Source organism: Canis lupus, chromosome 23 (genome assembly GCF_003254725.2).
Source record: "Canis lupus dingo isolate Sandy chromosome 23, ASM325472v2, whole genome shotgun sequence".
NCBI lineage: Eukaryota > Metazoa > Chordata > Mammalia > Carnivora > Canidae > Canis > Canis lupus.
The window spans coordinates 26,485,704-26,552,253 of NC_064265.1; the positions used below are offsets into that span (position 1 = coordinate 26,485,704).

Genomic DNA, 66,550 nt, shown 5'->3' on the forward strand with positions numbered 1-66,550 from the left:
TGATCTTGCCTTCTCCTTCTCACAGTGTTCTCCAAGCTGGTAGCTTCAGGCCCAACACTGTGTGTCACAGAAAGAATGGCCTGGCCTTAGCCTATGGACTTGTTTTGGATTTTTAAAAATCTAAACGAAGGTTAAGAACAGCAGTCTGCTTTCTAGGAGTTTCATTACAGCAGCCCTGAGATGAGGCTCTACCATTCTCTCTACCCATTCTGGGGACCACCTCCCAACCCCCAGGCTTATCAAGGAGCTAAATGCCAGTTGCTTTCTTTCAGTCATTCAACGAGTAGTATGTCGAGGAGCTACTGGTGCCAAGAACAACCTTGGCAAAGAAATAAATAAAAGGCAGAAAAGCAGGATTTGGAAATGGCTCTGTACCCCCTAATCAATCCTCAGCACATTTTTTACAGGCAGCCAGCCTAGTCATTGAAGGCAGATTCGACATGCAGTCCAGCAGTCACCGACGCCTTTGTCCCAAACAAGAAGCCGCCTCCTACGTAGAGTGTTAAGGCAGGCGGCCAAGACACAGAGCGCAGGAAGGGTTTCGTTTGAGAAGAAACTAACAATCAGTCAGGATACATACTTAGGACATTCATTAACATTAAGCCAACATGCCAGATATTCAATTCCCTGAAGCAGTTTCCTCATAAGCTTCCATTTCCAAACCCAACTTTGACAGTCTGAAGAAGCAAAGCTTCAGGCATAGTAAAGTGAACGAAGACATTAAATAGAAAGAAATTTCAAAGTAAAATGATTAGGAATGTGTTTAAATTATAAGTTTATTGAGCATAAGATATAAAGGTTGCTATCAAATAAAGATAGCTTACATTTTACACAGGAAAGCACATTTTTAAATGATTAAGTATGTATCTCTTTTTTCCCTAAGAGGAAAGAAAATCTGTATTGACCAATTCAAGATACAGCATGAGATAATCAGTTATTAATAAAAGAAAATATAGTAAAAATAATTTAATCAATGAAGTCTTTGTAAAAAAATTTATCATCTAAGTCTGTGAGCTGGTTTTTCTTTTATGCTCCAGCTGGTCACTTAGTTCAGGCTTAAAAAAAAAAAAAAAAAGCTGAATAGGAGGTAAATCCGTTATGCCACAAATCTTGTCTCTGTTCCTGTCCTGAGTGGATTTCACAGCTTTCTCTTTTCCACCTTTGCCTGCTCCCTACCACCACTTCTCAAAGCAAATGTGTTCTTTGGGAACATGGCTGTTCTCCAGTTGCTTGGAGAAAAAGTCTGTCATTGGAGGTGGGCCACATATATAGAACAAAGTCTCTTCTGAAATATGATCTCTTATCTCCTTCTCTGTTATTCTTCCTTCTACCAAAAAAACAGAATAAACACCAAATAAGCCGGACATGCCTGTACTGAACTGGGGAAGGACTAACCACAACTCAGCAAGAGGGTTTATTTCCAGTAACCCAAGCTTAGGGAGTCTAGGGTGGGGTCATTCACAGGACGGCTCCTGGTGGCAGCACCGGGCGCCAGACCCAAGCAGGGAGTGCATCTCCGGGTTCCCTAAGCTGACAGCAAGCAAAGTGGGAAGCTGACCAGAACACACTCTTCGGACAGGGCCAGTTAGCTTACTGATCTTTGGTAGAGATTCAGAACTGGCTTCAGCAAAGTAAATAAACTGGTGAAGAATCTTTCCAAGCAGGGGAAACCACGAGCAAGTTAAATGACCATTAATGGCAAATGGCATGACTTCAGTTAAGGCTGGAATATAAATTCTCCGTGTGCATACTACAGTGTTGACGCAAAGGTCCCCTTTGCAATATGCGGAAAATAAATTTTAACATGGGCAGCAAGAAACCTGAATACAGTAAGTAAATCCAACCGAATCCCTCCTTATTTTTCCATGAGGAATCACCTCCCAGTTCTCCAGGTAGCGGCATTACCAGCCAGTGGCCTCGGACAGTAAAGCATCTACACTCAACCAACTAGCACGTCCAGCAGACAACTGCATGGAGTTAGTCAAAATATCTTTAGGGGACTCACCCGTGATGTAGGGCTTGAGTTCTGCACTGATTTGCGTTGTCTGTTTTGTAACATGCAAACTGCACGCAATCTTCTCAGGAAATTCATTTACTAAATCGAGGATATTTTTCTGGAATGTCAAACATAGTTGGTCACACTACAATTTTTAAAAATCAAAACAGATGTGCACAACCACTGCCGCTGAACCTCGACTCCCATTCTGCACACGTCTGCCACTCTTCCTCTCTACTTAGAGAGGTATTGTTTGCAGCCTAGCAGGCCAGAGCATTCAGAGTACAGAGGGCTATTTGGCTTTAATTGAAATCTGAATATGCTAACAAGCATATTACTAACTCTCCGGGAGTTTTTTCTTTTCCCTTTCTCTCAGGCATTGGCAATTAAGCAGCAGTTTCACTGACCACAGTTGTGTCTTTTAACTGTTGCTGTTCTTTTGTTCATCCCTGCAGCTGCAAGGCAATCCGGAGTGAAAGCCTTCTCCTGTCAAATGTACTTCCTTTCAACAGATGCAACCGGTGGGGGTTTTGTTCACCCAGCCGCAGCCAAACTCTGCCTCTCACCTACTCCGGAGACATGCGAGCACCCTCCACCCCAGGTCTCCTGGCTCAGCAGAGCCTCAGGGCTGTGGTGACCTTTCTGTTCCTCTGCCTCCACACCCAAGCCCGCCAGATCTGTCCTGTCGGGTCCCTTCACGGGAGCCTCCTGAACATGAGCTGTTTCACAGTCCTGCGTGAGAAGCGTACGTTAATTCCCACCTGAACACGATAAGCCCTGTCCAGCGTTTTGAGGCAGTGAACTCTCACACAGAAGACAGAAAGAACAGGAAGAGAGGTCTGTGGACGAGTCACACCATGACACGAGTTTGCTAGGAGACGGGCACTCGTCCCTTACCTTAAACAGGAGCTCGCTGGTATTTTTTGCACTGTAGAACAGCTTTATCGTCCCGACCTCATAGCCCTTTCCCTTGTTTGCCCGTTCTCGGTGGAGGTCAGCCGCATGCCGCAGGATGGAAAGCAGAGGGTTAATTCCTACTCCTCCTGCAATCAACACGAGGTTTCTAGAGGCATCTGCAGGCTGTGGGTCAAAGAAGAACTCTCCACCCACTCTCACAGCCACTTCAGAGTCAAGTGTACACTAAGGCAGGAAAGAAAAGATCTGTTAGTCCTTTGTGGCACAGGTCTTACACCTGATGCTCTTCTTGAAGAAAACGGACGGCATCTACCTCCTGCATCTTTATCAGCGTTGAGGACTATTTTTATGGCCGGTTCTCAAGTGTCCCAAGGCACTGTGAACCGGTTCCACTTGTCCATTATAGAGGCCATTTGCCACTCTGCCTTCCTGATCCCATACTGCACAGCCACTCCAAAACAGAGAAAAGGATGCTCACTTCGGTCATCTGGCCATTTGTTAACTTCTTAGGTGATGAACTGGGTTGTGGAAAGTGGCACTGGACTCGGGATAGCTCTGAAGCAGGAGCTTCCTTTTCTGTATGGTGCTCCTGTTTTCTGATCAAAGCTATGGAACTCAGACTGGCAGGATGGGGCAAGTGTCATTACACTGTGGCTGCCTTGGGCTCACCAGAGAAGACTCTGGGTACTGGGGGGCTTCATCCAGGTCACCAGCAGGGCACAGCCAGAGCTGCTGTGCAGGCTCGAGGCCTGCGCTATGGTGCTGTTCAGTCCTGTTCACTTCTCCCTGGAGCAGCAAGGACAGGCAGCAGAGGCTTCACTCACCAGGGGGTGACTACCACAAAACATGTGATGATACTTTTTTTGTTGTCACAATGGTTTGGAAAGCCCAACTGGCATTTAGAAGGCAGGACCAGAGATGCTAGATGTCTTGTGAAGTTAGCAGCACCCTGGAGCTGGCTCCTATTCAGCTGATGGGTAATTTTTGAAGAATTTCATGAACATTTCTACTGGCAGTTTGAAATCAGCCACTGAGTATCTGCAGCACAGAAGTTAGCAAATGCTGCAAGTCATGACTTTTTGTACTCAGAGAGCCAGTTTAGCAGCACATTATCTCCAATGCACAGGACTGCCCTGCAGAAACTTATGAATGGCCCATGGGACATACATGTAGGTGAAAATTAATTTGTAATGATCTGAGACGAGATCCTAACTCATTCATAAAAAACCCAAAACATTTCTTGCACAGTGGAGTCTGAATTTTCCACAATGTAACCACCTTATAGATTATATTCTACTGTATCCAGAACATTACCAAGTATGTCCACTGTTCTGAACAACCACATCCCAACTGGTAACACGCATGTCTCCATACAACAGCTTGTACCACCTGCATCAGTAGACAGTGCACTCACAGTGATTCTGCGTTGAGGAACAGCCATCTGACCACTTTATTCCATCTTCTAGTTAAGATCTGCCCAACCACTGATATAGTGAAATACATAGTCTCTCATTAGGGATTCCTAATTACTATTTAATCTACGAGTTTTCTTTATTTCTCCTTGGCATTACACTTGGAGAATTATGCCACCCAAAAAATTTTTTCACGTGATTACATTAACTTTGAGTTTCATTTCGGGTAGTTCTAGAAAGAGGGCATTGGATCTGAGAGAGTTGAGACCTCTAGTTTGGAGAAAATGTACTGATGTAAGAGTCAGAGAAGAATGACTATTAATCACAGCCTATGAAATCCCTCAAGTTCCTTCATTTCTCTGAGCCTCTGCTGCTGCATCTGTTAAATGGGTACCAACACCTGTCCTGCTCACCTCACAGGGCTGTGGTGGCCATCACATGATACACCGTGTGGCGGAAGAACAGCTTGCTGGCGTCAAGCTCTATTAGAGGAGGTGTTTCAGTCACTGAAGCTGTCATGGAGAAAAGCTCTGGGGGACCTGCTTCTTTCTTCCCTGTCATTAAAAAACAGAATCTAGAACTAAAGAAATTTGTATTAAGAGCAAAAGTTTGCTCCATTACATGTTCCTGATGTAAATCAACTAAATGAACTCTCTCTTAAGAAGCAATAAGTAATCATGTGCTTTTTAAAGACCAAACCCTCAGCATTCACTCCTTGACACCCTATATGGCAGGTAGGCAGGTAAGTACTTTCTGACATGAATTGAATTTGGAACTTTACAACTTAAAGAAGTTAAATCTTAAAGAAGATTTAGTCTCAAAAAAAAAAAAAAGTCTCAGAGAAATGTGAGAAAAAAAAGAAAATTATTCTAATTCACAAAAGAGATCCTTTCCTGTAACAAACTATTAAGCAAAGGGAAATCCTTTCCCGGAGGGAAAAGAAAAACAGCTAAACTTATATATAGGCCATTTTTACACGAAGGATGGTAAGTGGGTTTTCATTCTTGACAAGAGAAATTAGCAGCAATGGAGCATTCTGTTAGGAGTAAGTACAATCTCGGATCACTACACTGGCTACCAAAGTGCTTCAAAATGCCCTTTCTTTTCAAGTCTCTAAAACAGAAGCTATGGTATGAAAAGTTCTGCCTAATGATGACAACAGATTTAATCTCTGTCCCCTCACTCCCCATCTTGCTTGCCTGTACATGTCTCCCTTTATCTCTAAGAATCTATGAGTAAAAGAAACTAAGAAATGAGAAAGAAATCATTTTCTCCAGTGATCATCTTCAGCAGGATTAGTAATGACAGCAAAGCCTTTAGAGAACTGTGTTTTGAAACCAGAGTATTTTCAAAGCTCTAAAGTTGGCAAAAAAAAAAATAATAAAAAAAATAAAAAAAATAAAAAAAAATAAAGGGGCCTGCCATCTCCCGAGTGACAAAATAATCTTAAATAGATCTATCTTCTCATTTGCTAGCATCTGGAAAGAATGAAAAGCCATCTTTGTCTTTTATTGATCAATAAAAGCTGCCAAGGTAGCACGAATACAACACTCAAAGTACTGCACGCTGTAATATGGAAGTGAGTAAAAGGACATTACCTTCAATTACACAGCCATGTTTTGGGTATAGATTTTCTACTTGGGAAATAAACAACTTTTCCACAGCAACTGGAGCCCAGCACACAATAGCTGTCTAGAACCCTTTACCCTGCCAGGAGCCTGAGCCAAAGCAGATAAAATAAAGGAAGACATTTATGGCACTTTATCCCATGTCCCAATAGAGCGGCCTGCTGCCACCCAGACACTCACGTGCCTCCATTGTCCACTCTAATAGCTTAATAAGACAAATCCTCAGGAGGAAAATAGCCACCTGAGAACGGTTCCAAGAAAAATCTGACTTCATAAAGGCTGTTTGCAACTCCCACCGGGCAGAGTGGAGTAGGCACTACAATTAAAATGTGCATTCAAGCAATGCCACTTGGAGATTTTCTTCAGCCTCTAAGAATAAGTTCCTTCATTGAAATGCCAATGAGGCATGAAACCAAGCAGGGAGCTGTGGACCAGGACCAGGGCAGGTCACGTGGGAGGCAGATAACTGGAGGGGGCTCGTGGCACTAAGCTCATTTTAACACCAAGCAAGGGGCACATGGCAACCTTGCTGGTCCCACCCCTACAGCATTTTTTGAGAGACAGCAATGGGTGGGAAATCCAGAAATAATCTAAAAAGGAATGAGGCAGCTGAGGACATGTGGAAGGAAGGACTCTGAAGGTCAGAGGGTAAAAAAATGTGACAGGATACTTAGAATGGAAATGCTAGGGCAAGTGGCTGCCTTACTCTGAACAGAAACAACTCGGCATGTAAATCACAATTAGAATGGATATTTTTGTATGCCGCTGTAGATTTAAAAACTTTTTTGGGGGGTAGAGGGGAGTACAATTCTGTGGATTTTAACACATACACAGATCTAACTACCATCAAAACCAAGATACAGAACAGTCTCATCATCCTCAAAACCTCCCTGTGCTTTCCCCTCTATGATCACATCTTTCCCTACCCTAACCCCTGTTAACCACTCATTGTATTTCTGTCCTCCAGAGTGTGACAGAAATGGGATTATAGAGTATGTAACCTTTGAGATTGGCTTCTTTTACTCAATATGTGGCCTCTGAGACTCACCCAAGTGGAGTCCATCAATGGTTCACCCATTTTTACTGCTGAATAACATTACAATTTGTTTACCCATTCACCTTTTGAGGGACATTTGGGTTGTTTCTAGTTTTTGTTAATTATGAATAGAACCACTATAAATGTTCATGTACAGGTTTTTATATGAACAGAGCTTTTGTTTCTCTAGAATAAAGACTCAGGAGCACTATTACTATGACTTATGATAAATGTATATTTAATTTCAAAAAAGAATGTATATTTAATTTCATATAAAACTACCAAAATGTTTTCCAGACTGGCTGCTGTATCTTGCATTTCTGCTAGCAATATAAGCTATAAAAGAGTTCCAGTCACTCCACATCCTTACCAGCATTTGGTACTGTCAGAATTTTTAACTTTAATCATTCTAATAGGTGGGGTAGAGATATCCCACTGTATCTGGTTTTTTTTTATTATTATTTAAAAAAATTTTTATTTATTTATGATAGTCACAGAGAGAGAGAGAGAGAGGCAGAGACACAGACAGAGGGAGAAGCAGGCTCCATGCACCGGGAGCCCGACGTGGGATTCGATCCCGGGTCTCCAGGATCGCACCTGGGCCCAAGGCAGGCGCTAAACCGCTGAGCCACCCAGGGATCCCTGTATCTGGTTTTAATCTGCACTTCCCGAATGATGTTCAATATCCTGTCATTGATTATTAGCTGTTCTTATATCCTTAGTAGCAAAGTATCTATTCAGTCTTTTGTCCATTTTTTTTAAAGATTTATTTATTTATTTATTCATGATAGACATAGAGAGAGAGAGAGGCAGAGACACAGGCAGAGGGAGAAGCAGGCTCCATGCCAGGAGCAGTCTTTTGTCCATTTTTAAATTACACTTGTTTTCTTTTTGCTGATTTTTGAGAGCTCTTTAAGTATTTTGGATATTAAGTAACCTTTGTTGGATAACTAAGTGCAAACAACTTTCTGAGTCTGTAGCTTGTTTTTTAAAAATTCTGTTAATAGTATCTTTTGTAAAAAAATATTTTGAATTTTGATTGTCCTATTATCAATCTCTTCTTTTTACAGATTTGACTTTTGGTGTCATGTCCTAATGCACCTACCCTCAAGTCTAGAATGTTTCCTATGTTTTCTTCTAAAACTGTTATAATTTTGTGTTTTCCAATGATATCTACAATTTATTTTGCGGGAATTTTTCATCAAAAAGTATGACACTTAGGACAAAATTCTTTTTTTTGACATACGGATAAATAATTGTTCTAGCACTACATGTTGAAAGGGCTATCCAGGGATCCCTGGGTGGCGCAGCGGTTTGGCGCCTGCCTTTGGCCCAGGGCACGATCCTGGAGACCCGGGATCGAATCCCATGTCGGGCTCCCGGTGCATGGAGCCTGCTTCTCCCTCTGCCTGTGTCTCTGCCTCCCTCTCTCTCTCTCTCTCTCTCTCTCTCTGTGACTATCATAAATAAATAAAAATTTAAAAAAAAAATGAAAGGGCTATCCTTTCGCCACTGAATTTCTTTAGCACAGTTGTCAAAAATCAAATTACCGTATGTGTGTTGGATACTCCTAAACTCTCTATTCTCTTCCATCAATTTGTGTGTCCATCCCTTCACCAATACCACACTGTTTTGATTATTATAGCTTTATTTTATTCTGACATTTGAGTAATGTGATTCTTTCTACTTTATTCTGTTTCAAAAACTCTAGTCCCTTTGATTTTAAAATCAGTTTGTCTATAGCTACAATATCGTACTAGTAACTCCTTTCTGGAGATAAGAAAATGCCTGGGTCGGGATGGAGGTTGTTGGTAAATATAGAAGGCACACTCTAGAAAGAAAAGGGATGGCAAAAGGAGACAAGGGTCAAAAACTAAGAAGGCAAACAAGTGACTTGTGCTGAGCTCATTCTTTGTTATCAGAGTTCTCAGAGGTGATGAATAGTCAGCTTATGTAGGACTGTGTTGAGTCTCATGGTGAAACATGAGTTATTAGCAGCAAAGGTGGATTCCCTCTCAGGATACCGTGTTAAGAACTCTCCAGAGAGGCAATGGTACCATGGACTTAGCAGCGCTCAGCTGTGGGCACAAGTGGGATGTGATCAGAAATCACTTCCTGGGATCCCTGGGTGGCGCAGCGGTTTAGCGCCTGCCTTTGGCTCAGGGCACGATCCTGGAGACCCGGGATCGAATCCCACATCGGGCTCCTGGTGCATGGAGCCTGCTTCTCCCTCTGCCTATGTCTCCGCCTCTCTCTCTCTCTCTCTGTGTGACTATCATAAATAAACTTAAAAAAAAAAAAAAAAAAAAAAGAAATCACTTCCTTTCCAAGTGACAGAATAATAGTTTAATTCCTTTTATTTAGGATAGTTAGGACAAAATAATCTGATTTATAGATTTACCATTTACAAGACATACATACAGAGAGCCAATTTAAAAAAGCCTTACATATAAAGTAAAATGCTCATATACTAAAGCAGTATTCAACTGAACACTGGCAACCCAGAAGATATTTTCAGATCTCAAAGTATCTGTGAGTCTTCCTTAATGCATCAAAAGGATTCTGCTTCTTCGAGCATTATAGAGTCGGAATTCTGGATGTAGGGGAGCTCTTTGTGAGCATGTACCCTTTTCACTCAAGCCTAGCTAGGTTTCTTAGGTGCATGAATTGAGCTGAACACAAATTTTGTGGGAGGAAGCAATGGCCAGATCTCCAAGTTTAAACAGGTTTGCTCACCTGATTGTGAATCCAGAGAGCAGGAGGGTGGTTTGTATATTTCACTGCCAATTCTATCATTCTCTCTTGTTCTAGCAGTCTGGGGCTGGAGCATATTGAGAACCCACCAACCACAGACACTCCTGGGATAAAGAAATCAATCCTAAAAAGAAAGGCAAATAAGCGCTTTTTGTTGAAGCGATTTTAAAAGTGGGCAATGAAATAAGTAAAACTGACAAACTTAAAAAAAATAAAAGATAAAATGAGTAAAATCAAGAATGGAAGGAGGACATCATCACCTACCTTACAAAAATAAAAGATTATTATAGGAATTCCATGAACAACTATATGACAAAAACTTAGATAACTTAGATGAAAAGGATACATTCCTAGAAAGACAGAAATTACCAAATTGAACTCAAGAAGAAACAGAAAATCTGAACAGACCTGTAACAAGTAAATAGTTTTAGTAATTTCAAAAATTCCTAGAAAGAAAAGGATAGGTCCAGATGGCATCACTGGTGAAATTCTACCAAACATTTTTAAAGAACACTAAACTTTTATAAACTCTTCCCCCAAAACAGAAAGAACATTTACCAACTCATTCTATGAGGTCAGTATTACCCTACCAAAACCAGACAAAGATATAACAAGAAAAGACTACAGTTCAGTATCCCTTGTGAATACAGATTTAAAAATCCCAGAAATTCTAGGTTGGTTTAACACCTGAAAATCAATCAGTGAAATACACCACTTAGAACAATGGACAAAACCCAAGTATCATCTCAATACGTGCAGAAAAGGCAGTTGGCAATATTTAAGACCCTTACATAATAAAAATAGTCAGCAAACTATGAAACTGGGAGCCTCCTCAATCTAACAAAGGCTTTCAACAAAATGTGTAATGTTTAATGGTAAAAAGCTACAAGTTTTTCCCCTAAACACAGAAATAAGACAAGGATGTTTGCTCCTAACACTTCTTTTCAACATTGTACTAGAGGTTCTAGCCAAGGCAATTAAGGAAGAAAATGAAATAAAAGGTACGAAGATTTGAGGAAGAAATTGCAGATGACATGATGTATATAGAAAATCCTAAGGAATCTGCTATGAAGATAGGAGAACCAATAAGCAAGTTCAAATAATATTACAGAATACAAGATTAATAAAAATCAATTGTATTTGTATACACTAGCAGTTAACAATTTAAATGTGAAATTAAGAAAAATAAAATTTATAATAGCATAAAAAAGAATTGGGAATAAATTAACAAAAGTATAAGACTTGCACACTGAAAACCACAAAACATTATGGAGAAACATTAAAAAAGATCTAAATAAATAAAAAGACATCTTATGTTCATAGACCGAAAGACTTAATAGTGTTAAGATGGCAATACTTGGCAGCCCGGGTGGCTCAGCGGTTTAGCGCCGCCTTCAGCCCAGGGCATGATCCTGGAGTCCCGGGACTGAGTCCCACGTCAGGCTCCCTGCATGGAGCCTGCTTCTCCCTCTGCTTGTGTCTCTGCCCCTCTCTCTCTGTGTGTCTCTATGAATAAATAAAATCTTAAAAAGAAAAAAAAAAGGGCAATACTCTCCACATAGATCTACAGATTCAATGCAATACCTATCTAAACTTCCAGATGGTTTCTTTGCAGAAACTGGCAAAATGATCATAAAATTAATATGGAAATAAAAGGAACCTAGAATCATCAAAACAATCTGGAAAAAGAACAAATTTGGAGGACTCACACCTTTTGATTTCAAAACTTACTATAAAGCTACAGTTAATGAAGACACTGTAGTACTAGCATAAGGACAGGCACATAGACCAATGATAAACCATTACAAGTCCAGGGGCACCTGAGGGGCTCAGTGGTTGAGCATCTGCCTTTGTTTGGCTCAGGTTATGATTCTAGGGCCTGGGATCAAGCCCTGCATCAGGCTCCCTGTGCCTATGTCTCTGTCTCTCTCTGTCTCACATAAATAAATAAATAAATAAATAAAATCTTAAAAAAAAAAAGAAGAAGAATTCCAAGTCCAAAAGTAAACTCTTAAACATGTGGTCAATTGATTTTTGACAAGGGTATCAACATAATTCAATGACAAAAGAACAGTCTTTTCAACGAACAACTGGATATCCACACATTAAAAGAATGAAGTCGGACCCCTACCTCACACCATATACATAAATTAACTCAAAATGGGTCACAGACTTAAAGGTAAGAAAAATTATAAACTTTTGGAAGACTTACAGAGGAGTAACTTCATGGTAACAGTTACTTAGATATGACACCAAACACCAAGGTTAAAAAAAAAATGGAGAAACTAGCCTAGAAAAAATTACTTTATGCTACAAATGATCCATAAAAGAGCTAAAATAGGGACACCTGGGTGGCTCAGCAGTTGAGCATCTGCCTTTGGCTCAGAGTGTGATCCCAGGGTCCTGGGGTTGAGTCCTACATCGGGCTCTCTGTAGGGAGCCTGCTTCTCTCTCTGCCTGTGTCTCTGCCTCTCTTGTTGTGCCTATAGCTAATATTTATTAATACAGTTTCTGTATGCTATCAGAGAAGAACTACAAGAGTATCTCTACAGCTATGTTTTAAAAAATAAGTTAATCAATGAGCTACTTTTTGCAGCTTCATATCCTAAACCATAGCGCCCTCTGCTGCTTGATGTTGATAAAGGCCATTCTCTCAGATAAGTGAAGGGATCTTTCCTTCTCCAGTAACTTTGGAAAGCAACCTTAAAAAAAAAAAAAAAAGACTCCTTCATTAAATGCTACAGAATTCAAATGACATCAAAACTTCATCTGAATGGATTTAAGAAAATATGCACAATACACATTTAATAAAACATCTGTCCAAGTAAAAGTTTTTATTTTTTATTTTATTTTATTTTTTTAAAAAGATTTTGTTAAAAAAAAAGATTTTATTTATTTATTCATGAGAGACAGACAGAGAGAGAGGCAAAGACACAGGCAGAGGGAAAAGCAGGCTCCATGGCAGGGAGCCCGATGTGGGACTCGATCCTGGGACTCCAGGATCACGCCCTGGGCTGAAGGCAGGTGCTAAACCGCTGAGCCACCCAGGGATCCCAAGAAAAAAAATTTTAAACACACACACACACACACACACACACACACTTAAAAAATGCCCTTTCCAAGACTAGCATTCTTGAAGCCAAGAGCTGAGGTACTAACTGCACTCTCATAAAAGTGAATATAGGAAAAACTGGGAGAAAGAGCCTAACTGTGTAGTGAAGCCACATATCCTTATCTAATTGTGACACAGTAGGCAGCCCCGTCCAGCCCCAGGGCCCAGCAGAGACCAGGTACACAAACTGTGGCCAAAAGTTGATGCTTCACCATGAGATCCTAAAACCCTTTAGTCTTCAGCTTGAGCATGTGGAGCCCCTCCCTCATCCCCTGTGCAAATACTACAGATAGCACCTGCTTACCTAGTACAGGCACCATGGTTAGTGCTGGAGCTAAAGATCAAGAATGTCGTGATTCCTGGGACGCCTGGGTGGCTCAGGGGTTGAGTGTCTGCCTTCAGCTCAGGGCATGATCCCAGGTTTGGGGATCGAGTCCCACATCAGGCTCCCCTTGGGGAGCCTGCTTCTCCCTCTACCTATGTCTCTGCCTCTCTCTCTCTGTGTGTCTCTCATGAATAAATAAATATCTTAAAAAAAAAAGGAAAAAAAAAAAAAGAATGTTGTGATTCCTGCCCTCAATAAACTCACTCAAATGGGAAGAAAATGAACAAATAAATATAATTACAGGGGCTATGACAAAATCTGCTTGGAGGAGAGAAAATGTTCATCATTTGAGACCTGTCTGGAAGAACTGGAACTTAGTGTAGATTTCTTCTTACGTCCAACATATGTGATTTCATCGGGAAAAAACTAATAAAACCACTATTTAAAAAAAATCTTCCTGGGGTTGAAGGGGGGAGAAAGCAGAGGATGCAGCAGTCAATTATACCAGGTATGGAGGAATTAACGAAGACTTCACAGCGGAGTCTTAAAAACACACAGCAGTCACCAAACAAGCATGGAGGAGGACACAGTCTGAACTGAACAATGATGACACCAAGGAACGTGGCGCTTTTTATGTGTGGTCATGTAAGAGTCGAGGCTGCTGAACACGGCCACAGAGGGTATATACTGCCCACAATGCAGCGGCCCTGCTAGAGGGTAGGAGTAGAATCTTATTTCATTGATCTTACTCCTCTCATCTGTTTCTTCTTGGAGCCCTTTCTCTTAGTAGAGCCCAGTCACTTTCAAACATGAAAATTTATGTCATCTTACATGAAGTCAGAGACACACCTTGCTCTCTACAAAAATGCTTTGGCCTTGCTTCCCCTTGGTCCTGTGCAGGTCTAGAGCCTCCCTCTTAGTTTGGCAGGTGTCAGATGAGGGCAGTGGTCAGGAATTCAGAGATGTGGGATCATGGCCCAATCTCTGACCCTAGAGATAAGCCCAAGAGCAATCTTCTCCTTTACCTCTAGCAGCACTCCACTCTAATAATCCTAACTATACAAATTGCATGGCAGCTGCATCCATACTCTCTCTCCCTGATCTTTGTCCTCTTCCCCAAAATGCTACTAATGGAGCTTACCATCAAGCTGATAACCTAACAGAATGCAGAGCAAAAGCCATCCTAGCAATGGAACCGAAGATGCAGACATCACTAATCTAAGCAAATAGCCATTCGGTAAGCAAGAAGTCAAATTTCCAAAAGAACTTACAGCCACACAATAAGTCAGTGGCAAGGGAGCAATCTTTTAAAAGGGGAGGTTCAAATGCCAGGAATGAATGCTGATGGACACCTGGCAGGGAAAGGTCAATACTAAATAGCCAGAGATGACCACCCTGATGTCTGCCCTCTGCAGCAGGAGTCTGTCAGGTGCATTGTAAAACCAGTCCTGACATCAGTGAGATTACCAAATCCATTCATCGAAATGGGATATATAATACCAACCCTGAAAATCTAATCTTGAGGATCACAGGGGAACCCTATTTCTATATATATCACTAGGGAATGATGGTATTTTTATCTGGTAACTACAGTTTGCAAGTGCTAATACACTTGCAGGCACACCAAGGTAGCAGCATTATAAACCAGTGCACGGTCTTTCTCTAATCAGGAGTCTTGGCGCAATTCAGAGCTGAAGACACAGGGACAATGCTGTGCACAGGACCCAAACACTTCCACAGAAGGGAAATACGGAAAGACAGATCATTACAATTAAAGTTTCCACTTTTCAATGTAATAACTGCTAAACTATTTTTGAAGGGTAAAAATGTTGCCCGCCCCCCTAAAACAGCCCAAATGCATTTAATATGTATCACTGAACATGTGCAAAGATTGCAGTAAATTGCTTCACAAACGCAAATTATTGCAATCAGCATCTTGTTTTCTAGTTCTAAATTCAAAGGCAAACTATTAACACAAGACTGCTAACTCTTGCTATTATCACACATCCTCCTTCTAACAAAACCACATTTCCAGATGGACTGCCAAAATTAGTCAAGTGACTCCTAAGAAATACTACCAAGATTGACATGCCAGAAATTCACTTAGAAATGAATGCTTTATTTAAATAAAGGAAACATACACCCAAACACACCTTTCCTAAGGAAATACAAGCTGTTTTATTTACAATGCAACTTGAATTGCAACTCAGTGAAGCCACTCGCAGGAATAGTGGGACAGCTGGGCTGTTAGCCTGTCCGTATGCTGACTAGTCTTCGGTGTCAAATAGGCACAATCAGTGTGGTGCAAGCTGGGCCTGATCGGCGGGGGGGTCCTGATAATAAATTCAGGAAAATATTTAAACTCAACTCAGACAAGTGATGCAGTAATTCAGTTGAGAGGGTGGTCAGTTCTGTGACATAACTGGGTATTCTTCTTTCCAGACTGCTGTGTTTACTCTGTATTTGACATAAAGACTAATTTTTTACAATGTATCAATCCCCAGCACAAATAATCAAGCCGATTAGATTATTCCAGAGCATTCTATTATAGCAACCATTTCTGAAGAGCATAATTATCAGTTATCAGGTCCGTGGCTCAGAACTAAGCTTTGTTTCAATCTACAAAACTCAAGGCAGCAATTTTCATATATGACTGAGAAGGTCAAGGGCTCAAAACCAAGGTGAGCTCTGAGGTGAGGAAAAGAATCAGATTCCCTATGCCTAAGGAAGGCTCCCCCTGAATGGGGATGGGCTAGAATTCCTATTCCTCAGGAAAAACAGCTAGACACGTAATCCCTTCCAGAAGAAAAAATAAGCCCTTCTACGGGCACCTGGGTGGTTCAGTTGGTTGGGCATCCAACTCCTGGTTTTGGCTCAGGTCGTGATCTCGGGGTCATGGGATGGAGCCCTCTATCGGGCTCCACGCTCTGCGCAGTCTCCTTGAAGTTCTCTTAAAATTTAAAATAATAATAACAATGATAGGGCAGCCCAGGTGGCTAAGGTTTAGCGCTGCCTTCAGCCAGGGCGTGATCCTGGAGACCTGGGATCGAGTCCCACATCAGGCTCTCTGCATGGAGCCTGCTTCTCCCTCTGCCTGTGTCTCTGTCTCTCTCTCTCTGTGTGTCTCTCATGAATAAATAAGTAAAATCTTAAAAAAAAATAAAAAAGAATAATAACAATGATAAGCCCTTCTATTTGATGGCACCTTCATGAACACAACACTAAGGAAACAGAGAAGCCACTTACCACTGGCCAGCTTTAAAAGAAAAGTCTTTATCAGCAATAAGAAGGTGCAGCCTCTTCACTGATGGTGACTCATCAGCAGCCCCACACACCTTAGCAGCCGACACGACCTAGAGCAAAAGATGAACTGTGACTGAGGTTAGTGTGTATACACATCAGAAACAAACTAGTTTCCTGGTAACTAAGGCTTTTTTTTTTTTTTTAATCTACAAAGATGTGATTTTTTGAAAACTGCAAAACAAGGTACACTCTGCTTTAAAATGCTGCCTACCACCAAGTGAACAAATTTAATTCTTTTATTTTTGAGAGACTGGCTATCATACTAATTGAATTTTATTCTGCACACAAAAATCATCTCTTAAAGAGGCTGTTTAATAAGTGTTCATTTGGTGAGCACGTGGTATGCTCCATGCACCAGGCTGGGTAATCTGGAAAGAGCCTGGGGGAAACAGGAGCCCTGTGAACCACCTGCCTGCCATCTAAATTCTCGGTCAGTATGACATACTTAAAGTAAAGCTCGCTGTTAGGTACAAGCCTCTGTTTGTTCTGAGCCTGGCAACAAGTCCAAGACTAGCTAATTTCAGAAATTACAAGTAAGCATTTACAAACTTTTTTTTTTTTTAAGCAATTTCAGAGTCTGTTGAATCTAATTATAGACAATAAACTGGGTTTGTATTCCTTGTTGTTTTTTTTTAATTTATTATTTCTAATTCACTGATTATATTTGACAAAATACAAACAGTCCACAACCTTTGAACAGTATCAAAAACAGCTCTTCGTTACAGATAGCTTGAGAAGCACTACTCTAAACAACATATCTGGTTTCTAGAAAATCCTAAGGTGTGAGCTAGGCACTCCTCAGTGTCATTCACCCCTCAGCATCCCTCAAATTCAAAATGCCTCTACTTCCTTCATTTTTTGTTTCTTCTACTTTTGGGCTTTTCTTCCTCCTGAAATCTGGGATATTTTCACAACAGGGGAAAAAAGACAGTATGACTCTTTCCTCAACCTCCTATTGCCATTCAATTCCACTTCTGGAAGCAAATCAAAGCAATAGCAGGTGACCAAAATACAATCATTCTCCATGGATGGTGTTAGTTAGGTTCACGGCTCCACTGAAGAGTGTGTTGGAAAGCTGTCAAGATCAATGCACCTCACACCCTAAAGCTGGCTCCTTCAGCCCCTTTCTCCAACAGGACTAGGTCTAATCGAACTATCAGTGGGAGACAATTCTTAAAAACCCACTGCACAATTCTCCAGATGGATGGTGGTCTCCCTCACCAACTTCAAAACATCTCTGAAAATGCCTTACCTTTCTGTTGCTCCCATAAAATCCCTTACTTCTCTTCCTCTGGATTTTTACCAGGCCTCTTTTTCCTCTCCCTAAGAGCCAGTGGGCTGGTCTGCACTGACCCTCTTCCTGCACCTCTAATTCTAGTCTTGCCCTCCCTCTCCGAACCAGTGCTTCACCCAGCTCCAGTGGACTCCTCCTTCAGGGTTCTCCTGCTTATCAGACATGGTACCTAATGCCATGTGCCGGTCCTAAACAATTGAGCAACAAAACAGAAAGCAGCAGCACAGTGTGGCTGCCAACAGCACAGGCTCTGTAACCACAATGCCTGGCATGTAATTCTGGCCCCAGCACTGACTTAGCAGCTGTGGGCCTCTGGGCACATTACCTTAGTCCCCCCTCTGCTATAAAATAAGATCAACAACACCTGTACCCCAGAGCTGCTGGGGACATATACGTGCAAAGCACTTAGAATGCTGTTGGCTCATAGTAAGTACTCATTAAGTGTCAGTTATAATGTATCTTAACTGCATTCATTCTAATTACAGCTTATTAATATTTATTACATTACACATTATACCTTATTCATATATCATTACATATGCAGAACCACAGCAGTGCTGCCATGAAGGCCCTCACAGACTGAGCACTGCACACCCTCAGGGGGCCGATTCTCACAGACGACAAGGACCTATAAGGTACAGTGGTCTTCGCACCACACCCTATTTGCTAGAACAAACTTAAAAGCCATACTGTCTTGAAGCTATTTCAGAAATCTTATCTTACCTTTAATCTCCACCTCCACTGATAACTTCCTTATCTGACAGAACCTTCTTTGTCCTTGACACTCTCGGTAAACACAGGTGACTTGGCTTCTGCTCTCTGTCAACAACTTGGAGGAGGCAACAACTGAACTCCAATGTCCAGGCTCAGTTCTTCCCCTCCCGGAGCTCTCTGAGTTTGATACTTTTTACTTCCCTTCCATCTTGAAACATTCTCCTTGCTTGGGATAACTGATGTCGCGGAACTCTTGGGGTCCCCTCCTGCCTCTCCAACCTGGTTCCCACATCTTTACCTTTTCTCCTCGTACTTCCTCAGTGGGCACTTTCTGTAAACTGCCTCCGTCCCACTCCCTCTTCCGACTCTAGGCCAAGGCTCCCCAGAGGTCAAGGCTCCCCAGCATTCCCAAAAGCATTCCCAAAGCGACTAAGCCCCAGCCCAAACCCTCCTTACTTTTCTTGGCAATCAGGCTCACATCTACACTCCCCTGTGAGTAACAACAGCCAATGTCTGAGGAGCATTTATCACAGATATATTCCAGGTGAAGGCTTAAGTGTCTCGCGTACACCAATTCATGCAGTTAATATGAATAATCACATTATAGCCCAACAGATGGTGGCATTATCCTCTACTCTGCACATGAGGAAACTGAAAGGTTTAGTAACTCAAGATCACTCAGGAATGGCTGAGTTAGAATTCAAATCTAAGTGTGCTTGGCCCTTAATCACTGGATAGCCCCATCCCAATGGTAAGCTCATTTACGTGTCCAACCAAATCTACCATATTCAGCCCCTCCACAAACATTCCTTGAGCATGGGCTGCCTGGCACTGGAGACGTAGAAATGGAGAAGGCTGCTCCTGCCCACAGGGGGCCCCACAGAACCAGCAGCTTTACATCACCAGGAGTTCAATTCAGAACTCATCTTGGACTCAAGAGTCAAATCCATTTTCAACTGGTACACGTGTGTACACACACACACACACACACACACACTTTGCCTCTTTTCCAGGCATCCTATCCTGTCCCTAATACGAACAAGTTCCACAAATTCAGCTTATGTTTCTTCCTCCTTGTGCTCACCCATTAACATCGTGAGCCAAGAATTTCTTCTCACTTGAACACTGCCTTAGCCTCCTTATCTCTCTCAAAGCAGCCAACAGGTAAATACTGCTAGTATTCCGACCTCACTGATTTACTTTCCAGCTCAAAAACCTCCAGGGGCTAACACTCAACTCAACTCAAAAAAAAAAAAAAAAAAAAAAAAAAAGCTAAAAGACCTTTGTAGCTTGACCTCTCTTGTATCACTATGCTAGTGGTTTACCAGCCAAACTGGACAATCTGCTGGTTCTCAAAGGCACCGGACATTGACCTGCCTCCCAAAACTGCCTAGATCATTCAGCTTCCACTGTGCTCTCAGCCCTGTCAGTGGACCTCCTGCCCACCTTTCCAGGCCCTGCTCAAAGACTGAATCCTGCCTGAGGTTTTCCTGCTTCTCCCCATCCTCTCAACTCTACCAATAAAATGTTCCCATCTTCTGAGCATACTTAGTGCATGTGAATGTAACTATAAATATTCATGAACGTCTCCCTTCCACCACACAAGATCACAAACCTCCTAAGGTCAAAGATAGAATCTACATCTCTCTAGATCAAGTACAGAGCTCAACACATAGTTTAAGATTCAGTAAATATCTGCAGAATGAATGAAAACGCTAACTTCAAGTCACTTACAATTAGTTTCCTGAACAAAAATTAGTAGAAGTTCAGGAGCCTTTTGTTGTTTAAAAAGAAAAGGAGGCTTAGGGGGAAGCACTACAGAAAATCTAGATTCATGTTTAAAACCATGGGAGAGGTAAGGGAAGGCAGGGATTTCTTCAGTAGAACACTCTATTTTAAATATCTTATTACAAAAACAATAAGATTCATCAGAGGACTCTCTGTTACATTATTACTCTCATTTTAGATTTACCAAGAAAAGTTTATTTTATAAACACTCATTATTTTCTTTCAACATAATAATCTGTAAAAACATAGCCAAAAGCTAGACTATTTTATTTATAATGGTTTACCTGGCATTTGTCATATTCATTGATAAAACTAGATATGTATAAGCTTTAAAAACATCCTCAAGAGTCACCTGGTGGCAGGGAAGCCAACATTCATAATCACTGAGGGGGAGCCTGGGGAGACGGGCACAGAATTTCAGCTGGAAGGTGAGCATGCTTCACAATCAAATGCTACACTATATAAAATGAAATCAGCAATCACTTGCTAATGTTCAAATATAAAATTCAATAAAGTTAAACTTTCTATTAAAAAGTCATTTCATTTAGATAGTCTCTATGAACAAAAATGTTCCCAGATGCTTTACACATATTGCTATTAATACAAATAGTAATATACCTGTTGCTATTAGTCCTAATAATCTGGGCAAAACCGCTATGACTGGTCACACAAAGTATGTTGCATGACTCATGATTTTTAAAGACATGCCTCCTATTAACACTTTATTTTATTCAATTAATGCCAAGCCACACAATAAAGATTTCTAGTCATGTGGATTAAAGACATTAGCAAAATCTTTTTGAAGGCCATATCTTTATTTTGTTCTGGAGCTAGTTTCATATAATTAAGATCTTTAATCATGGCCCTTGTTATATGCCATTCTATCTTTTATGAGTAAGCAAAACATGATGGACAAACTATATGTTTTAACATTTGTACTTGTTCTCATGTTTAATGGATCAAAAGATTTCACAACTGAAACCTCAACTAGCCACGTCCTAAGTTAAAACACATGGCAGGAAATGAAGTTTTCCATAAAATAACATTTAGACTCTTCTACTGTTCAATAAAATAACAATACATTTGCCAACTTTTACTAGCACACATTTTTAATGGTTTGACGGAGTCAGCATCTAAAAGGAAATTCCATCATACTGATTTTAAAAACTGGTTTTGTGTAGGATATTTTGTTGTTACTGTTGCTGCAAAAGTCTCTGTGCAGGAAATAGGTCTTTCTTTGGGAAACCTGGTTGGCTTCCTCTGTTCACTCCCATTCATTCATTTGCTGTTTAAAAATTTAAACAAAGCCAGGATTAGAGATAACCTTAAACAAAAATACCTTTAGGGTACAGAGAATTTCAGAGTCAAAGGAAAATTCAGTCATTATCCAAAATAGTACATCATTTTACACATAAGGAGATCAAAGCCCAGAGACATTAATTTAAATTGTGGCAGAAAACCAATCTGCTGAGTAGGAATCTGACTACAAGAAACTGGTTTTATTGAATTACCAACAAGACCGCAAATATTGTCAACTGGACAAACTACATAAGTAGCTTCTGCCTGTCAACACCAAGTCCTGGCATGACCAATGGACTCTCCTTGCTCCTACTGAAGGCTAACCTGTCCACTTGGGCTGTTTCCTCTCTGCTTTCTCCAGCAGGACCCTCTCTCACACACCGCCCCTTTAATCCCTTCTCCATGAGACACCTGCACTTGATCTTCCAACTCCACATTATGCCAGCTGCAAACACCTATGTATAACTCCCCATGTGCCAGGCACTTCACATACACTAATTCATTCATTCTTTGCAGTAACCCTGGAAAGCAGGCATTATCACCGCCCACCCCCCACCCCCCCGCCTTTTCTGGGAAACTTATTTCCAAGAGAAAGTGAACACAAGCAGGAGGGGCAGAGGGACGGGGAGAAATCTCGAGCAGACTCCTCGCTCAGATTGAAGCCCAACGCAGGGCTTGATCTCAGGACCCCAAGATCATGATTCAAGCCAAAACCAAAAGTTAGATGCTTAATAACTGCTTCACCCAGGTGCCCCTCATTCCCATTTTATATATTAAAAAACTAAGGCCCCGAGGCTAGTAAGTGGAAAGAGATTCGAATCCAGGCACCTGGCCACTGTGCTTTGCTGCTTCTCAAAAGACAAACAAAACAAGCCTCTCCCTTAATCTGGCCATTTCTCTCTCCCATTCACATAAAACATTCTCGAAAGTTCTATATGGCCCTGGCTCCACTTTATCTCCCATTTTCTCTCCAACACAGTCTAGTCAGGCTTTGACTCTCAGCAATTGAGCCACCCACCACCCATTTTGCTCCATCCAGTGATGTCTCTCCGCACAGAGGTCAACACAGTTGGCCACTCCTCCCTTGAAACACTTTCTCCTGGCTTCACCAACACCCTGTTGATTTCCTCTGGCCTTGCTAGTTCCTCCTCTTCTGCTTCACCTCTAAATGTGACACACCCCAGGGCTGATTCATGGGCCCTCTTCCCCTACTCTCCACATGGCTAAAACCTTTTATTTCCAGCAGTGAATTCCAAACTATCCTACTACTGATCTGAATTTCCATTTCAAACTAAACATCCAACCCAAAACTCTTTTATCTCTCCAAGTTTCTTCCTTTTTATTATTACGGGAAATTTAAACATATACAAAAGTAAGAGAAATAGTATAATGAATCTCCACTGTATCCATAACCCAGATTCAAAGGCTGATATGAGCTGATGAAACTCATAGCTAATTTTGTTTCATCTATCACTCTCCCCACATTCTGCCCTCCCACCCTAGATTACAAAATCAAGCACTTTATTTCTTCTCTTCCATCTTGTCCATCTCCATTTTAGCAAATATATGCCACTGTTATTATCTGGTCAGATTATTCAAATCCCAAATCTCTTGGTGTCTTCTCCTCTTTACTGTATGCACTACAGCCCTTCCACCACAAATCCGTGAATCCCATCAGCCCTTTCTGTGTCTTAGTTCCACCCACTGTCCCCCATCCCCACCACTACCATCTTATTCTAAGCCACCATCACATCTCCTGGGACTGTGTCCATAGCCTCTAGCTGGTGTCAAAGCACAACAAAAGTCTGGTGTCCTACCAAGCAGATAGATGACCCATTTAAAACATAAACCAAAAAAAAAAAAAAAATCAGAAAAAAAAATAAAACATAAATCATATGTCATTTTCCTGCTTAAAACCTTTCATCCCCCTTAGAATAAAATCACAAATCCTTATACAGCCCATAATAGCTTATACAACCTGGGCCCTGCCTACCTCTCATCCTACCACCTTCCTCTGAACACACCAAGCTCATTCCTGCCTCAAAGTCTTGGCTCCTGTCTGTTCCTCTGCCAGAAAGGCTGTGCACATGGCTGACTCTTTTCCTCGTCTTAGCTCCAATCGTTACACACCAATTTAAAACAGCACCCCCACTCCCAGCCATTCATGCCTTCAAAGACACCATTACCCTGTCTTCAAGGATATATCACGTCTGACACTTTCTGGTTTATCTGCACCAGAATGAAGCTCCACATAAGTGGGAGCCTTACCTGCCTCGTGCACTGTTCTCCTTCCCGCACTTAGAACACGGCTGCATACACAGTAGGTTCCGAAAACAGGTCTGCTGGATCGAAAATAAAATCTATTTCACCTGATTGGATCCCCTGGGGGAAAAACAGAGAGGAGCCTTCCTTGTCTTTAAGATGACTTAATTTATTGAACAAAAATGTGTCAGTGAAAAGCAGAGACACTATACATTTTAGACATTAATAAGTTCTGGGCATAGCTAGAAGGTAGTATAAGCAAGTCCTCATTTTTCAAACCCCTACCTGTACAGAACCATCTAGTACACTCACATTGTCACCTCATCTCTTGAGATGGATGTCATCACCATTCCTACTTTAAAGACACTCATTCAAGGCAGTACAGGTGGGATTAAGGCAGTACACTCAATCAGCCACAGAGGTGGGATTAACATTTGCTTATTCTACTCAGTACACATGTATTGACTGCCCACATGACATCGGCACTGCTGGATATTGTGGCTACAACACTACCAAGCCGAGCCTTCCACCAAGGAGCTTCGTTCTTTGCGGGCTTCCATCCACAGCAGTGTGAGTTGTGCATTCTGAGGAGCCAAGGGCTGGTTGCTGGGGCCATCAGACTACACCTCCCTGGGAGTCTCACCAGAAGACTGGGCCCAGGCCCTCTACAAGCCACACAGCTCCCAGTAGTGGATGCCTGAGGTTTTCCCCACCATGCTCTGCTGTCAGAGCTGACAGTGCGGAGGCTGGAATGCCAACTACTGCACATCCAAGGCTAGATAATCTCTAAAAGGCTCTATCAGATTCTGATAAGCACAGCAAATTAGGCATCCAATTGTTAGAAACAATCCATATCAAAGAGATGCCTGCCCCTCTTCCCTCAGAGATGAAGAAGGCCACTGCAGCATACAATCTTCCAAGAATGTGTAGGTGATGACTAGCAGAGAACTTTAAGGGTTAAACCCAGGAAATGGTCCAGATCTCCAGCTAAGCAGCCCATCCCACTCAAACCCAAGCCTCCACAAAACCACAAATCAAGCACACTATCAGTATTCAATAGTCAGCACAAGAACCATAGGCTCTCCAGACGTCTCTATCCCAGGAGCATCCCAGCCATTTGACTTTATTATTTTTTTTAAATGACTTTTTTTTTTTTAAGATTTTATTTATTTATTCATGACAGACACACACAGAGAGGGAGGCAGACACAGGCAGAGGGAGAAGCAGGCTCCATGCAGGGAGCCTGACGTGGGACTCGATTCTGGGTCTCCAGGATCACGCCCTGGGCCGAAGGCAGCACTAAACCGCTGGGCCACCGGGGCTGCCCGCCATTTGACTTTATTAACTAACTACTGTGCCACCCACAACTCTCTCCTTCCTTATATTCAGTAACACTTAAGTCAAGTTTTGATTTATAACAGAGATGAGGATCTGTGAAATTTATCTTCCATTGTGTTGCTCAATTAAACTTGGTCTAAATCAACTGTCACATTGTTCTGTTGTATAGAAAGAAAAACCAGTTTGATATCAAAGATCTGAGTTCAAGGGCTAAGGCCCCCCCACTTACTAACCAAATCTTTTTAATGTAGGCCCACACTGTAATTTTCATCCAAAACAGGGTACTGGTGAAAGTGAAACGGGATGCTAGCCTGGGAAAATCAGGAAGCAGGGTCACCACATCTAAATTTCTGAAGTCTCAATTTCCTCATCCGTGAAACGGGGCGAGGATCCCTTTATCTTACTCCGAGGGTGGTTGTGAGAATCAACTTGATATAATCGAGTGCGTTGTCAACAAAAAGGCAATGATACACATAAGGCATTTTTGGGTAATGCTTAGGCTTCTAAAAGAAGCAAACTAGTACAACTGAAAAATACTTAGTGATTTTTTTCCACAATGAATTAGGTGCATCAAATCGGTCTCTTCTGATCAGAATCTGAGGTCAAGGACTTCATATATCATGCTCAATGCTACAACCCTAAAACCTAGCCTAGTGTCTGGCATATTTCCAAATAAATGCATAAGAATTAATTATTTTAAAAATTCTTTCCTTACCAAACTCTCCCATCAAATTGAAGGAGGGAGTCCATCTTGCTCAATGGGTCAGCCTTCTAGAGGCCAAGCATGTATGGACTCCCCCAGTGAAATCTTAAGTCTTACTTCAACAATCCTTTACAGCATTACATAATCTGATTTATCTCCTTGACATTTCCAAGGTTACCCGAACTGCTTATTCTTTGATCCTTAAGAAAAAAAATGTGAATTTGAACAAAGAAGTCAATGTCATCCAATTCAGACCTCAGCTTCCTGCATCAGCATGACCTCAGGCTGGTTACATTTACAGCTCTAGATAAGAAAGAGCATTAACATCATAATGTGGTTATTCAATAAATTCTTCGAGAACTGAAGACCTAACAAGGAAAAAACATTTCTGGGTGGGTGAGTGCTCTATTCTTTACCCACTCCAGGAGGGGCGGCGGGGTCCTTTGGCCTAGGAGTCAGAGACTAGGCTGGAGCTTCCCTCTGGTCCAGGGAGAAGCCAGTAGCTTATCTCCTAAGTTTTGCTTCCTCTTTCATAAAATACAAATGCCATCCTGTTCCAAAGCTATCTTACAGACTTGAACTGAAGAGCAAGTGACATGCTAGGAGTCCTTTCTGTAAAGTATACTTGCAAAACAAATAAAAGGCAAGAGTGGCATGAGACAGTGATCCAGTTCTACTACAACCCAAGCTAAGCTGATGTTCATTTTGGCAAGTCCAAGGCCTGACTCCTGCTCTATGGCTAGGAGCCATCCTCTGGAGGAATTGAGGGTGAGCCCCTGCTGACCTTACATCCACTGAAGCTATAGCCCAGATACCATCTAGTTTTTTATCCAATTCCTCCCAGCTTCTAGCTCCCATTCTGTTTGGGAGAGGAGAGGAAATCAGAAGCAGAGAAAAAAGGAACTGCAATTGGAAAATTCTTCTACCAAAGTCATACCATGGTTGCATTTTCTGACTTCTGGGCATTAAAATTCCTTTTTTTTTTTTTTTTTAAGATTTTATTTATTCACGAGAGAGAGAGAGAGAGAGAGAGAGAGAGAGGCAGAGACACAGGCAGAGGGAGAAGCAGGTTCCATGCAGGGAGCCCAACATGGGACTCGATCCCAGGTCTCCAGGATCATGCCCTGGGCTGAAGGCGGCGCTAAACCGCTGAGCCACACGGGCTCCCTGGGCATTAAAATTCTTAACTTTGCAATCACACTATTAGAGCTTACATTAACTTCCTGTGCAGTTTTCTTAAAACTTGACTCAGGGGCGCCTGGGTGGCTCAGCTGATTAAGCGTCTGCCTTCAGTTTAGGTCATGATCCCAGGGTCCTGGCATCCGGCTACCTGATCAAGAAGGAGGTCCACTTCTCTCTCTGACCTTTCCCCCATGTGTACTCTCTCCTTCTCAAATAAATAAAATCTTAAAAAAACAAAAAACAAAACTTCACTCAAAATAACCCCCAACAATCTCAATAATTTTGTCCTGTAAAATTCTGAAATGCTAACCTAATTCAGGGACAGCAACCTATGTTCCACAGGCCAAATGTGGGTATTTTGGTAAATAATGTTTTTTATTGGAACATAGCGGCTCAGATTTGTTTACGAGTTGTGTATGACTATTTCACACTACAAAGGCAGAGTTTTGTAGCTGTTAACCAAGACAACATGGCCCATGAAGCCTAAAATACTTACTATCTTGCCCTTTACAGAAAGTATACCAAACCCTGTTCTAATTCTACCTACCTCAAAATACAACAGAAAGAGTATAGTCCAAGCTTGTTAAATAAACTGCTTTTGCTTCAAAACTGGAAGGATTTCACTTTTTAAAAAGAAATACTATCACACACTTATAGAATGAACACTTTTATTTTTGTATGCTGAGCAAATCAAAAAGAAGAAAAAAAGGGTTTTCAGATTTATCAGTAGGAAAAGTGTATTTTCCCAAATATCCATAAATCTGCTATGCTAATTTTACACAGGCATCTCAAAAAAAAATTGGCCTAAAACTGAATACACAAACATACTACCCATGGTCTCAAAGCAATTTTCTTTAGAATTAGCTTGAGGGGCTATGATCCTGGGTGGCTCAGTTGGTTAAGTGTCTGCTTCCAGCTTAGGCTGCTGGGATGAAGCCCCGCATCAGGCTCCCTGTTCAGCTGTTCAGTCTGCTTCTCCCTCTCCCTCTGCCCCTCCCCACTGCTTGTGCACACACTCTCTCTTTCAAATAAATAAAGAAAAATCTTAAAAAAAAAAAAAAAAAAAGTTTGGAAAGTGGGGCCTAAACAATAGTCTTTTACATTAAAGTCTACCTTACTATTAATACTAAAAATTAAATTCCTGCAATGATGCACTTTCTGACCATGGTTATAGAAGTGTATAATAGTTTTCTTACTGTTAGTTTGAATGCACAACACTAAGCTAAATATATCAAAAAATGTGAAGAAAGCACAAAAAGTAAAATCCAATATCCATTTTATGCTTTTTTAAAAAAATGGGATTACTCAGTGAGGTAAAGGGTGAGGATCCTTTATTTCCCAGCCCTTGACACCCTTTTAGGTGGTAGATTAGCTTTCTAGATCTGAATATGGTAGGGAAAAAATCTGCACATAGGAAAGGTAACAAGAGCTCATCCAACTTCCTCTCTCGGATGTTATTGCTTTCTCCTTTGATTAAATAAGAAGTTGTTCTAAAGTAGGGATAAGAACAAGGACTTTGAGACATGATGCCAAAAGAAACAAGCAAACAAAAAAATAGAAAGCAAAGGGTAAACTACTCATAAAACATAGGCTATAAAAGTTCTATCCCTAAAATATAGCTCTAAACATTACACATGTGAAGATAGGTCCTTCAATTGCTGCTATACTCCCTTCATCAAAAATTAATCCATTTATTCTAAGTTTTAAAGCAAAATTTTGATTTCACGGTCATCTTTTCAAATCAGTTGTCATATGTCCTATCAGAAAAGTTGTGAGCAAAAAAATGACAAACTTTCTCAACTGTCCTTCAAAGGGATTGGCCTCATCTAAAGTCTTCTCCGTGAACCAGTCATAACCGTGTGCACTGTTCGGCCTAGAAAAACTTGCCACGGCCCAAAGATACAAACCTCCCGACGAATGACACTTGCAGTTCTCTCCAAGTGATCAGTTTTCCTTTTGGATTTCATTATGCTTTAATAGAAAGTAAAATTAGATTATTAAGTATTATCCCCACAAAAAAAATTCATTTCCCCTGTAATATCATGAGTATCCAAAATACACTACAACATTACGGACCCTAGAAAGTGGTCATGAAAACTGGCATTCCCAAATAAAGTTTAACCGTCTACAGATGGCATGAATGTTTAAACAAGATGCTCTGATACACCTCCCTTGACCATCAGCAGATCATGTCTTTGAATCACCTCAAAAGACACCAAGGGCCAGAAACTCACCTTGTAAGAGTAAGGTGACGCAAAGTACTGGACGTCAGTCTCAGGGAAGTAGCTGGAGTACAGATGGTTCCAACAGAGCTTCGTAACAACCCAGGAATCATGACAGCAGCACAGGCCATGGTGCCTCCTGGGCAAACAGAAAACTTGGAAGTTAAAATATTTTAAGAAAAAGTAGGGAAATAGTAGGCTACTTTAGGGGCCAATGAAGACTCTGGAATTTTGCTGGTACTATTATGAGTTGACCTAACAAAACAGCAAAGCAATATTAAAGCCTAACTCCACCCTAATGAAATTTCTGCCACTACTTGGAGCTGATTCAACTGATCTCCACAGTACATACTTAGGTAATTAGTGGTGCCATCAAATATTCATGCTTTCTCTTAGTTTCCAAAATCACTAACCAAGCTCATGGCACTAATCTTACACTATTATAGAAAAGGAGAGTAGATTTTAAAACTGCCTAATAATAGCATTCCAGCCAAAAAGCACCACATGTCTTTAATATTTCTTGCTAGATAAAGTGCAAGGAGCAAATTTTCTAAGGGTCATGGCAATGAGAATAAACAGACCGCATGTAGTAACACAGGTATCATGAATAGCACACTGCATGAAGAGAGTGAAAGCCAGACTCAAAAAAGCGTATATCTTATGAGTCCAGTCATAGAAAGTACAAAAACAGACTAAATTAATCTATCAAGTTAGAAATCAAGTTAGCAGTTACCCTTAGGGAGGTAATAGTGACAATGCTGTTTCTTAATCTGAATACTGATTGTGTGGGTATTTTCACTTGGTAATAATTCATCAAACCACAGAAGATTTTTAGGATACTAAAGATACCCTGATACCATGGTGATGTGATAGTGATAGATACATGTAATTATGCATTTGTCTTAATCCGCAGAACATGCAATACCAAGAGTGAGCCTAAAGTACAGATTCTGGATCATTATGATGTCAGTGCAGGTTCATTAAGTGTAACGAATGTAGCACTCTGCTGGGGGATACTGACAACAGGGAAAGCTATACAAGTGTGCAGGCAGGGAATACATGGAAAATCTCTACTTACCCCTCAATTTTGGTATAAACTTAGAAATGCTCTAAAAATTAAGTCTTAAAAGTATTAATCAAGCTACCCTCCAAGGATTTATGTATTTGTTTATGTTATATTTCAATAAAATGTTGAAAATAAAACCAGAAAGATTACCCAATATTTAAATTCTAAAACCTAGAGGCTTATCAAAAAAAGCACTGATTGTGAGTCAGATGACATATTTTTTTGGTTCCTACCATTCTGTTATCCTCTGCCAATTTCTGAATGTTTCTTTGTCTCAGATGGTTATGTTTAACAGACTATATTGCCATATATAGCTGTCCTTTCTTATCTTAGAGAGTAAATGAAAATGTACATACACACCCTTTTTTCTGAGCTCTCTGGAAAGTACTATACAAACTAATTGCAATAAATTTAGTTAGAAAAATTCAAGCTGTGTGTGCTTCCATTCCTACTTCATCTTTGTTAATTTAGTCCTTTATCTGACAAATATTTATTAAGAGTCTATTATTATGTGGTAGACATTGGGGACACAGACATAAAACAAAGATCTTCTTGGGGAGCTTACATTTTAGAAGACAGACAGAAAACAAAAGTAAATAATCAAGTGATGATAAAAGTCAGTTATAACCAAGTCATATCAAAAAGTGCTAACTAGTCTTTAGATAAAAGATCTACTTGCTACTTCCTTTAGATAAAAGATCTACTTCCTAGTATATTGTAGCATCACTGTCAGTAAACACGCTACTCGCCATCTTTCTTTCTAGTAAATGAAAAAAGCATAAGGCCTCTCACCTCATGTAAGACTACTAAGTTTAATTTCTCTCCTTTGATCGTGCTATACCAAAAATGGTGCGTTCACTGTTGAAAGAAGGAAGGTGAAACTTACTTTAGAAGTCCATGAAATTTCTAGGAGTCATTAAGTATGTGGCTGACTGATTGACATATAATACTTTGGTCCTGGAATAAGAGTGACACCAGTTGGAACAAGGGCAGTGTTTCCATATACTGAAATTCTCACAAAGTTCCTGCAATGGCAGAGATGACATGTAAGAATCATGTTCTGGGAAACTGTGGAAAGGCATTCTCAGCTGCAAAAGGAAAGGCTGATTATAATCAGGAAGCATCACCTCACAGCAAGTCTACTCTCCACTCCCTCCTTCCCATCAATTCTTCCTCCTCGTGTTTCCACTTAGCTCTTCTGTTTCTCTTCCTGCTTCCCTTTTTTTCAGCTGCCTCGGCCTATCTTTAACTCTTGCTCCTTAGGATGTCCACCTCATGAAAGACCAGACTAATGGCTGGAATGATACAGTCACATGTCACTTCCCTGATAAAATGGAACTGATATATAGTTAATATGGCAACACTGTTCTCTGCTCAATGTTTTAGACAACGATTGCTAAAAAAAAAATTGTCCTCAAATAAAATACACCTCTTGGTGATTATGCTGTTTAAAGGGTCTACTGCTCAACAAAATCTGAAAATAAAGAAGTGTTGGGTGGCTCAGTTGGTTAAGCGTCTGCCTTTGGTTCAGGTCATGATCCTGGGGTCCTGGGATCCAGCCCTGTGTTGGGCTTCCTGCTCAGCAGGGAGTCTGCTTCTCCCTCTGCCCCTCCTCACTGCACTCTCTCTCTCAAATAAATGAATAAAAGCTCTTAAAAAAGAAAGAAATGTTACTTTTTAAAAACTGTTCTCTTTAAAATTCTAAAATCTGGTTTTTGAATGCCAGTAACTGTGACCAAGAGTGCCATCTACTGGTGGTAGATAAGGGTATTTTTATCAAATAAAGGGTATTTTTATCAAATCGTGTTCAAAGGGCCTTCCAAAGCAATAAGGTATTAAAAATAAAAACAAAAAAACTACTCATTTTTTGAAATACATCCAATGGTTTCATATATTCAATGTAAATATTTAATTAGCTATAGATAATAAACATATGCTAAGAATTTTCTAAAATGATACAAGAAAGAATATTCCATCAGTGTTTCTATCCTCACAGGCATAACTTCAAAAAAATTAACTCTATTTCTGTGATAAATAAATAAAAAATCGTATCCACTTAAGCAGTAAAAAAAAAAAAGATTACTTCAGGTGACAGATAAATTTAAGATTTAAAATGGTTTAGTATTTAAAATACTGATTTCTATTCAATAGGTACACTCAATTTAAGAATTGTTGGGATGCCAGGCACTATTTTAGGCGGTGGAGACACAATAAAGAACCAAACACAAAGCCCTGGTCATCATGAAACTTTTACTACCGTGTGTCCAGTCAACGACAGTAAGCAGATAATTAGTGAGGCAAATATAGAATACAGGGAGTATGATAAAAGAAATGAGTGGGGGAATATCGGAAAAGGTCTCTCTCAATAGATATCTGAGCTGAGACCTGAGATAAGGAAGAGGTGGCCAAGCGGACAGTAAGCGTAGAGCCATCAGGCAGAGGCCCAATCACAGAAGCAAACTACTATGTTACAGGAGCCACAGCCAGTAGGACTAGAGAGTAGGGAGCTAGGAGACAGTGACAAGAGATTAGCACGGCAGGTAGACACGTGCAAGATCACATCAGACCTCTGAAAGAGTATGGCCTTTACTCTAAGGGCAACAGGAAGCAACTGAAGGGTGTCAATAAGCCAGGAAAGGTTTACATTAAGTGATCTAATTTACACTGAACCGAATGACCTAATTTACATTTACATCAAAGGACCACTCAAGCTGCTACGTAAAGAATGGATCACAGAAGGGCAAGAGTTCTTATTTAGAAGGCTCCAATCTAACATGAGAGCAGGATAAAGCTATGAGATGGCAAAAGTAGATGAACATATTGGATGAGATGTGAGAGTAGTTAAAAAAAAAAGAGAGAGAGAGAGAGAACCAAGAATGCCTCCAAGAGCATTCAAACACTGAAAGAGAGTAAATTTGCGGAACTATCATGGCACCTGTTAATTTAGAACCCTAAGTGTCACTGAAGAAGCAAAGGAGTCCCCAGCATTTGGCATTTGGTAAGGGAACCCTAGTGGTACACAAGTTATGGAGTGCTTGACCTGAAATTGTGCTTGACGTGAAATCAGATGAACTGGGCTCAGGTCTGATTCCTTCCTACTTTTTTATCTTGGGCCAGTCATCTGTTAAAATTTTAAAGTTCGAATGCCAATACCACTTCACTGGATTGCTGAGAGGAACAAATATTTAGTATATGTGCTGCCGAAGCGAGCACTAAGAGGAACAAATAAATGTCTGTGCAAGTGCCTAGCAAGCAAGAGTGTTACTAAAAATCAAGGCAATCCCATTAACCCCTGCCCTCTACTCCCTGCCAGGTAGAGGGGCAGTGGTTTGATACTGTCAATAACTCTCCTCAGCCTGATACACAACAGCATTCACAAAACAGTTTCTATTCAGAATTATAAGTTCTAAATTCGATCACATGCTGAGAATTTTGGCCACTATTATTTTCCAGATCAGCAGTTTTAACATTTCATTAAATTTTTTTCTCATTAAACTTTTGTTTTAATGGGTCTCAAAATTTTGTGACAGATTTTTGATCAAGTTGTTTCCATTAAAAAGTATTAATTTTAAAAACTAATAACTTAAAACTGCCACACACACACACAGACACACAAATGGTCCACAAAACATTCTCCTTTCCTTCTGGAGGTTTTACGATGCATTATCATTTATCAGTCTTCTTACTATTAAACTTAAAGGGCCAATTGACACAAACAGTTCTGAGGCCACTCTTCCACCACTAAGTAAGACTGGGGTGGCAGATATTGGGAATAATATTAATTTAGCCTTCTGAGCTTTCTGGGCAGACTTGGTGACCTTGCCAGCTCCAGCTGCCTTCTCGTCCACTGCTTTGATGACACCCACAGGAACCATCTGTCTCATGGCATGAACAGCAAAATGGCTCAGAGAAGTCATAAGACAATCTCTCAACACATACAGGCTGGCCAGGAATCATATCAACGATGATAGCATCACCAGACTCCAAGAACTTGGGACCACCTTCCAGCTTTTTTCCAGAACTAGCTTCTCTTTCAGCTCAGCAAACTTGAAAGCAATGTGAGCTGTTTGACAATCCAGCCCAAGTGCATATCCAGCACTGACTTGGCCTGGATGTTTCAGGATAATCACCTGAGCTGTGAAACCAGCTGCTTCCACCAGTGGGTCATTTTTGCTATCACCAGCCACACTGCCATGCTGAACATATCTGACAGGTATGTTCTTTTTTGTTTGTTTTTTAAGATTTTATTTATTTATTCATGAGAGACACAGAGAGACAGAGGCAGAGACACAGGCAGAGGGAAGCAGGCTCCATGCAGGGAGCTGGATGCAGGACTCAATCCTGGGACTCCCAGGATCACGCCCTGGGCAAGCTCTAAACCGCTGGGCCACCAGGGATCCCCTGACAGGTATGTTCTTGACACAGAAGCCCACACTGTGCCCAGGAAGAGCCTCGCTCAAAGCCTCATGGTGCTTTCAATAGACTTTACTTCTTTTAATTATAAGTTTGTGATTGCAAATGATGCTATAGCAACCAGTAAATCTGCTTAGGTCATATTCTCAAGGTCCAATAATGCCTCATTGCAAAACATTTCCATCCTGTTTAAGGAATAAAAGAAAAGTTCAGTAGTCAACGTAATGTTTTAACTAAAAATGTTGCTTGGACTAAAAAAGAAAAAAACTGCATGGCAGTGTTTGGTTATGGTTTCAGCACAGCAGAAACTCAAACTGAGCAGAACCATAGAGGGAATCACCTCTGGCTGATAAGACAAGATGTATGGCCAACAGACGGCAGGATGAAAGCCGTATGGAAAGCCAAGGAGACTCCCAAATCTAGGTTTCAAGGGAACCAGCACTGCTCTAACAGAAAATCTCAGCAGTCTGTAGAGCTTCAGGGCTGTATGTTTAATCCAGCTCTGCTTCAATGCCATTATATCACAGATGACATCAAAGTTAATTAAGAGCCTAAGTCCTGGCATCTGACAGATTTGAGCTCTCACCACAATTTACTATCACTTACCAGCTTTGCCTCCCTTTGCAGGTTCTTTAGCCTCTGATTTTCCAATGCTGACAATGGAATTAATGATCTCACTGGGCTGCTTTAATGACATCATGCATATAAAACATTTGATATAGTGCCTGACACATAGTGTGCATTATTATTCATAAGTGGTTCACTAGTTTTTCTTTTTCCATTTTAGGTAAATGGATACTCAAAAAAAGTTGAAAATTAGAAAGAAATTATAAAAAAAGAAAAAATCCGACAACTCCTGTAAACTCTCCAGGTTATTAACCTCAAATTTTAAAATTCCCTAGCAAATTGTTTTTGCTAGGTCCACACTGCTTTCTAAAAGGTCTACTAATTTATACTTCCAAGAACCAAATATGAACACACTCATTTCCATACATTCAAAAATGGCTCTTTAATTTGTAGGTACTTATGCTGAGAAGCACTGTTAAGAACTAGAGATGGTTCCCAGTCTCAAAATGCTCACTGGGACTACAGAATAGATCCTGGAAGGCTCTCCCTTGTTCTCCCATCTCCAAGAGACTACCTGAGAAGTATCTGTGCCTACAAAGATACAGGGAGCAGCCAAGGAGCTGGGTGGGCTTTGCTGGCATTTTTGACTCTGCCCAGTCACACCAAAACCATCCCAGTTAAGCCTCAACAAGTTTAATAAGGGTTGCCTAACTGCTGGGTACATAGGGCTCAATTATGCAAAATGTGAGGCTTTTGGGATAACCTTCCACAAACTTTTTTAATGCAACTTCTTGATTTTTCTCCCAAGACTCCTCTGCCTTTAGGTTTTCAAGCCTTAGAAGAGCTAAATGAGGTGGAGCTCCACCTCAGTATGCATAAAATCAGTAACTTCATGCAAACCTTTGAGTATGTGTACATAAATAAGCATAGGAGTGTGTATACATGGTAATATGGGAAACATACCATGTAGATATAAAGGAAATATGGTATATAGAATTGCTAACCAGGTAAGTCTCCTAATTTCCAGGCAAAAGTAGAATGTTAGATCTGCACATGATCTTGTATACCATCTCTAATCCAACCCTTTTGTTAGTCGGAAGAGAAAATAAGGCCCAAAGAATGTATCCAGCTCCCAGAACTAGTTCCCAGCAATCAGATTCTGACCCTAGACCTATTTCTCAAAAGTGCTTCTTTCACTGCACTGCATTTCTTCTCTACCTAAACTTGAATACACGTGTTAGCGATGGAGCAATACTTCCATGGAATCTGGTTGTACTGAAACAGGCATTCGCATTGCTTTCAAGACAAACTACCTTTTTACTTGCCCTTCATTCCAATGTATGGAGGACTCGAGGCCATAACTCTGTCCGCTGATGCCATTCCTTTTAAAAAGGAGAAACCGTGGTTCAAATAAACTAAGCGATCTGTTTCGAGGCTTTGGGGACAGAGAGGCTCTTCGTTTCCTAGATGGGGGATTTTAGTCAAGATAACCAACTCTCCGTATCTCAGTGTGAAGATTAATAATACGGAATAACATCTAACTTCCCAGGGATGATGGAAGAATTATACTTGGCGCAATACCTAGTATTTACAGCAAACTCCCAATAATAAAAGGCGATGTTATTACTGCTGTGCGAGTCATGGTCATTAATGACGGCACATGCTTGGCAAACGTAGGAGCAGAGCTCAGGACGCCTTCACGGTCTGGGTCCTCTCGACAACACAATTTAGGGCATCCGAAGGGAACCCAGGGTGAGCAAGAGCCGCGGATCTACCTGAAGAGCCGAGGGCAGCCAGAAACCACCAGCGAGGCGTCGCCCGGAGCCAAGGTCACTCGGCGAATCAAAGTCCAAGCGAACTTTTCGTCCGTCACGGAGGAGGCAGGAAGGGGGAGGTTCGAGAAGCAGGGCTGCTCCGGCCGCCTCCTCAGACCAACCAGAGGAGCGCCCCTTTCTCCCCAAGGACGTCGAGGGCCGGGTCGATGCCACCGATTCCGCGGACTCCGCTCAAGGCCTCTCTGACCTCGGGGGACTGGACGGAGAACGCCAACACCGCCGCCGCCGGGACACCGCTAGCCCACCCGGCCCAACTCCGCCACCCTCGCTGGAGAGCTTCCGGCGCCGTGACGTCACAGCAGCGCGAGCTAGTCCTCACACCTTATTGGCCAGTCCCTCCGACGACCGGAAGGGCGAACTCCCCACCAAGCCGGGAGCTGCGGCACTCAGTGTCTCCGCCCCCTAGCTCCGCCATCTCCATGGTGACCGCTACCCGGTCACCGAGTTGGCCTCCGACGCCGGAGTTGCGTCATTGTCTCTGCGCCGGAAGCGATCGTTCCTGAGCCGGTGCGTGGGGACCACAGCGGGCTGGCACCGGCGCCCGCGGAGTGAGCCCGTCCCCGGGGGCGACCGACCTCTGCTGGCCCCAGGGACAATGGCCGTGTTTCACGACGAGGTGGAGATCGAGGACTTCCAATATGACGAAGACTCGGAGACCTATTTCTACCCCTGCCCGTGTGGGGATAACTTCTGCATTACCAAGGTAACGTGGGGGCCCCGCCCGGCGATTGGCGGGAGCAGGCGCGTGTTTGCTCCGCCCGGTTCCCTCCGCCGCTCCGTCGCCTTGAGGCTCGTAGCTGTGCCCGCACTGCTTGTCCAGCCTCCAAGTCCCCGTAAAGTTGATGCTCTGATATGTCAGTGGGCACATCGTCTTGGCCTTCAGTCGGGCTGAGGGGTGGAGGGTGGGATGGCGGGGAGCGTCGGGCTGGTCATCCTCCGCCACTTCGGGTCCCACTTCCTGAGAGGCTTTTGGAGGAAGGGTCACGTGTTTGTCTTCTCAGGGGTTTTGAGTTGATGAAGTTTGGCTGACCTTTCTCGGGTCTGGTCTTGTGTTTTTTGAGAGAGAGAGAAGGTACGCAAGTGGTGGGGATGGGGGTGTGGGGGATCTGGCAGAGGCGCAGAGGGAGAAGGAGAGAGAATCTTAAGCAGGCTGCAGGCCCGGTGCTGAGCCCCCGGGTGGGGCTGATTTCAGGACTCGGAGATCATGACCGGAACTGAGTGCTTGAGCCTCTGAGGCACCCCTCTTCCTGGGTATTTTTTTAAATTTTTATGTATTTATTCATGAGAGACAGAGAGGCAGAGGCACTGGCAGAGGGAGAAGCACGCTCCATGCAGGGAGCCCGACGCGGGACTCGATCCCAGGACTCCAGGATCACGCCCTGGGCTGAAGGCGGCGCTAAACCGCTGGGCCACTCGGGCTGCCCTGCCTGGGTATTTTTAAAGTGTCACTTGGCAGGGAAAAATAGAATTGGTATTTCACTAGGTAGCCCTTTTTAGCCCTCATATACCTTGTAGGGAGGTGAGCCACAACGGAGCTTGACCCAAGGGGTGGAAAGAGTTTGGGAGGAGGAGATCGCAAAGGGAAGACAATACTATAACGTTTCTTATTTTGTTGTAGGAAGATTTGGAGAATGGGGAAGACGTGGCAACGTGTCCTAGCTGCTCTCTCATCATAAAAGTGATTTATGACAAGGTAAGTAGTTGAATTGTAAAAGGTATGGGGGAGGATGGCGAGGCAAGGATGTTTAAAAGTGTGTTAGGTAACTGCTGTTTTTCTTTAAACATTTTATCCCCCCCGACTCCTACAACAAAATTTTATTTATTTATTTTTTAAAGATTTTATTTATTTATTTATTCATGAGAGACACAGAGTTGAGAGAGAGAGGCAGAGAGGCAGAGACACAGGCAGAGGGAGAAGCAGGCTCCATCCCGGGACTCCAGGATCAGGCCCTGGGCCGAAGGCAGCACTAAACCACTGAGCCACCCGAGCTGCCCCATAAAACAAAATTTTAAAACTACTAATGAACAGCCATATCATAAATTACAACTCTAAAAACTCTAACTCATTTTAGCTTTGGAAAAGGCAAAAAAGAAAACTGCTCTATAGCTAATGAAAATTATTGATTACTTATTAAATAGAAAAATAATTATGAAGGTTATCTAATTGACAGTCTGTATTCCTCCTTTATTTAATAAGTAATTAAAATTGTTCAGAGCTCCTAGACTAATTTTGGAGGGAACAATTGTATAGTATTTTTTTTACCTGACTTCTACATATGGAACTCTGCATTGTCTTGTTTGAAGTATGTCATAGCTACAATTTTACGATTTCATTGTGGTCTTTCATTTTCTTATTTTCACTGAAGGATATTGACAATAGAAAACCAATGTTCTTATTGCCCACCTTGAACCCAACTTTTGGTCAGTACTTTGAATGGAGTCTTAAGCAAGAAGCTTAATTTTTTTTTTCACTTTTGCGCTCTTTCTCTCTCTTTGAGATATAGTTGACATATAACAGAGCTTAACATTCTTAAGAACGAATTCTAAAATGAGTATAGGGAAGATGAGCACCAGGCATTTGGTCTCATGGGAGAAGTGTGCTCTAATTTAGAAGTTTACAGATTTATTCCTGTATCACGATGTTTTCTGGAACAAAAAGAGAACAGAGTTAAGGGAGATTAGGAGTGCTGGTATGAGAAGAGGTTGCAATTTTTAAATAGGGTAATCAGGGCAGGCCTATGGAGCAAAGATTGAAAGAGGTGAGGATTCCTCCTGGGGGATAAAAAGCAATCCAGCAAAGGGAACTTTCAGTGCACAGGCCCTAAGGCAGGAACATGCCTGTTTTTATCAAGGAACAGCAAGTGTGGCCAAAGCAGAGTAGACAAGGGTGAGAGAGTAGCCCAGGATGAAAGTAGTGGAGTGAGGTAGGTCCTAAAGGTGTTTGTGGGCCACTTTGGCTTTTGCTGTGAATGACTTAGGGAACCATTGCAGGATTCTCCAGCAAAAGAGTACTATAGTCCAACTTAAGTTGTAATAGAGTGATTCTGGGTGCTGTGCACAGAGTAGACTAAGAGGAAGCAAGGATAGGAGTTAGGATATAGCAAGGGTAATGATTAGGAGGCTGTTAGAGGAACCACAGGAAGAGATGGATGACTTGCACCAGGCTGTGGTGCTGGAGGTGGTAAGAAGTCTTTGGATCTGAATGCACTTTAAAGGATGAGGCTTATTTTTACTGATTGAATATAGGATATGAGAGGAATCAAAAATGATTTCAACATTTGTGGCCTTCATAACTGGAGGGATGCATCAATTGACAGGTATGTGTCTGCAGGTATAGAGGGCAGGAGTTGGACATACTAAGTTTAGGAGGTCTGTTTTTTATACAAGTGGAGAGCAAGTGAGAAAGCAATTGGATATGCAAGTCTAGAGTTTGAAGAGAGAGATCAGCTGGTGCTATGAATTTGGGAGTTATCAGCATTTCGATAGCTTTAGAGCCATGAGATCGAGATCACCAGAGCTGTGAATATAGATGGAGATGGACAAAAGAAAGGGCTGAGCTCAGGCCACTCCCTATATTAAGAGGTCAGGGAAGGAAATGAGGAATCAGCAAAGCTGGCCAAAAAGGAAGGAGGAGGAAACCACCAGTGCCATATCCCGGAAGCCAGATGAGAAGAGGTAGGGGAAGTGAACAACCTTGTCAGATGCCACGGATGAATAATTGAAAGTTAACCATTGGCTTTAACAGGGAGGCCATTTGTATGGTTGTAAGAGCAGTTTTGATGAAGTAATACAGAGCCTGATTGGTGGAAAACTTATTGACAAGAAAAAGAGAAGAATAGGAAGCAGCAAGCATAGACACTTCTTTCAAGGAATTTGCTGCAAAGGGGAGCAGAGACATGGGGCAGTAACCAGTGGTGATAGAGGATCAGGAGAGGGTTTAAGGGACGCCTGGGTGGCTCAGTAGTTGAGTGTCTGCCTTTGGCTCAGGGCATGATCCTGGAGTTCCAGGATCGAGTCCTACATTGGGCTCTGTGCATGGAGCCTGCTTCTCCCTCTGCCTGTGTCCCTGCCTCTCTTTCTCTGTGTCTCTCATGATTAAATAAATAAAATCTTAAAAAAAAAAGGGGGGGGTTTAAGGTGGTAGACATTCAGCTACATGAGTGAATGTAGACACAGGAAGTTAGATTTAACCAAGATTATAGTTTTCTTAACTAGGAGGGAGAGAAGAGAGATTGTGATCAGTGACCATGGACTTTAAACGAGGTCCAGAAAACACAGAGGGGAGCAGTGATGATATATCTCATGACATAAAAGTCAAAGTTTGGTGGGTTTTAGAGAGAGAACAGTGGCAGAAGGGAGAACCAGTTCCTCCTCCAGTGTCTGTGGTATCAACACTCTGAGAACGCAGGACCACCATTTGGGAGGTTATAAGGGAAACGACGTCCTAGGGGATAACCTATTCTCAAACTCAGCAAAGAGGTTGAGAATATGAAGCAGTGTGCTGATGACAGACCATAAATTCCAAAGAGCAAGTTAGATGGCTTGGGGGGGGTGGGGAGAGGCAAGGAGTTCCCAGGTGCTGGGCGGGAGTGAGAGAGTGATGACACAATATGGCCTGACCCTGCCGGGGATCAGACTGCAGGAGATGAGCAGTTACCTGGAAGGCAGAGATTTCTTGTGGTAGCCGACAGAAGCCAGGATAAATAACCAGAGATTGAACTTCAATTACAATGTAGCTGACACCAGATTATCTGTGTTGGGAAACATAAAGAACTGTTCCTTTTAGTTGGAAGAAGTACCTTGAAGAGGACACGTATTTGAATGACCAAATATTGAAGTGGAGAAGTTTTAGTGTAGTAATTAATACAGAAACTTAAAAGATGTGATACATGATTGTAAATGTGATTTCTGACAAGTGGATGCTCTGTAATGAAGGTGGGCATGCTTTGTAATATAAGATGCTTTAAATTGTGGATTCAGAACTAAAAACTGAAGCACTTTTAGGATTATATTTCTGGTGTTGCCATTGACTCCTTGAACAAGAGTGAAGTGATGGCAATGAAAAACAAACAACTGCAGGGCGCCTGACTGGCTTAGTTGGAAGAGCATGTGATTCTTGATCTCAGGATTGTGAGTTTGAGCCCTATGTTAGGTGTAGACATTACTAAATAAACTGAAACAAAAAAATTGTTTAAAACTCTAACAGATTGGGATCCCTGGGTGGCGCAGCGGTTTGGCGCCTGCTTTTGGCCCAGGGCGCGATCCTGGAGACCCGGGATCGAATCCCACATCGGACTCCTGGTGCATGGAGCCTGCTTCTCCCTCTGCCTGTGTCTCTGCCTCTCTCTCTCTCTGTGACTATCATAAATAAATAAAAATTAAAAAAAAAAAAACTCTAACAGATTGATTTTGCAACAAAACTAAAGTAATATTGATGCATTTATGACACACTCAGTGATTAATATAATTTCTTGTTCTGTCTTAGGATCAGTTTATGTGTGGAGAAACAGTCCCTGCCCCTTCGACCCACAAAGAATTAGTTAAATGCTGAAGAAGACTTTAGGAGTCCAAATCCCGAACATTTGGGAATGAACCAAGCTGGAAAAATCAAATGCGAAGTTTCTGGCTTCTTCAGGGAACAACCGTTCCGTAGTTGGCTCTTCCATTAGAGTGTGGATCCCTTACCATTGACTGCTGAGTTCATCTCCAATTAAAGAAGCAAGTCATGACATGACATGCCTGGATTTTGTGCTTAGAACTTTGAATTGGAAGTTTTCTTAATTTTCCACGTGAATTTAAAGGAAGATCATTTCAGATCAGTGCACGTTTTCTCTCCGTATCATTATTTTTATGTCCTACACCTGATCTCTTTCTTGTAACAAACAGCATCATCTACCTCAAAGTCATTAGGATTCCTTAATTTTAAAAAAGGATTATATTTTTGGCTTAGTTATTAAGATTATTAAAAGCCCTTTCAACTTTGCTGTTCTAACCTTAAGCAAATGAGTTGCTTTATCCACACTGTACTTTTCAGGTCCCGTACCAAGCCAGTCTGCCTAGCCTTCGATTCATTAGAACGCTGCTTGGCATGTCATTTCCACTATACTTCCTACATTGAGTTCTGGTTATGGTATTACAGAGAAAATCTACTGAGCTCACAATTTTTCCAGAGCTAAAAGTTAGTAAGAAAGAAAAGTCAAAAAGTGAAATGGTCAAAGAATCAGGAGTTTCCTTATCAGTATTCTGCATATTCCTCGAAAATTGGGACAAGATAAAAAGAAAAGCAGCCAAAGGAAGTGAAATTGGAAGCAGAACCAGAGGAGAAAAACTTGCCAACTTAGTAAATTGAATGCTTGGATGGTTTTGCCAGGTCAAAGCAGATAATGTTTGTGTATCTGGATCTTGTCTGTCCGTTTGTCTTTAGATAAGGCTGATGAAATTGCATTCGAGAGAGGGGTCTGTGTCCAGGCTTCATGGCTGGCAGCAGTGCTTTCAGCCTTACCTCAAAATCAAGTCACTGCCTGTAAAAGGTAAAGCTACAACAACTCTTGCACCTCCTGAGGATGAACTTGAAGAAGAGCTGCCTAAGTCTAAATAAGAATGTCCCTGGGGACACATCTAACAAGTGTAAGATAAAAGATATAAGCTGTAACTGAGCGAGATATGCACTCAGAGAAATGTTGCCCTGGAGAAAAAGAAATTTATAAAGATAGGTTATCAATCTTCCTTTGCTGCAGTACAGTAGCAAGAAATTAGAATCACATAAAAATTCAGAAATTTCTTTCATATCAATTTTGTTACGTATTTATAAAATTTTTAAAAACTCACTGATGTCTGGTAGGCTTTCGGAACGGTTCCCACAGTTAGAAAAAATAGCTTGCCAGAATGTGACTATTGTATTACTGGGTTGATAAATGTGCTGTGCACACACTGGGGGTTTTAAGTTAAAACAACTGGTCTTTTCTTTTTCTTTTTTTTCCTAAACCTGCCAGCAGCATGGCTATGGGCAGCCATTAGCCTGCGACCTGATAAGTGACCAAAAATTGTATGGCAAAGTGCAGGGTAGATTATATGATGTTATATGGCATATTCTTCATGGAATGAGCAGTCTAATTTCTATTTGAGGTCGCTGATCCCCCACAAGAATCTACTGGTAGATTGGAGCCAGTGGCAGCTCAGATGAAGAGAGCATGGTATGTGCCAACTAATGGGAATGAACTGAAAAGAGAAATGAACTGTTCCATGCTTATTTTGATGGTTTTGTAGATACAGACATTAACTCCTTCAGCTGATGGTGAATTTAAAACAGGAACAGGCACCTTTGAGGTAGATATACTGTGAACATGTAAGGAATAAAAGTTACCCAAGTCTAAACATACCAGGAGAAATGAAATCAAAGTGCACTGGCAATCAGGGATAATCTGTAGTGATGGGAGTGATGTTTTTAAAGCAATTTAGTTACTAAATTTGTTAACCACAAAAGAACAGGGTTTAATCCTATGTTAAGCAGAAAGTAAAACCAAGATCTTTCAGATATGAGTAGAGTTCTGTGTGTATTATGTGCCTTGTGTACCTTACCAGACATTTCAGAACTCTGAGAACTGATCTGTAATCCAGGCTCTCTGTCTCTTACTAACCTTGTATAAACTGTCAATATTATAATTTCAGGCTTTGTAGCTTGCAGGAGCTGAAATGGTGATTAAAACCTTTACATAGACTCAAAACTAAATCATGAACTATTAGAGAAAGAGACTCCATGCTTCTTCAGTATCTTGATGTTCCCACACTTCTGAGTTTGAAAATAAAATTGCCTATTTAAATGATTCTACATATATTTTAGTGTACACATTCAGAAGCTGTTTTCTTGGAAAGCACCCAACACTTTTGATTGCTGTACATACTAATTTATTACCAGAATAAATTATTGACATGCTAAATAAAGTCATAATTCAAATCCATTTGTTTTCATGTAGTTTTCTTCCCCTAAATACCAACATTTTGTATAAAAAGGTTTTGATGTGATTTTATATGAGGTAGAACCTTAACCTGCTTTGGGAAATTGCAAGTAGGTTTCTGATATGAACAGTGGAGTTTTGAAATGCAAAAGAAATTGCCAGTGTTTCTACAGTTTGACCACATGGGCTTTGGTTCTGGATTTTTATTTTTTCTGGGAAGAAAGCTTTGAGTCAAGTGGCACTAAGGCAAAAATAGTTCACATTCTTAGATGAGTAAGTTTTTGCTGAGAAAGAAGATTGCTATTTTATTTAAGGCTGACAATTCTTGCAGTGGTTTGAAAGCCCAGCTATGGTCAGGATACAGTCTGAGCCTGGCTTCCTCCACTAATGATCTTGGGCAAATTACTGAATCTTTTATATCTACATCCTAGTCTGTGAAATACCATAATAGTACCTCTCCTGTGGTTACTTTGTGGATTCATTCATTCAGGAAGTGTGTAGAGTACCTGTCAACGTTAGACACAGGGCAGGGTGTCCACATGTAAGTGGAAGAAAGGAGATTAGATAACAGGCTGTGGTTAGGGCCCAGAAGGAAACACACTAAGTGATGGGACAGTAACTACTGCAGGTGCCTGATAAAGGGCAGGCAAAAGGCATCTCAGGTCGGGTGTTTTTTCTGAGACCTGAGGGTAGGAATGAAGCAGCCTTGTGAAAATGATTAAGTGAGCTAGTGAGTAAAACATTTAGCACAATGGCTGTTACGTGTGCAAAATAAAAGTTAACTTCGGGCAGCCCAGGGTGGCTCAGCGGTTTGGCGCCGCCTTCAGCCCAGGGCCTGATCCTGGGGACCTGAGATCGAGTCCCAGGTCGGGCTCCCTGCATGGAGCCTGCTTCTCCCTCTGCCTGTGTCTCTGCCTCTGTGTGTTTGTGTGTCTCTCATGAATAAATAAGTAAATAATCTTTAAAAAAAATAAATAATAATAATAAAAGTTAACTTCAAGGGCAGCCCGGTGGCTCAGCGGCTTAGCGCCACCTTCAGCCAAGGGCGTGATCCTGGAGACCTGGGATTGAGTCCCACGTCGGGCTGCCTGCATGCATGGATCCCGCTTATCCCTCTGCCTGTGTGTTTCTCATGAATAAATAAAATATTTTTTTAAAAAAGTTAACTTTAAATCCCAAAAGGAATTCAATGTTTTGAGTATCAGCGGCATTCTTAGAATAAATATGAGGAGTGCAAATTATAGGGCACCCTCCCCCTGCACTTAATGAATCTGAGGGCGGGCTTTCACAAGCACTGCAAGTGATTCTGATGCAGCTAACATTTGAGAACCACTGGTCTAGAACAGGTGTTCAAACTTGGCAGCACATTGGAATCATCTGAGGAACTTTAAAACTGATGCCTTAAAGAAACTAACTTAATTGGTCTGGATGCAGCTCGGGTGCCAGGATTTTTAGTCTCTGTGGTAATTCCAGGGTGCAGCCAAAGCTGAGAACCACTGGTCTAGAAAAACAGAAAATTCATAATCACAAAGAACAGAGGATCCAACTTTTTTCAGTGGTCCCACCTGCTTTGCCTGTGGAAAAGGCCTGCGGGCTTGGTTGACTCCACACCTTATATTCAGGCATGCAGTCAGCCTTAGCAGGTGACCAGCTGGGGCTGGGCTAATGAACACAGCAGGAGAGCCCCACTCTGGGCAGTCTCTGCACTGCACCCTGTTTAAACAGACAATCACATTTTTCCCAGCACATGCTAGCTGCTAATTACAGATCTTACAAAAATGACAGCTTCTGCTGACGTACATAATTAGGATTACTCAAACTCCATTTGAGGATGCCTGCCATTTCCTCCTTCCTACAAAGCAAATTGCTCATGATTACATATTTGACTGGGAAGCCATTTTACAAATTATTCCTTCTTAAGGATCTAAAACAAAGGACACGTGAATAAGAAATCACAGTTAAAGATACTATTCCCTAGCTCACAAAATGTGGGAAATGCATCTAAGGAAGTCTAACAAGGGACGTTTGATAGGGGTAGGTGTTCAATACAAAGTGGTTCCCAAATAGAGATAAATGTCTACTAAGCAGTGAGACATCCTGGTAAGATCTACAGGTGCTACTTCAGTGGGTCAACACTTGGGACAAGGCAAGTAGTTCCCATCTGAGACTAGATCACAGAAGCAGGGTCCAGTCACTAAGCAAAGATTTTGGGGGTAGACTTCATTCTTAGAAGGGACCTGAGTTCTTGGATAGGGTTGAGTGTTGAACCCTTGGATAAAGATTAATGCCAAGATCGAGGGAGAAGAGGGGGTAAGAAACCCTCAATGGCACTAACTGTGGTCCTGACTCTTTCTGTGAGGGCCTCACATACCATCCAGGTTCCATCCAGGTTTACCCCAGAGGGCCCTGGGTCCCAGTCTGCAATTCCAAATGGCAGAACTGGAGATATTGTAGCTAGTAGGTATCTCTGAACTATCAAGTGGTGGTAATAGCAAGAGTGAACCAGCCTGGATCAGGGATGTGAATCACTTAATGAGATTAAATGAAACAGCACTTTAAGGTAGTTAGCAGAGTGTTTGTACATAGTAAGGGTTCAATAGTTTAATCTTACATATTTCTCGCTCAATTGGAAGTGACTCAAGATTGTGGTCTGGGGAACTTGCCTGAATTTACATGTTAAGACAACAATGGACTCAGCCATGATGTGTCAGGGTTCAATCCAAAGAAACAGAAGAACCATGAGTGATAGAGAATGAGGGATTTGTTAAAGGATTGGACTTCCACCTAGCCATGAAAGCTGGTGGAGGCATAGGCAAGGCCATTACCTCTACCCGATGTTGAGCCTAAAGTAGCTATAGGTCAGCTAATCTGGTAGTTGGAAAAGAAGGCTTGATATGAACAAGAGAATAGTACAACCTGGAACCCACATTTGCCTTTCACCACCTCCAACCCTGATGCTGTGGGTGACTTCCAGGGGAAGCTGGTGCCCTTCCCTGTGGAGTTGCACAACCAGGCAGCCTAGAACAAGGCAAGCTAGTAGGTCAGCAATAATGTGTGTGAGCACCCACTCTGGTTCCCTGTTCCAACCTTCAGAGCATAAAAATATGTGTGCTGCTTTACAAATCTTTCTCTGGTGGTCAGTGATAGCATAGAACCATACAGGGAAGGGAACTGTGGGAAGATAGTCCTATAGTCCCAGTTTAGCTAAATTGGCACCACATACAATGTTGGGGAAACCAAGGAGAGAGTGGGGCAACTTTGTTTTTAAGCAGGTAAAATGATAATAGCATGATGTCATTTTGATTACATTGTGATGTTGATATCATTATCCCCATGTTGACTGAAACCAGGTCTTTGTCAACGTGTCAGTCAGGCATGGTTGTATTACAAACCACCCAAAACTTAAAACAGTAGTCGGATATTCTGTCTTATGTGTCGAGGGGTCAGCTGGGGTTGGCCGATCCTGGCTGGGTTTGGCTGGATGGCTGTAAACAGCAGGCTGGTTCTGGCTCTGGTCTCACACAGCCCTTCTTTCTCAGACCAGGGGACTAGCCAGGACAGAGGTGCAAGAGCCACGTCTGCCAACTTCCCATTGGCCAAAACAAGTCACGTGGCCAAGCTCAAAGTCAAGGTGGCAGGGAAATCCAATTCTCCCAGGGAGGCAGTGGGAAGGGAGGGAGCGACTATTTTTGGAAAGTAATCTAATCGGCCACAGTCATGAAGTGTCAGACTTGGCGTATTGATCTGATACTTTTGACTCCAAATTGCATGTTCTTTCCTCTGTGGCAGGGTTGGAATAATTGAAAAACTTTCCAAGTGATAAAATGGAAGCGGTTTGAAACATTAAAACAGGTCAGCAGTCTCATGTTGCTAGCCAGACACCGGCCAGACATCATCAGCAAGCCCAAGGGACTCATTTTTTGCTACATAGGCATTTTGAGATAAGCAAGGCTTTGGCTATGTTTTCCATATTCAAATTCAGAGCAATATAACACTAGTAATAACAGATTAATATTTCCAAAGTCTGCCATAAATATCCACTTGAAGATATTTATTAGCTCTAATTATAGAGAGAAACAGGACTTAGGCTCATATGATGTCATTAAAAGTGAGATGTAATACCCATGGGAACCTACACTATCCACCTTCCTGACGTGTCTGTTTCCTGGTTGCTGGGATTTGGGGATGATCATTTTGAATGTTTCTATGGCAACTAATTCCCTGGTGCATATTAGCGGTACCCAACAGTTTGCTATCCAGACTGTTTCAGATCAGGTGAGCAGCACTCCCTTAAAGTCCCAGGTGACTTGCGTTGCCATGTCTGAAATCTTGAACTTTGGACAAAGTCTGCCAGATATGGCTTCTATGTTTCTAGCCCAGTGTGGCCTGCTCATGATCTGTCCATCTGGCATGGCTAAGCACTCATCATACTATGCTGAGTTGAAAAAAAAAAAAAAAAGAAAAAGAAAATCAGTCAAGTTAGACATGAAGCAGGATTTTCTGCTTATAAAATTATTAAGATTGTTAGTAGTTACCCTCAAAATGGATAAGTAGTGTCATCCAATCAGTAAAGATGCCCCAAGCATTTTTTTGTTTATGAGAGTTGAGTCTAATCTCTGCAAGGGGGAGATTTAAAAGATAGAATTATATTATGGAGAGTCTTTTAAGAACAGCATGGAAATGTTTTTCACCCAAATGCATGTGTTGGTAGTTAAAGGATTGGAAACTTGGTTCTCTTTATTCATCGTCACTGTTTTAAAAAAGATTTTATTTGTGTGTGAGAGATAATGAGTGGGGTGGGGGAGGGGCTGAGGGAGAGGGAGAGGCAGGCTCCCTGACATTGGGCTCTATCCCAAGACCCAGGGATCACGATCTGAGCTGAAGGCAGACACTTAACTGACTAAACCCCAGGCGCTCCCGTCATCACTTTTAAGGGAATCACTGTATGGATGTAAGTAGGCAGAAGGAATGCCTGAATGTGGCCAGATGGCTCCTGTTTTCTTGCTTACACAGGTGTTCCTGCCCCATCTGTGGGCTCAGTGGGTCAGGGCCCTGGGCAAAGAGGCCAAGGACATAACTGGTCACCTCTCCAGGCCTTGGTCTCTTGGCTATAAAACTGGGAGGAGGGCATGAAAAAATAAATCTGAAGGTCTCTCTCAGCTCTGTTCTGATGTGACTTTTGAGCAAGTGAACGATTATTTCTGTTTACTGATGAAGTTGTCCTGATTTACCTGAAGGAGCAACCTAGGGATGAGTACTGTGCTCTGGGCTGAGGAAGGGGTGGAGAAAGAGAAAGATTAGAGTGCTGACAGGGGCCAGGGCCTGTGGGGAGAGTCAGAGCCCCACTGGATAGGAGTGTTGACAGCCCAAACCCATGCCAATAGCCAAAATGTCTCTGAGCCCACAGGTTCTCCTCCCCAAGGGGCAGCCTACTTAATGAGAATGACATCTGTGGAAGCTTCACTCCAAGGTCTGAGGCAAACACAGCCCACTGGTTACTGGCCTAGGTGACATGTAGAGACCCACCTAGCAGGGCTTTTGCATTCTGGAGCTACCCTATCCAACATGGTAGCCACAGGCTACACGTGGCTTTTTAAATTTACATTTCAACTAAGATGAAATAAAATTAAGAAGTCATTTCTCAATTTCGAGTACCCATGTATACACATGTCGCTGTGGCTTGTGGCTACCATACTGGATGATTCAAGTAAAGGACATTTCCATCACCACATGAAGTTCCATTGAACGGCTCTGTTCTGGAATGTGGCATAGTGCTCAAATGCTGAGGAAATATGAAATGCCTCTCCCTTTAATATAAGAATGATTTTCCCTTCTTATATTACCTTTCCTTCTTTGCTTGCATTAGAATGGGCTAGCCATATATTTAGAAGCTGAAAAAGATGAGATATTTGATATTAAAAACTTGGGTTCACATTTCAGCTCTCCCAAGTTTACAAGAGTCACTTCATCTGTTTCTCTGTCCGTAAAATGAGGATAATAAACCACCTCCCCAGATTGTGAAGATCAGATGGAATAATCAACATGAAGTTATTGATAAGCACTCGGCACTACAAATTCTCACCGAGTGATGCACAAAAAGCAGAAGGAGGGGACACCTGGGTGGCTCAGTGGTTGAGTGCCTGCCTTCCGCCCAGGGCATGATTCTGGAGTCCCAGGATCAAGTCCCACATTGGGCTCCCTGCACGGAGCCTGCTTCTCTGCCTATGTCTCTGCCTCTCTCTCTTTCTCTGTGTCTCTCATGAATAAATAAATAAAATCTTTTTTAAAAAAAAAGCAAAAGGAGGAGAGACTGTCATTAGACTTCTGTCAAAAAAGGGTGGGTTTTGGAATAATATTGGTGGCTTTTCAGGTAAGGTAAAATAAGTACACTTCCCACTCCCCTCTCCTTAGGGAGTCTTCTTGCAAACACAATAGGCCTGAGAAGAAGCACAACCTTTTTTTTTTTTCCACATTGACTATTTATAATATTTTATTTAAATTCAATTTGTCAACATATAGTATAACACCCAGTGGCATGACCTTTTGATTTTATAATCCAAGGTCAAGAGCCTTCTGCCCCCTGGAACTGTAAACATACACCGTGAAAATGACCTCAGGAGTCTCTGGAAGTATTCAGGAGATAATCACAGGGCCTACCATTTGTCTCTCAAGGAGATGAAAGATGAGAGATGTTCTCTTTCTTCCTTCTTCCACCTTACTGCATAAAGTCATGTGAAATCGTATCCAGACTCGTTACTTTCAAGTCACTCACATCTGCATCTACTGGTTCTTCCCTAATGATAAATTGTGCTTGCTCTCTTCTGTGTGGGTATGAAGGGGTCTTTTTGCTGGCAAGATTGTTTTATTTCCCCAAAGGACCAGACAATACTTGGATTTCTGATGTGGAATAGAGCTGCCAAATGGAAAGCACCCTTCTGGAGGAGATGGGTTCGGAGGAGGGAAGGGCTGGGTTTCTGGCTGATTTGCACACCCCGGGTGCCACATTTGAGACCCAGGCCAGAGGAGAGCAGCAGCTCTGCTATGCTGAGGCCCAGCAGTGACAGAGCCCAAGAAGGGAGAGGGACTACAGGCCAATACTGAGACTGCCTGGTAGTAGAGTGGCTCTATGTCTCTAGCATAGCGACTCACTGATGACTCAGAGAATATTACCTCATAAAAGTCCTTGAAGTGAAATTCCTCTCTTTTCAAAAATATTTTTTATTTGTTCACTTATTTACTTATTTATTTATTGAGAGAAAGCGTGTACATGCACGTGCACAAGCTGGGGGAGGGGCAGAGGGAGAGAGAGAAGGACAATCTCTTTTTTTTTAATAATAAATTTATTTTTTATTGGTGTTCGATTTACCAACATACAGAATAACACCCAGTGCTCATCCCGTCAAGTGCCCCCCTCAGTGCCCGTCACCCATTCACCCCCACCCCCCGCCCACCTCCCCTTCCACCACCCCTAGTTCGTTTCCCAGAGTTAGGAGTCTTTATGTTCTGTCTCTCTTTCTGATATTTCCCACACATTTCCTCTCCGAGAAGGACAATCTCAAGCAGATGCTGTGCTGAGCATGGAACCCCATGAGGGGCTCAATCTCATGACCCTGAGATCATGACCTGAGCCAAAATCAAGAGTCAGATGCATAGCTGGCTGAGCCACCCAGGCGCCCCTGAAATCCATTTTAAGTGCTACAGGGCTTTCCCTTACATGAGATTTCAAATCTCTAAGCTTCCAACAACAAAACTCCTCGCCACTTCCTGGAAGCTGGGGAGGAACCTCAGGTCATATTATGAATTAGTGGTGGAAGCAGGTGGCAGATTTGGGGAGCCCGTGTGCCCTTTGTGAAAGGGTGGTGGGTGATCACACACACATTTAAGTGCAGCACTACACAGGGGCAGTGTGTGGGGTGTGGGTGCAGGGCGAGGGGCACCCAATGACTTTAAGATCTAAAACGGCTGAGGGACAAAGAAGGGGGGAAGCCACCTCCTCCCACCAAACCTGGGGCTCACATTCAGTCCAAAAAGCAAGTCAGTGGGCAACTTCTAAGAAGAATCTGGCCAAAACCAATATATACATATATTCCAGTCAGTATTATTTCAAATATTCCTGATTTCGTTACATCTGGGATATTGGACAACTGCTTTGCACATGTATGCACTTTTTTGTTTGTTTTTGTTTTTGTTTTACATGTATGCACTTTTTAAAAAAAGATTTTATTTATTTATGAGAGACACAGAGAGGCAGAGATACAGGCAGAAGGAGAAGCAGGCTCCCTGCGGGGCTCCCTGTGGGAACACTGATGCAGGACTGGATCCCAGGACCCCAGGATCATGACCTGAGCAGAAGGCAGACAGTCAACCACTGAGCCACCCAGGTATCCCGCACATATATACGCTTTTGGGGAATTTCCCCCTCACTACATCTCAAATAACCCCAGCTGCCCACAGATGAGCTAGAGTCCTCAGTACTACATGCAAATGCCCTGTGGTTCCCAAGAGCACCATGTGCTGTGGGAGGTGTTGCCAATAAGCTGGGCCTTGTGGACACAAGGTAGATCTTCAGTATTAAAACAGGCTGGAGGACAGTAGATCAGGGTCAAGGGAAGCCTGGGAAATTTGGAGGGGCCCAAAGGATGGTAAGGGGCTTCTATAGTTCTAGTGTAGAGAACACAAATTTGTATTTCATTTTTTTTTCAAATTTGTATTTCAATAGAAATAGAAAGGATGACTGTATGTCCTTCCAATACTATGTGGGGTATTATTCAACAAGACCGACCTAAGGATGATCCAAATCTCTATAGAAACATGCCTCTGGCTTACAATTTATTATTGATTAGGGCTCAACTCCATGAAATTAGATGCTAATTGAGGAAGAGTGGTCAGTTCTAAGTGATTTGATCCTGGTACAGAAGCAAATAACTTCTATTCACCAGCAAATATAACTCCCAAAGGTTTTACTGTCTTGTACGACACTATCTAATTTCCCATCTATTTAAACATTCTTTCTTCCTCTAAGTGATTATGCCAATCTCTCCTATTCTTCTTTGAATGAACTTTAACACTCTACTGATTCCCTCATTAATGAGTTAAGTAAAACTTTGGCACATGCTTACTATAATTTGAAAGAGGGTTATTTAAAAAAAAATCTATTACAATTCACCATATCGACAGTGTGGTTGCCAACTTGTGATAGAGTCTGCATGATATTGCCCTGAGGTCTCCCCGCCCAGGGCATTGTAATCTGCACTCTCATTATTCACCCAGTGCCTACCTTGTGCCTGGCACCATGCTGAAGTTGAGGGGGTGGGGTGGGGAAGAAGCAGACACTGATCTCAAAGAACTCACACTTGTATCCAGAGAAAAGTTTTTTGTCTCTTAAATCGACAATTATAATGAAATGTGAGTTAAAGATTAGACACAACAACCCCCAACTGATGCCTGTATTTATGTCGTCCTTCATGTAATTGGCATTTAAATGGATATTTAAGATGGTAGCTGGACATAAAAAAGAACGAAAGGTTGCCATGTGCAATGACATGGATGGAGCTAGAGTATAATGCTAAGTGAAATAAGTCAGAGAAAGACAAATACCATATGATTTCACTCATATGTGAAATTTAAGAAACAAACAAGAAAAAAGAAAGAAACCCCCAAACAGACTTTTAAACTATAGAGAAGAAACTTTAATGGTTACCAGATGGGAGGGAGGAACGGGAGGATGGGTGAAACAGGTGACAGGGATTAAGAGAGAAGAAGAAGAAGAGGAAGAAGAGGGAGGAGGAGGAGGAGGAGGAGGAGGAGGAGGAGGAGGAGAAGAAGAAGAAGAAAAGAAAGAGAAAAATGAATAATCAAAATGGTAAATGGAATCTTCACTGGCTGAACTGCTTTGAGCTACTCAAAAGTATGATGATGCTTAAAAGGAAATAGGAGTTTCCTGTCCCGGAGTGGCTTCACCGCATCAGGGCATGCCCAGCAGTCCATGGGTTTTGAACTTTCCTGAAATCTCCGGGCACTGTTTGTTCTTCTTTTGTATTAGGGCGGCATTAGCTATTGTAGACTTTTTTTGGTCCTGGTGCAGGGGTGAGGGTGGGCCACAGATGAGCCCGTTGTTCCCAGGCGTTACAAGCCTTTTAGGGGCCTGTAGATCGCGCCTCTAACAGCTTGATGCGCCCTGACCTGGTGCCTATTCTGATTCTGCCACGAGGTGGCGCAAGTTCACCTGTCAGGGCTGCCGCAGAGCCGCCCTGCAGAAGGAACGCCTGCGCCCTGGGATCCGGTGCTTCTGGATTGCGATCCTTTGTCAGGTTTGCGACCTTGGGCAAGCCAGCTGCTCCCTCTGTAAACGTGGGAGGATGAAAATTACCGCCAGTGATGCTGCTCAGGACGGCCCCCTCAGGACGGCGTTCGTGGGCCAACGTGCCCCGGATGGAGGGGTGTGCGAGACAGGTGGTTAGGGCTGGGCTGTGGGCGCGTTGCATGGAACACTAACTAAGCCAGTGGGGTTTTTGTCCTAGGCAATGGGGAGCTGCAGCAGCCTTCTGCGCAGAGGAACTATGGGACAGTATCCCCAGTCATGACCCCTGGGAAGAGCAGAGACTGTCCAAAGCTGGGGACTAGATCATTTCATCTTCATTTCCTCCCCAAGCCTCCTTCCTTCACTTACCTCTTCCTTTTCTCACCTTCACCCTCTTCATTCATTCATTTGTCCATTCAACAAATATATATTAATCATATACCATACTGAAGCTATGTTTTAGGTACTTGAATTAATCAGTGAACAACAGTGACAAAGCTTCTTCCTGAAGCTTACGGAAATCCATTCATATTACTGTATGTGTATATGAATTTGTCTTCTTTAAAATGGGCCTCCTGAGCTGTTTAGGGCCACCTTCCTCTCCATGTAAAGAAGCCAGCGTCATGCTCCTCTGGGTTGTCCAGCCTTTCCTTCAATTATTCGAGAAACTTCGATGTACTCCCACTAATCTCCCTGCCTCTGTAGCACTAAGCTCACTTAAGTGCATGTCTGTCACATGCCACCAAAAGATGCCTGTTAAAAAGGCTGACCCCTCAAAGAAAACTGAAAATAACCTCTTGATTATGTTAGGATGCAGGACCAGCCCTAGAGAGGCCTAGGGTCCCATGGCAGGGTTCTCAGAGGCATCTGGATGTCTGGGTCCTGTTCTATTTCTGCAGCCCTAAGGTGGAGAAGGAATATACTTGGCATCCATTGTGTTAGCCTGGAAAGCTGATGTAATAAAGGAAGACTGTTCACGTGTGGTTTCATTTGGATTCTTTTGAAAGCAGAGCCTGAGACAAGAATTGGATGCAAGTGGTTGATGTGGGAAATGAGCCTGGGAAGTGGGACTGTAGAAGTGAGGAAGTGAGACGGGGAGGAAGGGAAAGCCAATGTAAAGACACATCCTCAAAGTTGCAGCTTGATTCTGCTGACCCTTCCAAAAAGTATACCGAATGCCTCCTGGAATGATCCAGCTAAAAAAATGGAGACAGGAGCTTCCATGCACTGGTTCCTATCCTTGCAGTGACTAAGAGTTGTTTGGGAGTGTTAATTTTCTCAGTAAGCCAAGATGCTTGCTCCCCGGCTCTGTGAACAACTCTATTTTGGGAGAAGACCCTTAGCGTGGGGCTTAGGGAATCAGAGCTGCACAGAGCTGTCCGAGAGCAGTGGCTGGAAGCAGGAGAGGTCTGACCGCAGGTGATGCAGACCCAGAGGTGTCTCCAGCAGTGCCTTCCTGAATTTTGTATTTTAAATTGTATAACCTCAGGTTGGGTGAGGTGCTCCTGGCCAGATGAGCTCATCTCTGGCTTATATCCAGAATACTAGCCTCTGTGCATAATTCCAGGATTAAACATGGCGAGAAATCATTGAGCTTCCAGAAATTCTGATGCGATCCTTCTTGGACTTTGCACAGTTTAAGTGGTAATGGTGAGGCTGACTTGGGGACCAATAAGTCTGAACCTCCTTTGGAACATATAATTTTTCTCTATCATGTACCCCAGCTGCACTGACTTCCTTAAACCTTTGATTGGCCCAATGGCATTAAAATGCCTGGCTGTCCTCCAGCCTGGGCCACCACCGGCATTGGTCACCATGGTGGCCAAGCACAAACCTTGCTTTAGAAACTGTTCTATAGGCTCCAAGTCCCATTTAAAGTTCTTCTGTGATGGTTACAGCCAGCAGCAGAATCTGCAACAGTGCCTATCACTTTCCTCCATGAGAGCCTGACTCCATTAAATACTTTGTGGCTGAGGGGATTATCTGAGCTGTCACCATCATGCTTTGTCACCTGTGCACAAACGGCAGGAAATAAATCAGTGAGCCCTGCCAGTTTCCAAGGTCAGACCATGAATATCATGGTATCAGTCATGAATATCACTGAGGAGATGGAGAGAATCGACTCATAAGTCTCCAGCCACACTTAGAGCTTTTCAAGAGACTGAAGAGCCCTCCTGACCTGTGCCTGCTCTTCTGAGCCCTGCACTTCATGAACTGACTTTGCTTAGAGCCATGAGCACCTGTCACTCTCATGAGAGCATACAGCCTGTATCATATGAAACCCGAGAAAGAAAAAGACACCAGCCACTAGGCCTGGCACCCATACCTGCACTGCAGAGTTCCCTCCCCTGCTTAACCCACAATTTCACGGAACACCAGCAACGGACAAGTTTGCTTTGTGAGCACGATGGAGTGAAGTAGAACAAAGCCATGTTGTCATCACGTGTGAGCAAAGACAAAAGCAAGAGCACTGGGACAAACTACAAAAATGGCCAGATAGCCTTTCTCTCTCTGGAAAACATGAGTGGTTGTTGATCTACTATAGCTTTAACCCTGCCCTGGCCCTCCTATCATCTTCTATATAAAATTACTAAGATGCCCAATCATAAAAACTGCCCCCTTTTCTGACAGCTTCTTGTCTAGAGCAAGACCATATTTCCTGGAACTCTTCCCCAAATCACCTAACCCAAGCTCTGATCTCATAAGCCTCAACAGCCTCCTACATGGTTCCTCATGTTTGTGGTGTCCCTTGTTGCAACAAGTCCCAAATAACCCAACTTTGATGGGCCAAAGGTGTGTTGTGGTGGTGTTGGCTGGTGGCACTGACAGGCCCAAAGGGAAGATGGCCTGCACTGATCTGCTGCACAGGAGGGGCCCCTGGGTGCCCATCACATCAGCTGCAGAAGTGCTCCTCTAACCATTTGGCAAGGTGATCTGGGCTCTGATCCTGCAGGGGACATTGGTTGGTTGGCTCATGTGGCAGATGTTTTTGGTACCTAGAGTCACATCCCTGGCCCTCTTTGGATTTCAGCATCAGCTCTGGGAACAGGTTTCCATACAGGTTAAACTCATCTTGCACCATGTGAAGGTCAAGTCCACATCTTCATACTTTTCTGCCTTGGGATCTTCTCTGAGGCCTTGGGAACCTGCTCTGCTCCTGTAAGTGCTACCTGAAGGGTGCACTGGAGAAGTCCCCAGGGCAGCCTCCAACTTAAGGGAAGGGACCTGGTAGAAAAATGTCCCAGAGTAAGAAGAATCAAGTTTCAGTGCTCACAACGCAAACATTGGCTCTTCCTCTGTCCTGGTCCCGTTCCCACTATTCATTCACTCTTGCTCTCTGGGCTTACCTCCCAAATAAAGCACCTGCATCCAAAACCTTGTTCAGGTATGCTCCTTAGGTTACCCCAAACTAACATCCCTGTCCAGAATCCACCCACCACCATTTCCTCCCTGTAGGATTTCTTAGCCATAATATTATTTTTTACTTTCAGCTCCAATCAGAATTTCCCAAGCTCCCAAGCAACATTTCACAGAGATTGGCTCAGGGGCAGATGCATTCCTCAGTCAGTTTAATCAGTCAGTAAACCTCAGAGCTTTTGCTGGGGGTTCTAGGACATAGACTCAGTCTTTGTCACTGGGCATATAGGGGTGGCGGCTTAAAGATGTCCATACATTTTTGTTGTTGTTGTTATTCATCCCTTTGACAGGTGAGATTTGTTTCCCTTCCTCTCAAATCTGAAGTAATAATGTGTGATTGCTTTGAGCAATGGAGAACAATGGAAGGGGTGCTATATCTGTTCCAGGTCTGGCCTTTAAGGGGACTAGCAGCTTCTGTATTGGTTTCTGGGTGTGCTGAGCCATGCTCAGCAGTATAAGATATACCTGACAGTCCTGCGGCAGAAACCACGCAAAAGGCCCTGGGACTATGTGGAGAGGGGAGGGCAGCTGAGCCCAGCGTGCCAGACACCCCTGCCGAATGGCCCAGCATGTGAGTAAAATTCTTTTGGACCCTCTAGGGTAGACCAGCTACAGTTGAATGCCACCAAGTGACACCACATGAACAAAGGAACTGCCTAGTTGAGCTATTCCCAAACACCTAACCCACAAAATTCTGAGCTATTATAAAATAGTTTTTTTAAGCCATTAAATTTAGTAATAATTTGTTACAGAACAATAGAGCACTAGAGCAGTGTAGTGGCGGGGGGAGGGGGGGAGCGGGGGAGGTCTGGTATTATTGTAGCCAGAAGAGGAGTCTAAAGCCATCAAGTGGCCATCTTGGAAGACCAGGTAATAGAATTAAATCAGGGAAAACCAGGGCAAGTGATGGATCCTTGTGATCCCTTTTGAGTTCTGGATCAAGCCAGACCTGAAGGTAAACTATTCCAGATTTGCCAATATGTGAGTTTATTATTTACCTCTTTTGCCTAAACCAGTTTGGGTCAGGTTGTCTTTTGCTTGTAAACCAAAATATCCTGAATGATCTAGCCCCCCAGTTTTCCTTTATGTTGTGAAGATAATAAAATTTAATTTTGTCTCAGTGTCTGCAATTGTTGAAGGGCAGTTGCCTGATAAGGGTACATTTCAAAGACATCAGAAACCCTGAACCTGGCTACCTGTCAGAATCATCTAGTGGGGCAGCCCGGGTGGCTCAGCTGTTTAGCACCGCCTTCAGCCCAGGGCCTGATCCTGGAGACCTGGGATCGAGTCCCACATTGGGCTCCCTGCATGGAGCCTGCTTCTCCCTCTGCCTGTGTCTCTGCCTCTCTCTCTCTCTCTCTGTCTCTAATGAATAAATAAATAAAATCTTAAAAAAAAAGAATCATCTAGTGATCTTTTTAAAATATGGACACCCTGGCCTCACCTTGTCTGTACCATTTACTGCTTCATGGGAAAAATGAAAATTCAAAGAAAAGGTTTGAGAGTATGAAACCCTAGGTTCTGAGGGGAAGTGAGGGTATATCCACATATCTCAGAGCTCACCTGAGGAGCCAAAGTGAAGCTTCCATACAAGGCCCCACCTCATAGTCTGAGAGATCAGATATGCCCAGATGGAGCCTGGCCAACTTGGGAGAAGAGTAGAGGGGGCGGATGCTGGTATGTGCCATCAGGGGGCTGTCAAGTGCAGGGTGCCTCTGTGCCTCTGAAAGAGGACTCTACCTCCCTGGTCTGCTCTGGAACCCACAGACTGCAGATAAAATGCCAAGCCTTCTGTGGGGGAAGTGTGTGCTTACTTCCTGCCCTCAGCGCTGCTATCATTCCTGTTACCACTTCCAGGCCCTTTGAAGCTTTTCTCCTGAGTCTCTTTGATTAGAACAATGAGTTGTGTTCAGTTCATTTCTGGTCAGCGCACTCTTGGCTGATTTGTGTCCCTGTGGGTGCTATTTGAAAAAAAAAAAAAAAGATTCTACTTTGCACGAAAATTCCTTTTGATCTCAATGAACTAGACTTGTGCAGTCTTCACACACACACACACACACACACACACACACAAATCCTTTCTCCACTTCCTGAGAATCTTTGTCTCCTAGGCCACAGACTCTGAAAGACTGAAAAGTGATGAGGACAAAATCCTCTGAAGTTTGACCTCATATAAAAGCTCTTGGGTGACTGAATTTAAGTTCTATAATTTTTCCTCTCTTGCTTTTACTTCACCTGGCTCTGGGGACACACACACACACACACACACACACACACACAGAAGATGTCATTACCACATTAGTTCAAGTTCAGTAAACATGCATTATATATCTAACAAAAGTCAGAAAGTGTGCAAAGAACTCTGGGCATAGAGATTGACAAAATTGGATTAGTCTAGTAGAGGGAACGTGTGTGGTCCTTGTAATACAGAGTGGTTGTATTTTGATAGAGCCACATATCCAGCAGCCCAGAAGAGGGGCATTTAGCCCAGCTTAGGAGTTTGGAGAGATGATGCATGAGCAAATCTTGCACGATGGACAAGAACAAGTTGGTGAGAGGAGAGAAGAGTGCTCTGGGCTGAGGGAACAGTGTGGCAAAAGTAGAGACAAGAAAGTGTTGTATTGGGAACTATGTGTTTTTTTGTTTTGTTTTGTTTTAAGATTTTATTTATTTATTCATGAGAGACACACAAAAAGAGGCAAAGACATAGGCAGAGGGATAAGCAGGGTTCCCATAGCGAACCTAATGCGGGACTCAATCCCAGGACCCCGGCATCATGACCTGAGCCAAAGGCAGACGCTCATCCACTGAGCTACCCAGATGCCCCTGGGGACTATGTGTTAGGAGATGGTGTTGTGAATCCAGAGGGTCAGGGCCAGACTAGGAAGGACCTTGTAGGAAGGTTGTTTTGGGAAAGCAGGGCATTGTTTTGAAGGGAATGGGGAGCCATGGAAGGATCTCTGGCAGGGGAATACTTAAACGACATCACTTGGGCTCTAGTGCCAGTTGAAGATGCTTGGATGAGTGAGTCTGAGGTTGCAGAGGAGTGAAGGCTAGAGAAATACTTGGAAATTATCTGAACATAGGTGAATTATATTTTAAGGATCACTGAATGCTGGGCATGTCCTCACAGCAATTTTGGGAAAATAATTGTTATTTACAAATTTAGTTCTATTTTGTGTCCCACTTGGCAAGTACATCAAAAGGCATATTTGTTTCCTTTCCTGGAATTGTTTTTGAACTATCTCTGCCTTCCCAGAAACTGAAGAGTACATATCCAACTCTGTCTGAGTCTGTGCTGACATAGTATTCAGTGAAGATGATATTTTGCAATATTTCTGATTCATGGGTGATTCATCAAGATCATCAGAGCTAACAGTTCAGAAAACACATGGGATAAGGACCTGGAAATGTTCTTGGTGCATAGTAGATATTCAAGGAAAATTTATAGTTTTTTAGTTTGGAAAGTGACCCTAAGAGTTTAGAATTCACTCTGGAAAGAGCATTATAATCTGGGTTTATGGTAGTAAACATATCCCTCAGACATTTAACTTTGTGCTTTGTAAACCTAAAGCCAAGCCATTGAACTTTCTGGGCTTTTCACTGCATGGCATTGCTTTCAGAAAACAGAAATATTTTAACTTTTCCAACTTGCACTCAATGGGTATCAGCCAGATTCTCTTCCCTTCTGTGGTTACTTACAGGACTAAGAGGAAAAAGATTCAAACCAAAGGGTTAGGGGATTTTTGTCTTAAGCCCCTGCCTTATGGAAAAGCCTTGAGAAAATCCAGAGGCCCCTTGACATGATCACATAATAGCTTTCCTACTCATGGGAAACAGATGGTTAACAGGCTGTGACTTGTTTTAAGCAAAATTCCCAAGCATCTTCCTGTATCATATACTCCCATATGATATACAATAAAGAAAAACCACAATAAATCCAATGGGAAGATATGCCCTCTCATTTTTTATAAGCCATGCTTACCTTTTATGTTTTTTTTTTAAGATTTTATTTATTCATTCATGAGAGACACACAGAGAGAGGCAGAGACATAGGCGGAGAAGCAGGCTCCTGCCGGGAGCCCGATGTGGGACTCCATCCCAGGACCCTGGAATCACGACCTGAGCCAAAGGCAGACGCTCAACCACTGAGTCACCCAGGTACCCCTTTATGTTTCTTTATAAAGCAAATAGAAACCTGCCCCTCAGAGACAGGAATAAAAGAAAAGAGTTTTTTGGGATTGTACTTTGGGGCCACAGTTTTTTTCCCAAAAGGTGCATAATAAAAGAGATCAAAACGCTTTTGCTTTGTGGGAGATCTGACCAGTTGTGGTGGTAGAGGGTAATATCCAGATGACCGGCACCTTTATGCCTTCCTCATACCCCAGCATGAGTCAACTGAGCTGGGTCTGGGGCAATTGAGGATTCCTACTTTGGTCACAGGGCAGGAGTTGATTGGATAATACCTTGGGGTTAGGTACGCAGAACTTTATAGGTCTTTAGCTCAGTGTCCTGCCATTTTCATATCATTGTGACTTAAGAAAAGTGGGGGGAGAAAGAAACAGGGCCCATTCCTGCTTGAGAGAGGAATCATCCCCCCATACAGGCACTGTCACTGGCTATCCATCAAGCAGCTTCCCATCTTCTCTGATCGCAGACCCCAGTTAGGTTCTGGGAGGCAATGTGCCCAGCCTATTCCCTCTTTACTGAGATACCTTCCTGGTCACTTTCCGAGCCTCTCAAGCGGCCAAAGGTGACCACGTGTCACAGTTCTGACCAGTGAGACAGAAGAAGTCCACTGGGAAGAGGGCAGGCGGCAAGGAGGCAGGGAGGACCTCTGCGGAAGAATAGAAGTAAAGATGTTAGGGACGCCTTGGGATGGCTCAGTGGTTGAGCGTCTGCCTTCTGCTCAGGTCGTGATCCCGGGGTCCTGGCATTGAGTCCCGCAGAGGGCTCCCCACAGGGAGCCTGCTTCTCCCTCTGCCTATGTCTCTGCCTCTCTCTGTGTGTCTCATGAATAAATAAATAAAATCTTTAAAAAAAATAAAGATGTTAGAGAGGAGCTTCCTTCTGCTGCTTCTCTTCCTCCCTATTTGGGATTCTGGGGCATGGATGCAGTGTTTGGTGTTGTGGTGGCCTTCCATAATAACAAAGAGCTAGATAGCAGAATCAAAAACATGGGGGATGCTAAATGGAAGGTTAGGAAGAGTCTGGGTCCTAGATGATGTCTGTGAGTCACTGCACCAAATATAGAACTAGCTACCTTTGGGTTGGGCATGTGAGATAATCAAAGATCTTGATTTCTTTAGCCTCCAGGAATTGGTTCTTCAGTTACTTGCACCTGAACTCATCCAGACTGATAGCGCTAATCTTGGCAGGTCCCAAAGCACCTTGGCCCTTATTTTCACCTAGCTCCATTTGGAAGGTCACCACTTAACTTCGTTTTCTTTGCTCACAAATACTGAGAGGCAATAAAATGTGTAGGTCAAAAGTAAAGGACTTGAAACTAGATGAGCCTGTGGTCTAGCTGCATTGCTCTCTAGCTGTCTGGCTTCAGGAAAATTATCTATTTAAGTCTCACTCTTCTCAACTGTAGAATGGGATAATGTAAAATAGAATAAGAATGGGACCTACTTCACTGGCCTAGTTTGAATATAAGAAGAAATAATGTAAATAAAGAGCTTAGCACAGGCTTTACACTTGTGGTTATTACTGTTATTTCTGATGATAGTACATATATTTGTTCACAGATACCTTACTGTCTCTTGCCCATATGGTATCCAGAGTCTTTTATATCTGATTTTTCTCCCAACTCTTGAAATTTCACTCTTCTATATCACAACTCCTGGATTTTTCTTCTCCATAATATAATCCACAGAATCAGGAATCCAGCCCTATGGTAATGGTAAGGGCAAAAACAGGGAAGTATGGATCATGGCTCCTTGCTAAAACAAAATGCCTATTGCTTAGTCTGGAATAGAAGTCTACCATAAGCCATATTGAATAGCGACATAGGATAGGAATCATCTTAAGGCAACCTATATTATGTTTCCAACTGGATTCTACCTACAAGGTGGGGGCCAGCTGGGTAGGGACGCTATGCAAGGAAGTGGCAAATGGCTTGGATAAAGGTGCTGGAGACCTACCTGACCAGCTGGGAGGGCCATTACTCAAACAAATATATGAAGGGATGTCATTACTGGGGACAGAGCTGGAAACTTAGGGAGACAGTGGTGGCTCTATCACCATGCAAACCAACCTACCACCTAGAATTATGTGTGAAGCCCCCCATGGAGAGTAGTCAAGGATATTCTAGAAGAGTTGACTGAAGAAGAAAATTATTTTCCCAATGAATAGTAAGAACAGGGACTTCTCATCCTTCCATTACTTTAAGCATCTGACCAACATGGGAAGCAAAACAGGATCTCTCCAAAATAGAAGTCAATAGGCCTCAATTGTATCTCCCATCTGGGTAACCTGAGCTATGGAACTATCTGTCCCTTGTGCATGGTGAAGGCTCACAGACAATGACAGGTGGGGATAGCAGGGTGCAGAGTAGACCCATATATTGCAAGGTAGAGATGGGGTTGGACAGCTCTGGTTCTGTCCGTGACAATGGGGAGAAGGAGGCACTCCAAGTTTTTTGTTTTATCTGGAGCCAGCCTTGGATGTGCCAACATTGACACTTGAAGGGATGTGGTGGGTTAGCAGTCCCAAATATAGATTATAACAGGCAGGAGGCACCCCAGGGTCTGGCATTTAAGCATGTGTTATGGGCCTATGGTGGCTTAGGAGCACAAGGAGTGAGGTTTGTTGGTCTGGTACACCCTTGGTCTCAAGCCAAACTACTGGAAATCCCTCTGGGCCACTTGACTTTTGCTGTTTGTGCTTTGAATCTTGATGAACCTGGATGTCAGGGATGAGAGTCTATGTAAATAACACAGGGGTTATTGTTCTTGCCCACATAAGAGCTTGTATCTGATTGTCTTCAAATCCTGATTGCAAGAGAACTGTGGCAGGAAAGGGAGGGAGTGTGTGCATTGCCCTTTGTGTCTTAACCACAATCACGAAAAACTACAGTGGCAATTTTATCTGTTAGCACAAATTAATCCCACCAGCTTGGCTAAAATGCTTCTTAGCAGCCCTCCTTCCCACATTGCTGTTCTTACTGCAGCCTGTGGTCTCACTAAAAAGGTTTGTTCTGCCCAAGCCCTGGTGACAACGAAGGGCTCTGGAATCTGTGTGTTTCCAAAGGAAAGAAGGCTGTGGGCTGAATGTCAATGTTTTATATTTTGATTAAGAAATAAAGATTTCGGGGCAGCCCAGGTGGCTCAGTGGTTTAGCATCGCCTTCAGCCCAGGGTGTGATCCTGGAGACCAGGGATCAAGTCCCATGTCAGGCTCCCTGCATGGAGGCTGCTTCTCCTTCTGCCTGTGTCTCTGCCTCTCTCTCTCTCTATCTTTCTCTCTGTCTCATGAATAAATAAATAAAATATTTTTTAAAAAGAAATAAATACTTGTTTATTCCTATTTCTTTCTAAAAAAGATTGAAGTCTGCTTACAGTGAGAATATGATATATATTTTCCCCCTTTTCTTTGCTTTTTGTATTTGCTTTTGTACCAATTTCTTTGGTAATATTTTTCTGTTTTTAAAAAATCTATAATTTACCTCCTTCTACAGCTGGGTCAAAATCTCTACTCCAGGGGGTGGCAAA

General features: G+C 42.5%; 2 protein-coding genes across 5 annotated transcripts; one reads left to right on the plus strand and one right to left on the minus strand.

Annotated features, from left to right (window-relative positions):
• Positions 1–758: 758 nt before the first annotated feature.
• OXNAD1 (oxidoreductase NAD binding domain containing 1) lies at positions 759–37,245 on the minus strand. Of its 4 annotated transcripts, none has more exons than XM_025448731.3 (9): positions 37,105–37,245; positions 31,236–31,374; positions 29,296–29,422; positions 28,969–29,032; positions 16,425–16,531; positions 9,724–9,865; positions 2,894–3,136; positions 2,006–2,114; positions 759–1,327 (listed from the first exon to the last, which is right to left on the minus strand). In XM_025448731.3, the coding sequence occupies exons 3-9, from the start codon at positions 29,412–29,414 to the stop codon at positions 1,173–1,175; spliced, it is 939 nt and encodes a 312-aa protein (XP_025304516.1). In that variant the 5' UTR covers positions 29,415–29,422; positions 31,236–31,374; positions 37,105–37,245; the 3' UTR covers positions 759–1,172. The 4 variants fall into 4 exon arrangements, with proteins under 4 accessions (XP_025304516.1, XP_025304518.1, XP_025304519.1 ...); XM_025448733.3 differs by lacking the exon at positions 31,236–31,374 and adding an exon at positions 31,142–31,207 and having other exon boundaries at positions 37,105–37,236; XM_025448734.3 differs by lacking the exons at positions 28,969–29,032; positions 31,236–31,374 and adding an exon at positions 31,142–31,207 and having other exon boundaries at positions 37,105–37,238.
• A 377-nt stretch (positions 37,246–37,622) lies between these two features.
• On the plus strand, positions 37,623–45,122 carry DPH3 (diphthamide biosynthesis 3). The gene is made up of 3 exons (XM_025448735.3): positions 37,623–37,867; positions 38,783–38,857; positions 42,650–45,122. The coding sequence occupies exons 1-3, from the start codon at positions 37,760–37,762 to the stop codon at positions 42,713–42,715; spliced, it is 249 nt and encodes an 82-aa protein (XP_025304520.1). The 5' UTR covers positions 37,623–37,759; the 3' UTR covers positions 42,716–45,122.
• The last annotated feature ends 21,428 nt before the right edge of the window (positions 45,123–66,550 follow it).

Bases quoted from the DNA above. Each gene is read 5' to 3' on its own strand.
- OXNAD1 (XM_025448731.3), bottom strand. From the start codon at position 29,414: ATGGCCTGTGCTGCTGTCATGATTCCTGGGTTGTTACGAAGCTCTGTT. The intron at 9,866-16,424 runs GTAAGTGGCTTC...CTTTCTTTTTAG, and splicing joins TCTTTTAAAGCTGGCCAGTG to GATTGATTTCTTTATCCCAG. The intron at 2,115-2,893 runs GTAAGGGACGAG...TTGACATTCCAG, and splicing joins CCAGCGAGCTCCTGTTTAAG to AAAAATATCCTCGATTTAGT.
- DPH3 (XM_025448735.3), top strand. From the start codon at position 37,760: ATGGCCGTGTTTCACGACGAGGTGGAGATCGAGGACTTCCAATATGAC. The intron at 37,868-38,782 runs GTAACGTGGGGG...ATTTTGTTGTAG, and splicing joins ATAACTTCTGCATTACCAAG to GAAGATTTGGAGAATGGGGA. The intron at 38,858-42,649 runs GTAAGTAGTTGA...GTTCTGTCTTAG, and splicing joins TAAAAGTGATTTATGACAAG to GATCAGTTTATGTGTGGAGA.